Raw genomic sequence first — 66,917 nt, forward strand, 5'->3', positions numbered from 1 at the left:
GCCCCGCGTGGCCACCCCCGAGGTGGTGGCCAGGATCGCCCAGCTGAAGCTGGAGCAGCCCTCGCTCTTCGCCTGGGAGATCCGCCGGCAGCTGCGCGCCGAGGGCACCTGCGCCACCAACGGGACCCTCAGCGTGAGTCCCCGCCGGGGGCTGGGGAGCGGGGGGAGCTGGGGGGGCTGTGGGGACACCAGCGCCAGGCACTGCGTGGCGGAGGGGTGACCCCATGGCTGGGGTGGCGTGGGGTCCCTCGCTGCGGTGGGTGGGGGGCAATGGGAAGGATGCGCAGGGAGCTCGGTGGGAGCTTGGGGAGAAGCAGGGGAAGGCGAATCGCACACACCACCCCCCCCCCAGCCAATGCAGAGCCCCGCCGGCTGTCCCCAGCGAGCCTGGCGTCGTCTCGGGCACGGGGACGCCGTGGTGGGTCCGTTACGAGTGCCACTGACAATAAAATGCCACCTGCAGCATCATCACGGGAAGCCGTACGTCCTAATGCCGGTCCCACCCCTATAAACGTCCTGGTCGCCAGCCCCGAGGTGCAGATTGCCCCACATCAAATATTGTCAGCGCGCCCAAATTAACGGGTTGCCTGTATCAACAAAGAGCCGAGCAGATGGGCATGGCCCCGGCGCGGAGAATCCCTGGCACGTGCTCGGGCGCGGCTGCGGGAGAGCACCTCGGAGATGAGCCTCCATCCCTCCCCGCATCGCCCAGCACCCCCTGGCTCCCACCCTGCACCCCACCCTGCCCACGGCGCGGCCCCCAGCCCCGTCTCTCCCTGCCCAGGTCTCCTCCATCAACCGGGTGCTGAGGAACCTGCCCAGCGACCTGCGGCTGGCGGCCCAGCGGGGCTTTGCCAAGGACCCGCCGCCACGGGGTGAGCCTTGCGGGGGGCGACGGGCCCGGGGGGCAGCGGCTGTGGGGGGGACTCCATGGGACAGACCTGCTGCCAGCGGGCAGAGAGCTCCTGCCACCACCGGCCTCCCGGCTGCACGCACCTCCGCGGGTGCACGCACACGTATGTGCATGCACACACATGCACACACACATGCATGCAAACACACGCATGCAAACGCATGCAAATGCACGCACATGCATGCACACACATGTGCATGCAAACATGCACGCATGCATGCAAACACACACAACATGCATGCACGTACACCCACGTGTACACGCACGCATGCAAACGCACACCCGTGCATGCAAACGTGCAAGCGAACACGCACGTACACACACATGCACGCATGCAAACACACGCACCCATGCATGCAAACATGCACAGATGCACACAAATACACACATGCGTGCATGCAAACACACGAACATGCGTGCACACATGCACACGAACACACACACGCATGCATGCACGGACACACGTGTGCATCCAAGCATGCACACCGGCACACAAATACACACACAAGCATGCAAACACACACATATGCATGCAAACGTGCACGTATGCAAACACACATGTGCATGTAAACACGCATGCACACACACACGCATGCACACACGCATGCAAACACACACACGTGCATGCACGCAGCTCCTCCGCACCCCCCCGCACTCACCCTGTGCCCCCAAAGCAAAGGGGCTCATCGACCCTTCCTGACCCTTCCCAACCCCTCCTGGGGAGCCCCCGGGGCCGGGACCCCTCCAACACCTTCTGCCTCTCTGTCCCCACAGCGTCCCCTCCCACCGCCCCCTCCTCCCCGCGACCCCCGGGCTGCCGCTCGCCCGCTGAAGCCGGTGCTGCCGTCACCCTGGGGACCCAGCACCCTCCCCAGGGCTCCGCGTCCGGCCGGCAGCCCCCGCCGAGCTCCCAGCACAGGAACAGGACCGTCTTCTCCAGCCAGCAGTCGGAGGCCCTGGAGAAAGGTGCGGCTCCCGCGGGATGCAGGGGACATTCCGGGTGCCCACCCCGAGCTGCCGCAGGGTGCCGGGATGGAGCAGGACCCTTCCTCGGGGAGGGCATTGCTGCTTTCGGGGCCGGGGGGGGGGCTCCTGCTCCTTCCAATGGCACAGCCATCGTGGCGCTGCCCCGAATTGTGGGCACCGGGGCCTGGCGACGGACCAGCTGTGGATGCACGTCCTGGCATCGCGCAACGGGGGGGAAGACGGGTGCGCCGGACGGGCTGGTCTCACCCCAATCCCCCTTGCAGAGTTTCAGAGGGGACAGTACCCCGACACCGTCACCCGGGAGAGACTGGCCGCAGCCACCCGGCTGCCCGACACAACCATCAGGGTAAGAGGAGCCGCGCCACGCTGCCGCTCTCCGGCCGGGAACGCGCCTGGAGCCGTCGGCCAAAGTGGCCCGGCCAGGGGTGCTGCGCTCGGGGGTGCCCAGCCTGCTGGCGCGGGGGGCACAGGGCGCGCAGGGAGGTCTCTCCAAGCCATGACGCTGCTGCTGGCGGTGGTGGCAGGGGTGGGAACGGGCTCAGGCAGGCAGCGTGACAAAGCGGGGGTGACCCCCGAGAGCAGGTTTTGTCCCCAACTCGGGGGGTCTCTACCCGCTGGTGGCTGGGCACTGGCAGGAGCGGGGCAGGGCTGGCTCCATCAGGACGTGCCGGTCCCTCGTGCTCCCTCCTGTCTGCTGGGGCATGGCCGGGGCAGCGGGACCCTCTGGCTGTCCCTGTGCCGGTGCCAGAGCCATGCGCCTGCGCTGCACAGCCACGAGTGGCTGCGTGTCCCCGTCCCGGTGCAGCCGCCGCTCCCAGCCCCTGCCCGCCCCACCTCTGCCCCGCCGTGGGGCCAGCGCAGGGCCCGGGAGGTTGTGGGGACGCGGCTGGAGGCCGGGATGGTGCTGCAGGGCAGGGGCGCAGGGGAGGACAGCACAGCGCTGCAGAGCCGTGGCACGCACCGTGGCATGCTGCATGGCACACTCCACGGCATGCACCATGACGCACTTTGTGGCACACTCCACGGCATGCTCCCTGGCACACTCCATGGCACACTTGGTGGAATGCTCTATGGCACGCACCGTGGCAGACTCCATGGCATGCTCCATGGCACACTCTGTGGCGTGCACCATGGCAGACTCCCTGGCACGCACCATGGCACACTTTGTGGCACACTTCATGGTAGACTCCATGGCGTGCTCCCTGGCATGCTGTATGGCACGCTTTGTGGCACACCCCATGGCACGCTCCGTGGCATAGAATCATAGAGTTTTTTTGGTTGGAAGAGACCTTTAAGATCATCAAGTCCAGCCGTTAACCCAGCACTGCCAAGGCCACCACTAAACCGTGTCCCCTCAGCACCGCGTCTGCCCAGCTTTAAATACCTCCAGGGATGGTGATGCCACCACTTCCCATGGCACGCACCATAGCAGACTCCCTGGCACGTACCATGGCACGCACCATGGCAGCCTCCATGGCACTCAGCATGGCACACTCCCTGGCACGCTCCATGGCACACTCCATGGCACGCACTATGGCATGCTGTATGGCACGCTCTGTGGCACGCTCTGTGGCACGCACCATAGCGTGCACCATGGCAGACTCCCTGGCTCATCCCATGGCACTCTCCCTGGCAGACTCCATGGCATGCACTGTGGCAGACACCATGGCACTTTCCTTGGCACTCTCCTTGGCACACTCCCTGACATGTACCATCGCACTCTTCCTGGCACAATCCATGGCACGCTCCCTGGCACACTCCATGGCATGCTCTGGCACGCTCCCTGGCACACTCCCTGACATGTACCGTGGCACACTCCATGGCACGCTCTGGCACACTCCATGGCACGCTCCCTGGCACGCTCCCCTCACACACACACCCCGGGCACACTCGGTAGCTCCCGGCAGACACCCCTGCGCTGCCGGCAAACCTTCATGGCTCCGTGGCAGCCCCTTCCCCTCCCAGCCCCAGCCCGTCACCGGCCGTGGCGGTGCACACCCGCGTGCACCCATGCGTCCCCCGTGGCGGAGAAACACCCCAGAGCCTGGCAGGGGCTTGCAGCCCGACGAGGTGCAGAAGACGCGGGATCAAACCCCTTCCTCCCCCCATGGCTGGGGACACGTGACAAGCCCGTGTCCCGGGACAAAGGGTTGTGCCAAGGAGCCGGGGGTGCGGGTGCCGCGGGGTGGGGGCCGGCAGCCTCAGCCTCCTCCCTCTTCCCCAGGTCTGGTTCTCCAACCGAAGGGCGAAGTGGAGGCGGGAGGCCAAGCAGAAGCTGGAGGCTGGCGGTGCAGGTGACAGCCCCGGGGTGGAGGGGACAGGATGGGGCCCAGGGGTCACCCTGGGAGGGACCGCGGCTAAAATTTGGCACTCAGCACTGGGACGCCTGGGTTCAGTTCCCCCCAAAATGAAGGCCGGGGACCAGCGCGGACCTGAGCCGGTGTGCTGCCCTCCCCACCTCTCCCCACACAGGCTCCTGGTGCAACTGGATGCTGCCCCACGGGGTGGCCATGGCTGCTCTCCTTCCCCCTGCTGTGACAGCCACCGGCTCCGCACAGGTAGGAGATGGCCGGGGGTGATGGGGACACCTCGCCAGCGCTCCAACAGGCTCCGGGCACCCTCTGGAGCCCGCGCTCCCATTGCCCGACTGCTCTGAGCTCCCCGGGCACTGCCCTCCCGGGCGAGCTGTTTCTGTAGGGTGACACTTCGCAGGTCCCCTCCGGGGTGGCCTGGTCCCAAAGCATCCCTACGGATGCCCCATGACATCCCGCTCTCTGTTCTCCCCACAGCACCTCCCGGCCGCCCCCGCCAGCTCGCCGCAGCCCCTCCGCGGTCACAGTCACGGTCACAGCCAGGGTCTCAGCGCCTGCCCCGGCCCCCCGGCCCCACTGCACCTCTGCACCTCCGGCCCCTGCGCCTGGGACGACGCTTGCTGCGGTAAAAGGGCCAGGAGGGGGGCTGGGACCCCCGGGGCACAGCCAGGGCGGGAGCCAGCGGCAGGGTGCAGGACCCCACAGGGTGCTGGAGAGCACGGGGAGCCGGTCCCCCCGGCCCCGCAGCGATGGGGGGGTGACTGCTGGGGGGTGGGTGTCCCCTGCCCCACGGCAGAGCGGGGCTGGGGCAAGGGTGATGCTCCCAGCCCCATGCGCTGCCTGAGCCCCGTTTCCATCCCGCAGGCCTGACCCCCGGCAGCAGCCCCCCTCCGGCTCCCTGGCAGCCCCCCTTCGCCCTGCTGGCCCCCCGGGCTCACCTGCACCCTGCTGCCGGCCTGCTGCCCGGACCCCCGCTGAGCCCCCCGCTGCCGCTCCACGCCAGCTCCCCGGAGCCCCTCGCCTGCCTCCACGCACGGGGGTGTCCCTGGCTCTGAGGGTCCCCGGCGAGGCGGGGGGCTCTGGCGCACCCTCCGGTGCAGTGAGTTGGGGATGTCCGTGCACGGGTGCGCATCGGTGACAGCCGGGTCACCATCAGCTCACCGCCTGGAGTCCCCGTCACCCTCCCAGGAGCTCCTGGGACCCTCCCAGGTCCAGCAGGGCGGAGGGGGTGGGTGCTCGGGGGAAGCGCCCGCCGCACTGCCCAGGTTTGGGTTTCTGTGGCTCAAAGCCTTGCAGGCGCTTGTGGGGGGGAGGTGAGTGTGCCCCTTCCCGGCTGGGCGAGGGGTTTATTCCGGTGCTACCGGCCACGGAGCAGCCCTGCCAGCCCGCAGAGCCATGGCTTGTCCTGCGAGGCTTTGTGGGGGACGATGCCAGCCAGCCCACCCAGGAGGTGCCAGCATCCTGCTGTCGGCACGGCAGGGTCCCCACGGCCACCCCACGCACTCGCCATCCAGCCGGCTGCTTCCCCTGGGCCACCCCCATCTCCCGTGGCACCCCCCAGCGCATCCTCCAGACCCTGCAGGGCGTCCCCCCCACACGTCTCCCCAAGATCCCTTCTAATCCCAGCCAGCATTTTCAGCCCGGCTCTGGCCAGGGCACAGCGTGGCCGGGACAACCCCCAGCAGCTCCCCAAACCGCCCCCCCGCAGTGGGGTGATGCCCCCCCCCCATCCGTCCCAGCAGGAGCTTGGCCACCCCCAAGGCAGGAAAGCTTCATGCTGGGCTTTGCCCGGCCACCGACCTCTTCCTCAGCCGCCTCGGGTGGCTTGTGGGGACCAGGAGAACAACCACATGCCTGGGGCTGTGGCTGGGGACAGGCAGTGGGAGCCGAGCACCTCGGGGACCCTCTCATCACGCCGGAGCACTCGTCACCACCCCCAGTGCCGTGTCCCTGTCCCAGCCCCTGGGACGCTGCCCATCCGCCTGCGTCCCTGCTCCGCTTCGCTGCTACATCCCCCAGTTAGCATCCCTCCGTCCCGTTCAAGCCTTTTCCCCCCGGTTCTATTTATAATACCATTAAATTACCCTGGGAAAAGTTAATTAACTGCAGGTGGGGAGGGCTTTTCCGGGTGCCTCCGCAGAAACCTCTAGCCCGGAGGGAGCTCTCCTAGCCAGAATGCCGGGGGGTCTCCGGAGCCGTGTGGGATGGACAAGCAGGAAGAAAAACTCGCCGTGGCTGTCGTGCCCCCCCCGGCCATTGCCTGTAGCCGCGGGCCAGCCCCCGAGCGCCGTATGGCTTCGGCACAGCCCCGTCCGGAGCCGGGCGGTCTGTGGGCAGGACCATGCAGCACAGCCAGGACCAGCTCCAGCCATCCCGGATCCCACGCTGGCCCCTCCACCGTCACCTCGCAGAGCCGACAGGCCCCGGCCGCGCGGCAGAAACCTTGCTCTAAATAAAAAGTTTTGGCATTTTCGTTTGTTTAGAAATGGAGCTTTAACGGTGGAGCCAAGACAAAGGCGCCCATCGCTGGCGCGGAGCGCTGCTGCAGGCTGAAGAAATGGTTTTATTGGAAGGAAAACGGTTGTGCCCTTCAGCCAAAGGAAACCGGCCGGGGCCGGGGGGCTCAGCCTGAGGTGAGGACTTCCCCCGGTTGCAGGGCCTGGGCAGGGACGCTGCCGGGGGGCACTGGTCACCGTCTCCATGGCCCCTAGTCGGGAGCCCAGCTGCTCTGAGGGTAGCTCCGGGTTGCAGGGCGGGGGGTCTCTCCCCCAGAACACCACCAGGCTCCAGCTTCATTTGTGTCTTTTTAAGCAAGAAAAAATAATTTGTATAAGAGAAAAAAGGTCTATGGGCTTCTCCAAGTGAAAAACCATCCCAAGGGGACGCAGCTGCATTATCCCGATCCTTCAGTCCTGGGGGACACTGACGGCGTCTCTGAGGATGCCACTGGAGGCTTTCGCTCGCCTGCACCCCCGACGCAGCGGCTGCACCAGCCCCAGCCCCATCTTGGCCGTCCGTCTGTCCCAGCCGCCCGGCTGAGCTGCGGCAGCATCCCGGGACTGGGCTGAGACCCGGCAAACTCATGGCACGCATTACTGATCAGCTTCTGGGGAAAGCCTTATGGGAACGGGGACACCTCCGGTGTCTGAGCAGACGCGTGAGACAGACGAGCAAGGATGCCCCGGGCCACCCTGAGCCCTCGGCACCCTCAGTCCACAGGTGCACCGAGCAGCTCCCTCTGCCCCTGCGATGCCGTGGGCTGCCGAGCACCCAGCACAGCCGGGGCCGAAACACCCGGCACGGCCCCAGGCAGCTCCGTGATACACACGCAGCCCACGGCAGTGGGAGTTCAGCCATGCTCAGCCCCGGGCACAGGGATGGGGACAGGACGGTGGCATTGCCGTGACGGCAGGAGACCGGGACGGTGCACAGCAGCCCCCGCCGTGCTCCGGCAACACCCGCAGCCGCTCCCTGCCGCAGCTGGGTGATGTGAGGCTGCGAAATGCCCACCCCAGCCCGGGACCTCCACACGCCCCACGGCAGCTCCGAAGGAGCCTTTTCCTCCCAGAAACACGGAGCAGCTCGCCCGGGTTTGGGTGTATTTCTCAGGGGCGGCAGGAGGCCGGCTGTCGCGGTCACCAGCCCCCGGGCCCTGTGGCACCGCGCGGCAGCAGAGCCGCAGTTCGCACCCAGCGCTTCGAAAACACTAAAAACTGAGATTGCTGATGTCACTAGAGGAGACCTCAGCGGGGGCCGGTGGCCGGTGCGGGACACTGCCACCGATGTGCCCGTTGGCACGGTGTAGGACCCTGTTCGCTGGGGCCAGCGAGGCAGGGGGGACTGCGGGGGCCATCCTGGGGCACCCGAAATGCCATGAGCCATCAGGAGCCTGCGGGAGCCAGCCCTCGGGGCGCCTGGCCACGGGGATGGGGTGCAGGGCAGGACCCCCCAGCCCTTTGACAGCTCATACAAAGGTGCCACCCCTCAGAGAGCCCTCGTCGGCCACCATGGCATGGTGGGGGGCTCCTTCCCCGGCTTGGGGGGCAGCCGGGGTGTTTGCCCCCCCTTTGCCGTGACTGTGCAATGGCACGGGGAAGTTTGCATCCCCCTCCTGGAGAAGCAAGTGGGCAGCAAGCTCTCCTGCCTGCTCTCCTGCCCCCAGGCTCCCGCAGCCCCGACGTGGGGACATCAGCAGGGACATCAGCGTGGCCAAGGGGACGTGTCCTGGCCACACAGCTGCAGGGGAGGGGACTCCGGCACAGCCCGGCACCCGCCAGCAGCCGGGGCCGTGGGGAACCATCAGGGCAGAGCGGGCAGCAAACCCGGGGGGGGGCTGCAAAGGGCACGTGGACTCCTGGGCTGCTGGCTCGGAGGCGGCAGTGGCCGGTGCCAAAGGGACGCCCCGCGGTCTTACAGCTGGCGCTTTCAGGGCACGGTTCATCTCAGCCTGAGGGTGATGTCCAGGCCAGGCTGGGGGAACTGGTGCTAAATGGGGCGTTAAATGATTCGCAGCGAGTGGCTGTCCTTTTGTTCCCCGGCTCGCTGAGAGCGGGGAGACGGGGCTCCAGACCTGCAGTGCACCACGCTGCCCGCGTCGAGCCCGGTCCCCCCCAGGCTGCTGCTCTGGGCTGTCCCCAGGGAGATCGGGACACAGCTGTCCCCAGTGCCGGCGGGCCCACGCACGACCCAGGGGAGGGAGCCTGGCACCGGGAGCCGACGGGCACGGGTCGCCCAATATCACCGTGAGATGTCACCCACCTTGCGGGGATTAAGCGTCACCCAGGAGCCATGGCAGCGAGCGAAGGCACCGGCGTCACCTTGTCCTCTGCTGCAGAGCTGCTTTTGAGGCTCAAGGCTGCCGCAATCGTGGGGAGGTTGCTTCTCGGCCGAGCAGCCCAGCGGCTGCTGCACCACCAGCTGGGACGTGGCTTCTCCCAGTCCTCTCTCAGCCCCTGAGGATTCTCTCTGGGACGTGGCTTCTCCCGGTCCTCTCTCAGCCCCTGAGGATTCTCTCTGGGACGTGGCTTCTCCCGGTCCTCTCTCAGTCCCTGAGGATTCTCTCTGGGACGTGGCTTCTCCCGGTCCTCTCTCAGCCCCTGAGGATTCTCTCTGGGACGTGGCTTCTCCCGGTCCTCTCTCAGTCCCTGAGGATTCTCTCTGGGACGTGGCTTCTCCCGGTCCTCTCTCAGTCCCTGAGGATTCTCTCTGGGACGTGGCTTCTCCCGGTCCTCTCTCAGCCCCTGAGGATTCTCTCTGGGACGTGGCTTCTCCCGGTCCTCTCTCAGCCCCTGAGGATTCTCTCTGGGACGTGGCTTCTCCCGGTCCTCTCTCAGTCCCTGAGGATTCTCTCTGGGACGTGGCTTCTCCCGGTCCTCTCTCAGTCCCTGAGGATTCTCTCTGGGACGTGGCTTCTCCCGGTCCTCTCTCAGCCCCTGAGGATTCTCTCTGGGACGTGGCTTCTCCCGGTCCTCTCTCAGTCCCTGAGGATTCTCTCTGGGATGTGGCTTCTCCCGGTCCTCTCTCAGCCCCTGAGGATTCTCTCTGGGACGTGGCTTCTCCCGGTCCTCTCTCAGTCCCTGAGGATTCTCTCTGGGATGTGGCTTCTCCCGGTCCTCTCTCAGCCCCCGAGGATTCTCTACCTGTGCTGTAAATCACGCCTGGTGCCCCACGTCGGGTGGGACGGATGTGTGCTACAGCAGCCGTGGTTTAACCCCCCTTTCCACCATGGGGCCACCTCGGGTGCATCTGCCTCTTGTCCAGCCTGGGCTCCCCGTGCTCTGCCCGTGGCCCCGCTCTCAGGACCTTGGCACCAGCCCGGGTCGCGGTGCTACACCCCAGAGCCAAGTGCTCCAGGGCAACCTTGCACCAAAGCACCCGGGAACCCCCCGTCCCATCCTGTCCCCCCATTTTCTCCACCAAAGGCCAACAACTCGCATCAGCTCCGGTGGCGGAGTCGGGGCTCTGGGGCAGCAGCGCTGAGCCCTGGGAAACTGCGAGCTCTGCCCTCGGGCTCCAGCTGCCTCCCCCCTACCCCCGATGCCCCCCAGTTGCCCCAAGGGAAGGGGCATGCAGAGGGCCAGCCCCAAGTCTGCCACCAAAGCGGGGTGGGTCTGGGTCCCCCCTCCCCTCGGTCCCTGGGCTGGGAAAGGACCCAGCTCCCACCTCCCTGCCCTGGCCCCCGCTGCCCCGTCACTGCCTGGCCAGACACCCCCGGGCTGGGTGGAAGCCCCCCAGCAGGATGGGTGCACCCACCTGAGCACCCACCTGAGGCGTTACAGGGGGACAGTCAGCACATCCCCACAGGGACACCATGGGGGGACAGCCAGCACATCCCCACAGGGACAACCTTGGGGACAGCCAGTGTAATCCCACAGGGACATCATGGGGGGACAACCAGCGCATCCCCACAGGGACAACCTTGGGGACAGCCAGTGTAATCCCACAGGGACATCATGGGGGGACAACCAGTGCATCCCCACAGGGACAACCTTGGGGACAGCCAGTGTAATCCCACAGGGACATCATGGGGGGACAGCCAGCGTATCCCCACAGGGACAACCTTGGGGACAGCCAGTGTAACCCCACAGGGACATCATGGGGGGACAGCCAGCGTATCCCCACAGGGACATCATGGGGGGACAACCAGCGCATCCCCACAGGGACAACCTTGGGGACAGCCAGTGTAACCCCACAGGGACATCATGGGGGGACAACCAGCGTATCCCCACAGGGACAGCCTTGGGGACAGCCAGTGTAGCCCCACAGGGACAGCTTGGGGGGGGACAGCCAGCACATCCCCACAGGGACAGCCTTGGGGACAGCCAGTGTAACCCCACAGGGACAGCCTTGGGGACAGCCAGCGCATCCCTGCAGGGACAGCCTTGGGGACAGCCAGGACATCCTGGAGGGACAGCCACCGCAGGGCTCACGATTTCGCAGGGCAGGCAGCTTGCGGGTGCACCTTGCCGGGCGACCCCCCCCCCCCGGCGCCACCCACACGTGGCACTGCCACCGCCAGTCCCCAGGGATGCTCCGCGCCTGCTGCCTCCCCCCAGCCGGCCTCGGGCTCCCAGGACCAGTCTGCTCCCCCTTCTCCCAGTGCTCGCCGCCAGAGCACGGCCGCCCTCGCACTGGGCTTTGCCCAGTCCCACTAATTACAACCCAATTAGCGCTCCTGCAGCACGTGGCCTGAGCCGACCCCGCAGGGCTTTTTTCCCCGGCGTGGCCCCAGCACAGGCACCGTGCGGAGGCAGCACCCACCCCGACAGCACCCTGGGGCGGCTCTAAAACAGGCCAGACCCCCCTCTTGGTACCAGGGGATGAGGAAACCGGCTCGCAAACGCATCTCGGAGGCTCTGCCCACCTCCTCTGCGCCCAAGCATCGCGCACGCAGGGTTTTATTCCGGCCCAGAGATGCTGGTGGAAGACGCACGTCGGGGAGGGGGGCTCTAAGGTGGTCCCCACAGGCAGCCAGAAATGCGCCGGGCGCGGGGTACGAAGTGGTGGAGTTTAATTACTCGATATACAACAGCACGTCACGCAGCCATACGCCCCCTCCCCGAGAGAAAGAGAACTATAAAGTTTATCGAAGGATAAAAAGGGGGGATCCTTCCTGTCCCGCAGCCCAGGGCTGCCTCCCAGCCCCGCTCAGCCCCCGCCGCCGGCTCTGGGTGAGGAGCAGGGACGCTCGGGGACATGCCACCCCAGCAGGTCCGGGCAAGCTCTCGCAGACAGCACATGCAGGTGGGGAGGGCGGCCAGCACGCAGCGCTGCCGGGGCAAAGGCAGGACACCACCGAGTGGAGCTGCCCCAAGAGTCCTTGAGGTTCAAGTCCCACCAGATAAACACACAGAGACGAGGCCACTCTGGGGAGAAAGGACAAAACCACCCCACCCCCCCTCCCCAAATAAAACAAAGAAAACCAAACAAAACAGCAGTTGGAAGAGACGTCCCCGGCTCATTCGGTCCCTGTGCCGCTGGCCCGGCTAGCGCTTGGAGAGCTCGTGCGATAGCCAGTCCAGCCCGTCGTAGAGCCCCGTGCCCTGGGTCGCACACGTTGCCTGCACGTACCACTGCAAAACAGAGGGAGATGGAGAAAACAGCTCTGGGCTCTGCAGATCGCCCGCCCGCTGCACCCCAGGAGCAGCCCCGCAGCCCCACAGGTCCCTCCCGCAGGGATGGGGACGGGGACGGCACCCCTGGCCACTCACGGTCCTGCTGCGCAGCGTCTGCAGCCCCAGCTTGTCGGTCAGCTCGCTCACCGCCATGGCGTTGGGCATGTCCTGCTTGTTGGCAAACACCAGCAAGACGGCATCCCGCAGCTCGTCCTCCTGCAGCTGCGGAGGGAGCGGGGACGGCTGAGCCGGGGGCGGGCAGGGGGGCTCTCGGTGAGCCATCGGTGACCCCCCGCAGCACCGGCACCCTGGCAAGCGAGACCCGGGGACAGACCCAAAGCGCCAAGGGCCCTCCAGCTCCTCCGCTCACCTCCAGTGTCTTGGCTGGCCTCCTGTCCCCATCGTTGCCCGGAGGCCTTGGTGGCACTGGGATGCTCTTCCAGGAGCACCCATGCCCTTCACTGAAGGGACGCCCACGTTGGAGCGAGGGGTTCCAGGGATGGGGGGACACAGCGACCGCCGCGGAGACAGTGCAGGAGAAGGGACATGACGCTCCCCAAACAACAGCAAGCGGGCAGCGGGCATCGGCCCGTCCCTTCTCCCCGCTCTCGGGCTGTGACACACTCTGCTCTGCGCCAGCTTGCCTCCCCAAGGATGCTCTGTCCCTGCCTGGGCAGCCGCACCAAGGAATAAACCACCCCCACCTCGCAGGCTGGCTTTCGGACATCATTTCTGGATGCTGCCCCCACTCCGCACACGCCCTGTGTGCGTGGCTAGCAAAGCCCTGACTAAATAAAACCCAGAACCGCATTTTCTCAGCCATTTTTCCCCCTTGCAATTGCCCCCGATCGCTGCAGGTCCAGCCTCTGCCTGGCAGAGCCGTCGCTGTGGGGTCCCCAAGCCCATCTCCGGACGGATGCCCCCGTCGTGGGCAGAGCCAGGTCTCACCTCGCACCCACCCGGGTGCTGCTGCAAGGCCGGGAGAGCGAGAGGAGGGCGCTGGGGGACCCCCCACCTCCCTGCCAGACCGAATCCCCTCCCCCCCCATCACTCACCATCTTCTGCAGCTCCTCGGCAGACTCCTGCACTCGCTCTCGGTCATTGCTGTCCACCACGAAGATGAGACCCTGCGGGAGAAGCCAGGCTGGGGCGGGCAGCTTGCGCCGAGAAGAGGGGGACGTCCCAGGTGGGCTGCAGGTACGCCCAGCCAAGGGGGAGAGCGGCCCCACTGCCCACCCAGGCCCCCCCTTGCAGAGCCAGAGCACCCCGGGGACGGTGCTGCCCCCTCAGCTGCTCCTCCTCCGGACCCCTCTGCCTCGCTTCCCTCCGATGGGGTGATGGGGCAAACACCCACACGCCATCCCAGTGCTCCCAGTGCCACCACTCCAGGGACTGGGATGCACTCCCTGCCACCGCTCACACACCCAGCTCAGGCAGGATCAGGCCACAAGCCCCGGGGAAGCCCAGGGCTGGCCCCGCTGCGGCTGATGAAGTTTATCCCTGCCCTGACGCCGCGTACCTGCGTGTTTTGGAAGTAGTGCCTCCAGAGGGGTCGGATTTTGTCCTGGCCGCCCACGTCCCAGACGGTGAAGCAGATGTTCTTGTATTCCACCGTCTCCACGTTGAAGCCTGCGGGGGGTGGGGGCAGGGGAGCAGGAGGGGCATGGGCAGAGGGTGCCACTGCCTCTGGGTACAGCCGAGGAGAGCCTGGCTCCATCTCCATCCCACATGGGATTTTCACACATGGATGAGACCCCCCCACGCCATCTCTACTCTTGTACTGTCCTCGTACGAGAGGTGCTCCAGCCCCTGCACCATCGCTGCGGCCCCGCGCTGGACTCACCCCAGCACGTCCCCTCCTGCTGTGGGGAGCCCAGCACCAGACCCAGGACCCCCAGGGGTCCCAGCAGAGCTCAGCAGAGGGGCAGGAGCTCTTCTCCCCACCCACCCACTCCCAGTGCTCTGCTCAGCGCAGCCCAGGGTCTGGTGGCCACAAGCCACAAGGGCACACGCCCGGTGCTTGTTCAAGTTCCCCCCCACCAGGACCTTCTCCCCAGAGCAGTCTCCAGCAGGGATCAGGGCCTGGGGCTGTTCCTCCCCAGGGGCAGGACTTGGCACTCCCCTGGTTGACCTCCATGAGGTTCCTCTGCCCATTTCTCCAGCCGGCCCAGCTCCCCCTGGACAGCAGCACAACCCTCAGGTGTACAACCACTCATCCCTGCTCGGGGCCACCCGCAAGCTTGCCGAGGGTGCTCTCCCCCCATCACCTTGGTCACTAATGAAGATGTTCAGCAGCGCTGGCCAGCGGGTGACCACAGGTAGCTAGCCTCCCTGACCCAGAGGCTCAGCCCATTCCCAATCCACCCCCACCAGCCTTGGGAGATGCTACGGGAGACGGCGCTGAGCACCCCGCTGGGGGCTCCGCGCCGGGATCTGGCAGGAGAGCACCCTGCCCTGCCTGCTCCGCTCGGGCAGCCTGGACCCATGAGCTCTCAGCGATCTCCTGCCCACGAAAGCGCCCTTGTGCTCTCCGGACCGGAGCCAGACCATGCCGGAGTAATGGCACTGGCTCCGTCTTCATCACGGCGGGGCAGGCGCAGGTCAGGGAGGGTGGTCTGTGCCCATGCCCGTGCTGGGAACCACAAGGGCTATTTTGGGGTGGGAGCCGTGCTCCTCACCAGACACAGCCCGGTACCCAGACAGGCACGGGGTAACGGGAGGGTAACGGCTAGGACAGGGCATCGTGGCGTCATGTGGCACATCTCACCCCAGGTGGCCCCCAGCTGACCAGGGCGCACCGGTGGGGGGGGACCCTCGGGAGAGCGGTACCCGGGTGGGCACTAGGGCCTGCGGGATGGGCGGGGGGGGGGGACCCTGCCCGGTGCCAGGTGTCAGAGGGAGGATGGGGGGCTCTGCCCGGTGCCCAGTGCTCGATGGGGGCCCTGCCCGGTACTGTTTGCCCGATGGGGACCCTGCCCGGTGTCTGCTGTCAGAGGCAGGGTGGGGGGCCCTACCCGGTAACCGGTGCTGGCTGTCAGCAGCAGGGTGGGGGTCTTGCCCGGCACCCGGTGCTCAATGGGGGCGCTGCCCGGTGCCGGGGCACTCACCGATGGTGGGGATGGTGGTGACGATCTCACCCAGCTTCAGCTTGTAGAGGATGGTGGTCTTGCCGGCAGCGTCCAGCCCCACTGCAACGAGGAGGCGGTGTCACCGGCGCCGGTTACCGGTACGTGCCCCGGCCTCATCCCCATCCCCATCCCCCGCCCGGCCCTGCTCCCCGGCCCTGCTCCCCGCCCCCGCGCTCACCCATCAGGATCCGCATCTGCTTCTTCCCGAAAATGCGGGAGAAGATGGCGGAGACCGTGAGGCCCATGGCGGCGGCGGCGGCGGCGGCGGCGGGAGGGACGGGAGGGGACGGGAGGGGACGGGACGGGCCGGCCGCGCTGCCACCCCGCTGCCTCCGCGCTCCGCCGCGCCGCAGGCCCCGCCCCCCGCGCACCGGGACACGCCCCCACGGCGGCCGCTCCGCACCCTGCACCGCCCGGCCACGCCCCTCGAGGATAAGCCACGCCCCCGCAGCGGCGCACCGCCCACGCCCTCATGGGAAGCCCCGCCCCCTCCCTTGGATGGCCCCGCCCCGCTGCGCTTAGACCCGCCCCCCGACCTCACCCCTACCGGCGCGCCGGCGGCCCCGCCCCTGCCCGGCGGAGGCGCGTGCGCAGCGCGCGTCGGCGGCAGGGGGCGTCCGGCGGAAGTGGCGCGCGGCGCCGGCCCGGAGGTAAGGCCTGCGGTTGCCTTGGAGACGCCCCCGCCCCACGGGACCAGCCCCCCTTCCCCTCCCGTCCCCCCGCCGTTCCCCCGGACCCCCCGCCACCCCCCCGGACCCCCCCGCCACGGCCTTACGACCTCCCGCGACGCCCTCGGATCCACCCGTGACCCCGCCCCCGGGTCCTCCGCCGCGGCCCCACGGCCACCCGCGACCCCCGCATTGCCCCCCCTGCCCCACAGTCCCCCGTGCCCCTCCACCATGACCCTACGGCTCCCCCCTCGTCCCAAAAGGCCTCCCCGCCCCACGGCCCCCGTCCCTCCGCCACGGCCCCACAGGCTCCCCCCCTTGCCCCACAGGCTCCCCCCTCCACCACCGCCCGCCGTGCCCCTCCACCACGGCCCCACGGGACCCCCTCCCCTGCCCCACGGCCCTCCTCAACTCCATGGGCCCCATCCCACCGTCCTCCCTGTCTCTGCCCAAAAGCCTCCTCTGCCCGCCCGGCCCCACAGGCCCTCCTCCCTGCCTCACGGCCCACCCCGCCCTATAGGTCCCCCCTGCCCCACGGTCCGTTGGCCCTGCCTGCCCCTCCCCCCCGTGCCCTTCCACCACAGCCCCACAGTCTCTCCCGCTCTCCCCTCCGCAGCAGCCCTGTGACCCCTCTGCCACTGCACCGCAGCCCCCCTGCCTCAGTGGCTGCCCCCAGGCCCTCCCCCCACAGCTTCGCCCCCCCTGACCCCCACCGAGTCCCTGTCCCACCCACACTCGCTCCCCTCCCATGAATTCTCTGGACCCGGGTGCTGACACCTCACCCCTCCACAGCAGGTCCTCTGCAGTGGACCCCCCCCCAGCTCCGTGACCTACCATGGGGGACCCCTGAGAGCTGGGGCCCCCCACCCCGAGCTGGCGGCGGTTGGATTGCCTTTGCAGCAGGCGGCGGCGCTGCTAAGGGATAGGCCAGGGGGTTGTTTCTCTTGAAAAGTAAAAACCGAGCCATTTACGGATGTAAACCCCCCCTGACTGACGCGGGGGGGGGCGGCTGCAGTGGCAGATATTGATGTACGGGGCGTTAAAGCATTTTCTCTGCCTTGAGGCATCCGAGTCGTAGCAGGAGCTCGTTTCCCCTCCGAGCAGGACCTGAGCCCTGCGGCCCCTGGGGCGTGCGGGCGCTTTGCGGGGTTCAGTGCCTGCTGACAGATGCATTGCAGAGTCGTTAACCGCGTGGTGTCCTGGGGGGGTTCGGGATGGGGGTCCTGCTTAGCCGCCTGCTCCTGCCGATCGCAAACCTGCCTTTGCTGCTCGTTTGACCTTTGTGCTGGTTTTCTCCTTTCAGCTTGCATCAATCATGGAGAAGTTTGGCATGAACTTTGGAGGGGGCCCAAGTAAAAAAGATCTTCTGGAGACTATTGAATCGCAGAAGAAGCAGCTTCTTCAGTACCAGGTTCGGCTGAAGGATGTCGTCAGAGCCTACAAGAGCCTACTCAAGGAGAAGGAAGCCTTGGAAGCCAGCTTGAAAGTATTGTCCGTGTCTCACGAGGCGGATCTTGGCCTGAGCGGTGCTCAGCCTGTGTCTGTGCCGAACTCCAGCTCTTCCTTTGCCGATTCTGCTGATGACAGGAGTTCAGTTCACAGTGAAGATAGCGCGGGGACAGCTACCAGTGCAGACACCGCTGCCAGTCTGGCCAGTACCAAGGGTGAACCAGGGCCTGAGGATGATAAGCCCACGGCCGCCGCTTTCTCTCTTAAATCAGAAGAGACGAGCGGTTCAGAGAGCGGCATCAGCACGAGCAGCGGGGATGTGTTATCTGCTGCTAGTGAGGCTGATAAGAGAGTCCTCCAGCTGAAGACCCAGCTGGCCACTTTGACCAGTGCTCTGTCAACAGTCACGCAGGAGAAGTCCCGCATGGAAGCCTCCTACCAAGCAGACAAGAAGAAGATGAAGCAGGATCTGGATGACGCCATTAAGAAAGCAGAGGACGAGACCGAGAAGTTGGAGACGGAGCTGAAATCTGTCCAGGAGCAGCTCGCCGAGACCAAAGCCCGTCTGATCACGCAGCAGCACGACCGAGCCCAGGAACAGGCTGACCATGCTGTCATGCTGCGGGAGCTGCAGAAGCTGCTGCAGAGCGAGAGGACTTTGCGCCAGGACGCGGAGCTGAAGCTGGAGGAGACCAGGGAGGTGCTGGCCGGCAGGGCGTGCATGGCTGACCGCGCCGAGGGGTACGAGCTGCAGATCAAACAGCTGAGCCAGGAGGTGGAGGACCTGAAGAGAGAGCTGCAGGCTGTCCAGGAGGAGAGCAACAAGCCAGACCCCCGGATACAGGATCTGCAGGAGGAGATGGCCAGCCTTAAGAACCACTTCCACGTGCAGCTGTTGCAAGAGATGAAGAAGGTAATTCCTTGTCTGGGCCCTGGAGCAGCTAACTCTGGGGGATGTATCGGCAGCGATTGGGGCAGGGTTTGAGGCTGGAGGAGCACAAACTCCCCTTCCCAGTCCCCCAGAGTCCAAGAGGCTTGAAATAAATGAGAGCGTCATGGCTTTGTTTGATGGGATGATAGTCCCTGAGGAAAATAAAAGCTGTTTGTGATACAGCGTCTAAGCCATTAATTGGGGTGGGGACCATTGGATTTGGGAGCAACCTTTGTGGTGACCATCCTCCACAGTGTCATTTGGCTCTGAACATGTTACTGTCTGGTGTGACAGTGGCCGGGCTTGGGAGGAGAGACACTTCCTCTGCCCCGCGATGGCAGTGAGTGTGGGCTTGTCTCTGTAAGTGCAACACACAAGGCACAATTATAGGAGTTTATAAAAACCAACCTCCTTCAGTTGAGCTCGGAGCGCTCTAGGAAAGAAGGGCTCTAGTCTGTGTGCGTGCAGGGGGAGGGCGAAGAGCTGGAAAGAGGGATGTGGTGGAAAAGGGGAACCCGTGTGACTCTGCGGGTTGTGGGTAACGTGCTCAGGGGTTGGCACCAGTAACTGAATTTCCATCTGGAAACGCTCTAGAATGGGATCTTCCTCATCTCCTTGCGGTCTGGAACAAGTTTTCTTCTTTCTAATCTGAAGCATCAGACTGGTTTAGCGCAGTTCACCCCTTTTTCGGAAATGGTCTCCAACAGCTTCTCTCTGACAGAGGTGAAGGTGACCTGGCTCGGGCTGTGGTTTAGTTCGTGGTGGTGTTTGTCAAGTGCTGCTGTTGTCCAGAGTCAGTCGGATCTCAATAGCTGTAAAAACTGGGAACACCAGGTGTTTGCTGTAGCTATGCAGAAACCACTGAATTATGTTATCAGTGCAACAAAGCATGGGATTTAAGTAAATTGCAGTTAGATGCGAGAAAGCTTTAGAGCACACACGTGTTTTTAAAAAAGTCCTGTAGCAGATTGTGACGTGAGTTTGCTGCTTCCCACCCCTGCCCCCGCACACCTACAGCAATGCAGATAACGCTGGTAACGGGAGCCCCACAGGGCAGGGAACAAAAGCAGAAATGCTTTTAGTTTATTTTATCCCCAAATAAACAAATACCCAAAAAGGCAAGTCAGTGTGGTGGCTTGTGGGGGATTCTAGGGGAAAGGCTGGCCCTGCCCGTGTTTGGAGTGCAGCAGAGCAGAATTAAGCCCCCGTGTGAAGCGCAGACCTCCTGCCCTGAGCGTTGAGCTAATCTGTCCCTCCCGTGTCTCTCTGCTCGCAGACTGCGCAGGCGGAGGAGCAGCTCCGCCAGCATGCCCAGATGGAGGAGCGGCGAGTGGCCGACCTGGAGAGCCAAGTCTCCGAAGTGTCCGAACTACTTGGCACTTACGAAAAAGCCAAGCAGAAAGACCAAGCGGTCATTCAGAAGCTAAAGGACCGCATCGTGCAGTTGGACCTGGAGAACAAAACCCTGGCCATCGCTGCCTCCAGCCGATCCCCAGTTGATATTCACATAGAAGAATCCAATCTCGATGTTAACGTTCTGAAGGATAAAATGGAGAAGCTGAAGAAGCTCTTGCAGGCAGCAGCGAAGAAGAGCCAGCCCGCTCTGGACATCGAGAAGCTGTGTGAGCTGGAGCTGCCAAAGGGCACTGAGACTGGGGATGGTGAGAAGGCCACTGCTTTGTACTATCAGCAGGAGCTGAAGCAGCTGAAGGAAGAGTTTGAAAGGTACAAGATGAGGGCACAAGTGGTTCTCAAGAACAAGTCGGCCAAAGATGGCAATCTGGCTAAAGAACTGGAGGAGGCTCAAGAGCACCTGGCTGACCTGAAGGAGAAATATATTGTGCTTCAGCTCTCCTCTGATGAAATGGAGAAGCAGCACCAGCAAGACATGGAAGCCAAGAAGCAAGAGTTGTCCCAGCTGCAGCAAATTCACCGGCAGGAATTAGAGCGATGCCAGCTGGACTACAGGGAGCGGGCGCTGAAGCTGGAGGAGGAGATGCACAAACAGCGGGACCGAGCACTGGCGGTGCTGGCAGAAAAGGACCAAGAGCTGGAGCAGCTGAGATCTGTCACGTTGCCTTACGGGCTTCAAGGATCCAAAAATTACCTAGCGTCAGGCGCTGACGTTACTAGCAGTGACTCACCAGGTAACGATTCCTCAGAGATGCTCCCCCAGGCTCTGCATCTCTCTGCTGCCAGCGAGCCCACCTTCTTCTTGTACGCGGAGCAGCTGGCTCGCAAAGAAGTGGAAATTGTGGCGCTGAGGAAGCAGAAGCACAAGCTGGAAATGCAAGTTCACCAGCTGCAGGAGAAAATCTTGGTTGAGGAGGAGAAGCACCGGGAAGAGGTATCCGCACTTCAAAGCGAAATCGAGAAGAACTTCAGAGACAGGAGCAGAGAGGGAGCCAACCTGGAATACCTCAAGAACATTGTCTATAGATTTTTGACGCTGCCAGATTCTCTTGGTCGCCAGCAGACCCTAACTGCCATATTGACTATTCTGCATTTCAGCCCCGAAGAAAAGCAAACGATCACAAAACAGTCGGCTCAGAGCAGCTGGTGGCTTTCTGGGAAGAGATGAGGCGGTAGCTTTTATTCCTAACTGCTTTCGCACAGTAACAGGTTTCTGATTATTAACTAAGACCACTTCACTTGCGGTGTAACCTCTTTCCAGCCGTGCAGTGGAGCAGGGAGCTCTCAGCAAAGAATTGGGCTTAACCTAGTGCTCTCAGCACTCATTTACAGTAGAATTGTGCCAACCGCTCCACTAGGGTCACAGTGCCGTCTTGCCCTCTGGTGTGAGAACTTGCTCTGAGTTGGAACTTGATTTAAAAAAAGAAGAAAAAAAAAAAGTGAAGATACTGATGCTTTTTTAAACACAGTTTTAAAAAAAATCCCTACCTGTCAGGCGTAGGATGAGGAGCTCTGTCAGGGTGCAACTCTCTTGTCTCTTCAAACACCAGACAGATTTAAAGGTGAGGGGGAAGCACTTAATATGGTGCTAAAATAGCATAAGACAAAAGAGCTGAGAGCCTGCAAGAATGATGAGTCTTAACTGCCAGCGTCATCCAAATGCAGAAAATCTTGAGTGATTTCTCAAAAGTTGGTTTTCTTTTTTTTTACCTAGAGCCAAATTTATCCCAGTGGATGCAGCAGCTCCTGGCAGCACCGGGGACTGTCGGGTGGCACAGTGTGTTACGGTGTGTGACATTGCGGACTAGGGATACTCTTTGCAGTTATTGGTGTTTCCCGGGAAGGAGGAAAGGTATCCCAAGCGTTTAACAGTTTGAACCGCTGTAACTGCAGTGCTGCCAGAGGGGTTCCCCACCAGCGTGACGCCAGCAGGTGCCGTGCAGCAGTTCTCTGGAGCGGGTGTCTGAGCTTTCTCACGCTCTCTGCGATGGGAAGCAGGCTGTCGCGGAAAGCAAAGTGAGGAAAGGCTGCAATAGGCACGTTGACCCTTCAGGCAGTCATTTTCCGAGCGTATGGGAGTTCTGGTGAAGTTTGGGTTGTTCCGCGATGTTGGTTTGGGAAGCAAGGCGTTGTTCCTGCTGGGATGGAAGCAGCAGCGAGGGGCGGAAGGTGACAGCTCTGGGGTTGGCGCGTGCCCTGGGCTTGCAGTGAAGACTGTGAGGGTGAAGGCCTGGCCGGCTGCCGTGTGGACCTTGGTGTTCTTGCGTAACTTCCTTGCAAGTCGTTAAGCGTGGCAGGAAGGAAGCCAAAACGTTTTGAAACACCTCTGGCTTTGGTGGAGCGCAGTCCGCTCCCCACTGGCCTTCCTGCGTTCTGCAGTTGTGCTCCGGGTCCGCCGACTCCCGGCTGCTTAAGAGCCAGGACGCCGGAGCTGAACGCCTTGGCTCGCTGGGAAAATGGCTGAAATAGGCGTTGTGTGAACGGCTGCAAGACTAAAACCACGACAGCGTGTGTTTTGAACGTTAGTGGGGTGTGTGAGAAGGGTCGGGGCTGCAGGGAGCTGCGGCGTGCGGCTGCGAGCGCGCTGGGGGAGCTGCCTGCTCCTGCCCCCCGGCTCGCTGTGAGACCAGCGCCAGCACGAGACGACTCCTCTCCCCTCTGCCACAGCAGGAACCTGACGCTTGTTGTTTGAGCCCTGCGCGCGGGTGCCTTGAGAGCCGACAGGCTGGAGAAGGGGAACGCGCCGTTTCACCCTCAAAGCCCAGTTTTGGCTGGTCGAGGGCAGGCTTTGCCCGGTTGCCTTCCCTTCGCCTGCCATGGTGGTTGAGACGGGGAAGCAGCTACCCGCCTGCAGGGACAGGCTGGGTTCCCCGGGGACCTCCCCAGCCGAGCCCCTGGGTGCTGGGGCCACTAGAGGGCACCCACTGGTCGCCCAGTCCCCGGGACCCAGGGGTGCAGCATCCGTCCCGCTGCAGCCCCCCCCGGCACTGCCCGGACCTGCTCCCCTGGGACGGGCCCTGGCTCTGAAAAGCAGCACACAAGCAAAGCAGCAGAGCGGCGTGAGAGGGCTCAGTGGCCGAGCCCGGATCCTGGCTGGTTGGTGTGGCCGGGGGGGCAATGCCGTATCTCGGGGCGGCTCACACGGGGGCTTTGGGCGGTTCTGCGGGGTCAGCAGGGCGGGTTTCCCTGTCCCAAACGGTGTCTGCTGCACTGAACTGCTCCTGGGGACTGGCACAGGGTGCCAACGCTTTCTGTATCGAAGGGTATGCAAGGTCAGGAGAAAAAAAACAAGTGTGTGCCAGCCATTGTGTGTCCGGTGCCGCCTGTTGGCATTAAGTTATCCGACATGGGAAGACGGAGCATCTCTGCGAGGCCGGCGGCGCTGTGCTGGCTGGCTCTCCTGGAAAAGCGCCCATCGGGAAGTGTTTGTGCTGGTATTTAAATGGTCACTACTCTCTTAAAACCAGGGAGGGATGTTTTGCTTCCAGAGATGCTGGGTAGTTGCCTGCAGCCCTGGGAACCGGCTACTCCCAGCTGGGCTTTTACTGAGGCTTCTAGAGCTTTCTCATCTGCGTAGGCAAAAATCTCACTCGAGTTTTGTTTTCATGCACCTGCGTTGTTTTTAATTAAAGCTTGGCTACTAAAACACAACTTCCCAGTCCCAGAGCACAGGGGAAGCGTTTGTAAACACGGGCATTAAGTCTTGTTTTAACAATCCCCAGGTCTCTCGCGAGTCCTGGGGCCGAGTTAACGAACAGGTTGGTTGAGCAGCTCTCCGTGCCGAGGCGGAACAGCCTGGGCAGCTTTTTGGGTGGGATGCTGCTCTCCTGGGCAGCACCGTTTCGGCCGGGTTGACGAGCCGTCGTTGTTCCAGCCGGACGAGCCCCGCTGCTCAGCACCGTCTCTGCTGCTCGCTCTTGAGCGCACGGTCCTTGTGCCGGCCGCAGCGTTGCAGGTTTTCTCGCAGGGGTTTGTCGGGCTGGTTTTCTGGCAGAGGAAGCGGGGTCTGCGAGGCCGCAGGAGCCGAGCGGGGCTCCCCAGCCCACGCACCCTTCCTCTGCAATCCCCCTACCCGGCACGCGGGGAGAGCTTTAGCTGCTGGGCGGGACGGAGTCCTTTCCCCTCTGGTGCTGTGCCAGCAGATCCTCGTCCTGCCAGCGGCCAAGTCCCTGGAGCACGCTCCACAAATCCCACCTTGCTGAAGGCAAGGGCAGTGCTCCGGCTAATGCAACCCTTGGTGCCAATTTCGCCTCAAAAAAAAAAAAAAAAAAAAAAAATCCTCAGGGTAAAAACGCGCCGGGCAGAGCCTGTGGCTGCTGGAGGTCTGGGGAGGGGATGGCAAAGCCAAGCAGGCAGCAGTTCCTCGTGCTGGCGTGGACGTTGCCCCCGCGCAGGATCCGTGTGCCGCTCTGATGGAGGCAACTGGATGGACGTTGGAGAGTTTGTTCCAGGGAGCACTTGGTCTTGGGCTCCTCGGCTTTGAGACGCTTCTCAATGATACGAGTGTTGGCTCAGCCAAGGGATCTGCCGAGAAGAGCCCGGTCTCTGGTCCCGGTTTGGAAAGATTGGATCAAGTGGTGCCTCTGAAACCACAGGGATGGCTCAGAATCTTACCCTGCAGCAGCAGGAGCCATTCCCACAACGCCCGAGGGTGATGATGGTTCCTCCTGCATCGTCTTCGCTGCCCGCGCTGCCGGGCGATCCCTGCTCTGCCTTTGCCTCCTGCTCTTCAGGAAGAGCCTCTGCCTGGAGAATGAAGGCACCTGGCAGAGATCCCGAGTGGTGGCGGGTTTCGTGATGGTCGTCCCATGCAGCAGGACGGACTCGGCTGTCCCGGGAGCACTGTGAGGTGGCTCTTCCCCACCCACAGGTCCGGGATCCTCCTAGGGCAGGAAGAATTGCCAGCCAAGCTGGAAAGAGCCCGGCGGGCGGGGAGGGTGCAGCAGGGGCGGTGATGGTGAAGGGACCAAAACGGGGTCCAGCTGGGACCATGCGGAGCCGCTGCTCAGTGACCAGCGGGGTTTAAGGAGCGTCTCCTCACCTGATGGAGGAAAAAAGGAGCAGCTACAAAGGAGGTGGCCGTGGGGGAACATCTCCAGGAGCTGCCAAAGCAAGGCCCTTTGTGTTATTGTTGATCTCGTGCAGCTCTCCCAGCGCGATTCCTTCCTCTGGGCCCCTCCGGCCCCTCTCCCTACTCCTCCTTCCCTCAGACCTTCCCCCACCTCCCTCCCGCTCTCTTCAGTCAGCCACTGCCCCTGAAATAAAAGTGAAAAACACCCCCTTTGGAGCCTGACTCTGCTCGCTGTTTGGTGACCTCCGGTTACGTGTCAGCCCCGCCGGGGCCGGCTGCCAGCGTGTGCTCACGCAGCACTTCGCGCCCGGCTTCCCTCGGCGCTTCACAGCCGGCAAGGCTCGGAGCTGCCGGCGCTGCCGCGCTTTGCCGGGCGGCTGAGCCTCTCAACACGGTGCTGGGGTCTGCCAGAGCCGCCGGCCCCGGTGTTCTCCGCCAAAACTCTGCTTGAACAGGTGGAAAAAAAAACCTAAATTATTCGGCTTGTGAGTTTGACCCGTTGTTGCTGTTAGATCATGGGGAAGCACGAGCGTCTCTGGAGGTGCCCATGGGCCACCACAGGGGGGTACGAAACCCCCCACTCTGCCTTAGGGACGGCAGTGGGTGACAGCCCGTGGCGGCCAGAGGTGCTGCGTTCAAGCACAAAGCAAAGGTAGTAGAGAGAAGGCTGGGTTTTCTGGGTTTTGGTGATTCTTGTCCGCACGCTTGAGTGAAAAATCATTTTACAGCGGGGGGGGGGGGTTACTGCTGGGACCTGGAGGGGGCTCAGCTGGGCCTGGGCAGGGCTTGGCTCAGGGAGATGTTTGCTGGCTCCTCAGAACCTCCTTGGTTTTAAAATTATCAAAAAATAATCAGAACCTTTGATTTCCTGAGGCCCCTGTGGGTACAGGCGTGGAGCGTTGGCATTCATTCCTGTACCCCCAGTCCCCTTTCCGTGGATGCGGAGGAGTTGGGCACCGAGAGCTGCCCCCAACCCAGCCCACCCGGCTGCTGGGGCTCGGCAGGTCGGGGAGAGGCAGTGCCACCGCCGCGGGGTCTGGCTCTGCCCCCGGGGGTCTCGCCCCCATCGCTCGGGCGGTGCTGTGCCCTCAAAGCACCGACAAACAGCAACGTGTTGTGTTTGCTGCTGGTGTGTGAGAAAAGCCCTTCCCTTGCCCTCGGCGGAGGCTGGATGGGTTGCCGGGGCCGGGGGGACGCGGTGGTGCAGGCTGCGGCGCTGGGGCAGCGCGCTCAGCCCTGCTGCTCCCTTTTCCCACGCTGGGTACACCTCTACCAGCGTGCCGCGCGTTTCCGCGCAGCGGCGTGCCAGCTCCTGCCGAACGCAGCCTGTTCCTTTGCACCATATCTCAACTCCCCGTGCCGTCGGGGGCCGCAGCCACGGTTGCCCTCCCCGGCATGGTGGCATCCTGTCCCGGCTGGCACCTCTCCCCCCGCCAGCAGCATTTCTGCTGCTCTCGGCAGCGTCTGCCGCACACGTGTGGGCTTTTCCTCCCAGAGCTTCCTGCGGCGAGCAGACGGTGGGGCCGCGTCGTGGCCACATCCTGCAGAGGCACCTGCACCGAGCCCTCCTGTCACCCCGCTCGCCCCCGGGCTCCTGGTGCGGGCAGAGTGGCCCTACCGCAGCACGCTGGCACCGTCTGCTGTCTCAGCACTTGCCAGGGCGCTGGGGTTGCTTGCACAGGCTTCCTCTGACCCCTTTCACGTGCCTCAGTTTCCCCTTTTTGCACGGAGAAGTCTGCCTGCGCCTGTAGCAGCAGCTGCGGGGATGCCCGTGCGCCCTCGCTGGTTCGCAGCGAGCAGCGGGGAGGTGCAGGGGATGGAGAAGGGCCACGCTCGCGTCTGCACCCCCGGCACCCCCGGGGAGCTGCACCTCTTGCTGCGACCTCGCTGTCCGGCGTGCGAGAGGGAGGTGTGAGGGAGGCGCGAAGGAGCCCGCCGCGCGTTCGCCCGGGTTCTGCGAGCACCGGGGACTGATCCCCTCCCTGCTCGCACGTAGCAGCCTGCAGGGCCGCAGGGAAGCTCCTGCCGCCCCGGCCGGGCAGGTTCCTCTGGCTGCGCCGCAGCCGTGTCCCGCAGACAGGGTGTGGAGCCAGCCCAGCCGGCAGCGGCTGCGGGAGCTGCGCCGGTGCAGCCGGACGGACCCCGGGCTGTGCCCGGTGGCAGAGAGGAGACGGGCAGGCTCTCAGGTCCCAGCCGCCCGGTCATGGCGAACGAAGAGGAACAGCCGTCGGCTCTCTCGGATAACCAGGTAAAGGCGTGTGCCTGCGGGAAACCCTCTGCGGAGAGCTGGGAAAGCCGCTGCAGCCCCTGCTCAGGCCTCCCCTGCCTGTGCCGGCCGAGGGGGCTTCCCTCATGCCGGAGATGGGGGCAACGCCGTGGGGTGCTGCAAAAGGCGGCCTCAGCTGCCAGCAAAGGGGTCCGGGCTGCCCGGCCCAGGGCTTTGCAGGCTCCTGCTCGCCCAAACGGCGCTTCCCAGGATGGCTGCTCCTGCTCCGCTGTCTCTGTGTGACACACCGGCCCTGCAGCCGAGCCGTGGCTCCGGTTCCTCCGTGGCAGCCCCACACAGCAGCGCAGCCCGGAGCGGGACGCGGCTTCCCGGCGCTCCCCAGCCCCAGGCGAGGGAAAGCCGGGCGCTGCGGCCGGGGAAGCTCGGGGGGATGCAGCAGGGAAACCCCCTCCTGCAGCCACGGCCGAGGGGGCCCGTCCCGTGCAGCAGCACCGCGGGGCTGGCAAGGAACTGGCCACCGGCCCCTCCGCTTTGCCCGGCACCAGCCAAGGGCTCCCGGGCACAACCTCTCGGGGAAGACACGTTTTTCCCTCGGATTTGCCCGCTCTGCGGTGACAGACGGGCACCGGCCGCCCGCTGCTGCTTCAGCCAGGGATGCCCGAAGCCCTGTGCCCTCCCGCGCCCTGGGGCAGCCGAGGCTCCCGCTGCGGCTCCTCTCAGTCTCTCTCCCTCAGGTCTTCGCGCTGACGTGCATCTACCTGCCGGCCTCGCTGCTGAGGTGGGTTCTGCCCCCGGCCCTTCGGCCGTGGCTGGGCCCTGCGGGGCTCAGTAGGGAGGGGACCCCCACCCCTGCCAGCCCCTGCCCGTCTCGGGGGACACGGAGCGCAGGATCCCCACCGGGGTGGGTTCAGCTGGGAGCCGCCGTGCTGGGGCACCGACAGCTCTGCTCCGCCGGGACATTAACCGCCAGCCCCGTCTCTTCCAGCCTCCTGGGCAGTGGGTCGGTCCTCGCCGTCACCTCCCGGCGGAGGCGATGCTGCCACATCCAGGTGGGTGCCACTGGCTCCCAGGGGCACAGGGATGGGTTTCGGACCCAGCTAAGCCCCAGGCAGAGCCGGGCCAGCACCGGCTGCTGCACGGTGGGGCTGGAGGGGGGTAGGAGTTGCAGGACGCTCACACCAGCCTCCCCAGGGAGCAGCTGGTCCCAGCTCCGCTCCCAGCCAGTCTGGGGAGGGACATGGCGGTGGCAGCTCTGCAGAGCCGGGGAGAGGCCGCTGCCGCCGGGGTGACGCTGTCAGCCAGAGCTAACGCTGTGTCCCGTCCCCCAGCTTCGCCCCCTTTTCCTCCTCGCCCTGGCAGATTTCCTGGCCGCCGCCGCGCTGCTGGGCACAGCCACCATCCAGCTGCTGCCAGCCCGGCTCTTCATCCCGGCGTACGCTGCCTGCCCCTACGGACGGATGCTGGCCACGGTAAGGGGGCCGCCTCGCACCATGGGGCCGGGCACCCCCTCCTGTACCACCGGGAACAGCTGAGACCCGGCTGCGGGCTGGAGTGTCCCTGGGGAGCTCCCGGCGTGGGGAACTGCTTTTCCTAGTGAGAAACGGCTCCTCTTCCCCCGTCACTGTCCGGAGCCACCATTTCCTTGGGGAAATATGCCCAGCGTTTCTGCCCGCTGTTTCTCCCCAGCCCCAGTGAGGAGAGCACCACGTCCCCCCCCCCCAGCGTCCCCCTCACCCCCACCGTGCCCTCCCCACAGCCCTGGGATGGTGAGCCCAAATGCAGCCTCTCACGTGCCCCAAAGCACGGCAGAGCCCGGTTCTCCCCGGTGCCTGTGGCTCCACCGGCTCCTCTTGCCCTGCCTGGGGCATGGACCCCGCGGCAGGCAGTGCCGCCAGGCTCGTCCCGCTGGCGACGGGGCCTTTGCCTCAGCCACGCACAGGGACAGGGACCAGAAGGGGCTCAGCGCTGCAGGGTCAGCTCTGCTCCGCTTTGCGCATACCAGCCCGCCCGGCGGCGTAGCGCACAGGGCGACCATCACCACGGTTGCAGGCCTGCTGACCGGGCACAGGGGCAGAGCCCTGTTCGTGCCACCTAGAGCCCAGCACGGACAGACGGACCCGGGTGGTGAGTGTTGCTGCCACCCGGTCCCCCTCCCCGGGGTGGGCACAGGGACGGCACGGGGCCATATGATTTTGATGCCGCATCTCAGAGAGCTGCTCCCGTGCTGCGCGGCTGCTCCTGGCACAGCTCTGCTGGGGGGACAGCGGGGACGTCGGGGGGACAGTGGGGACGTCAGGGTGCAGAGCCCAAGGAGGGACGGGGGAAGGTGCCTTTGGGACGCTGGGTGCAGCAGGAGCCCGTTCTCCCTCTCCCCTCCCAGACCTTCTACGCGGTCTCGTTCCTGATGGTGGTTGTCTACGCGTACGAAGCCTACCGCACCGTCCAGGGCTGGAGAGCCTGGCACGTCGCAGCTCTGCAGGTCAGCGGCCCCCAGCCGTGGTGCAGCCGAGCATCGCCCTTCCCGCACCCGGGGAGCAGCAGGGGGATCCGAGGGCAGCCCCTGTCCCTGCGCATCAGTGGCTTCCCCCGCAGCCGGTGGAGCGGGGCTGGAGCCTCAAGCTCCGGTGACCGGCGGTTTCCTCCCTGCAGGAGAGGAGCAGGTGCCTGGAGAGCCTGTGGCGGGGGCTGCCCTACATCCTGGCCTGGTAGGTGCCAGCCGCCGGCCCCGAGCCCCCCTGCACCCCGAGCAGGGCTGCGGCGCAGCGGCCGCCGGGACGGACGCGCTCACCTCCGCCTCTCCCTGCAAGGCTGGTGCCGGCGCTCACGCTCCTGGGACAGCTGGTGGCCCGCGGCACCTCCACCACCGACATCGCCCCAAGGCCCATCGAGCCCGTCGTGCCGTGGAAAGGCAACCGCTCCCACGAGACCTACAGCCTTTACTGCTCCAGGTACCCCGCTGCCCTGCCACCCTGACGCCGAGGGGGGAGCCGGGGGTGGGCACCCCCTGCCTTCCCAATGGGCTTGGGCACGCCACAGCCCCTGCAAGGGACACCTCTGGGTGGTGGAAGCTTTGGGGTGGGGGAAGGAATAAAAAAATGCCCCAGGGAGGATGCTGTGGCATTAGGGGACCGCCACCAGCATCCTCTGTCCTTGCAGCTGCCTGCTCCTCATCCGCCGTGCCCAGGATATCTGCTTCCAGGTGAGCGCTGCCGGGTGCCCGTCCCTCCCACCGGTCCCTCTCCACGTCTGGCAGCCCCCGACCCCGCTGCCCAAACGCTGCCAGGGGCAGGGGGGGCTCGGAAGGACACTGAGGGGGCAGCGGGTCCATGGTGTGTGGGCAGATGCTGACGGAAGGTCGGGGCAGGGGTGTCCCTGCTGGAGCGGGGGCAGAGGGGCAGCTCCCAGCCCCGCCGCTGGCTGCTCCGGTGCCGTGGGGCTTGTGGCGCGGCTCAGCCCTGCCCCTGTGGAAGGAGCCGCTCGGGTCCGTTTTGATTTCCCACTGCCTCTCAGTACGTAGGGAGGAAGGACGTGGGCCTGGAGGGGAAAATCATCTTCTTCTTGTACCTGCTGCTGGTGCTGAGCTGCTGCACGGTAAGCCATCGGCACAGCGGGGCAAGCGCGGGGCCCGGCCACAGCAGCCAGTGCGCCCCGGCCAACGCTGCTCCTGCCGCCCAGCTCCTGTACCGCAGGGTGAAGCTCCGGTGCCGGAGGAACGCCGCGGAGCCCTTGCTGACCCTGGAGAAGGACGGCTTCGCAGGCAGGAGCATCCGCAGCGTCAGCAACGTCTCTCACTACTTCCAGCTGGTTTTCCTGCTCTGCTGGGCTCCAGGCAAGTCTGAGGGTGGGGACGGCGCGCAGCTCCCGCAGCCCCGGCAGGCAGGAGCCACCGCAGCGCCTGCTCCGGCACCTTTGTTCCTGGGCTGAGACAGCACCCAGGCGCGAGAGAAGAGGCTGAGACCGAGGAACTGCCCAGACCCCGGGCGTCTGCAGGCCCTCATGGCTGGGCAGACCCAGCACGGGAGGGCAGCCAGCCCCGCGTCCCGCCGGCGGCTGGTTTAACCCCCCCGGCTCCTACAATGACAGGCTTTTCCGGCAGCATCTCCTGAGCAGGAGGGTGGATCATGGTTGATGGAGCTGTCTTTACTCAACCTCTTGTCCCTTTGGGAGCCCATTTACACTTTCAGCCTCACGGGAACCCGTGGCGATGAGTTCCCCGAGGTCCTTGGGCGGCGTGTTGGGAAGGACCCTGTTGTACACGTCGGTGCTTGTCCCGCGTAGAGCCTTGTGCCATGGGAAATAGGTTGTGATGGGAAGAGCCACTTGGAGAGGGGAAGTCCCAGTGAAGCAGTCTCAGAGAGAGGGAGACCGAGGTGTGTCCTCCTTTTGTCTTCCATCCGCAGCCTTCCTCCTCACCCTCCTCTCCTTCACCAGCATCAGACCTGCCTCAGTCTTTGTCCTCTACGTTACTACGGTAAGTAAAAACCTGGTTTCCTGGGCTCCGGAGCTGGGACATTTGTCCCGATCGGACATGTCAGAGGTGATGGGGTGAGGAGAGCCTGGTGGGATGGTGGGGCTGGGGAAGGGGGGCTCTTCCCCCTGGTTTGGTGGTTGGCGTTTCGCTCCTCAGCTCTGCCCAGGTGTTTGCCTTGGTTTGGTTGACCACACTACGAGGAAGGCCACCTCGTGCCCTTGTGGCCAAGAAGGCCAGTGGTCTCCTGGGCTGCATTAAGAAGAGCGTGGCCAGCAGGCGGAGGGAGGTCATCCTGCCCCTCTGCTCTGCCCTGGGGAGGCCACGGCTGGAGCTCTGGGTCCAGTTCTGGGCTCCCCGGTTCCAGAAGGACGGGGAACTGCTGGGGAGAGTCCAGGGGAGGCTCCGATGGTGCTGAGGGGACGGAGCATCTCTGCTGAGGAAGGGCTGGGAGCCCTGGGGCTGTTCCGCTGGAGAAGAGCAGCCTGGGAGGGATCTCATCAGTGCTCAGCAAGAGCTAAAGGCAAGAGGATGGGGCCAGGCTCTTCTCGGTGGTGCCCGGGGACAGGACAAGGGGCAACAGGCACAAACTGGAATATTATGTTTTGTCCAAATATGAGGAGGAACTTCTTTGCTGTGAGGGTGGCAGAGCCCTGGCACAGGCTGCCCAGAGAGGTGGGGGAGTCTCCGTCTCTGGAGACATCCCAAACCCCCTGGACGCGTTCCTGTGCCACCTGCACTGGGTGACCCTGCTCTGGCCGGGGGTGGGAGGAGATGGTCTCCAGAGGTCCCTTCCAGCCCCCACCACCCTGTGGCTGCTGTGTCCCCCTGCCTGTGCACTCGGAGGGGCCAACCCTGCGCCTGCGGAGGGCGATGGGGTTGGCAGCCCAGGGGCAGGTACAGGCAGCGCTCGCCGCTGCCCGCCCTCTCTCTCCCGCAGGCCCTGACCGTCTCCCTCCAGGGCTTCCTGCACAGCTTGGTCTACGGCTGGATGAGGCGAAACTTCCGTCAGGAGGCGGTGGGCGAGAGACCCTCCCTGCGGCGCCCCCACGGCCTCAAGGCTTTCTACGACGAGTCGCTGAGGGCCATTCCTTAGGCTGCCCCCTCGCCCGGGCTGCCCCGAAGCCTCGGTGGGATTTGCGCATCGCCGGCAGCCCCCCGCAGCCCAGCCGGAGCTGGGCAGGGTCTCTCTGGACCCTTCGTGCCTGGGAGGGTCGGAAGAAGGCACAGGAGGCGCGGGCAGGTCTCCGCCAGCGCTGGGGGCTGCGGTGGGGCTGCGGTGGCTCTGCCCCGGTGGGAACCCCCCCGTAGCCCCTCGCTGCTGGGCAGCCTGGCTTCCCACCCCCCTGCACCACCCAGACAGCAAAACCAGTCACGGCAGGGGAGATGGAGGTGGGACGGGCTGGAAGAAGGATGCTCCTGTTCTACACCACCAGCGACGCGGCTGTTGGCAGCAGCAGGAGCATTCAGGTGCCGCGGGAGGAGGCTGGTGGCACACAATTTGGCAATCCCCAAACCTTCCAGCAACCGAACATCGACTGCGACTACCCCAGGGAAGGTGACGGCTCTTTCTGGTTTGTTTGGGCTTGTTTCGGTTCCGCGTTCTGCCAGGCAGCAATCCCAACTCCTCTGCAGGGCTCGGGAGAAGGTGCTTACAAATAAAGGTATGATGGCTGAGGTGCTCCTGGCCTTTCCTGCTGTTAGACAAGGAACAAACGGGCGGTTCGTGCCTCTGTCCTGCCTTGGGGGAAGGTTCCTGGCCAAGGCCACATCAAGAGAGATGAAGGAGCCATGGCTGGGGATGGTTCTGCCCCAACGGCCTCCTGCCAGGCCCCAGCTTCTCCCCCATCAAATTAAAATCAGCCCGAATGCTCGCTCACACCACCTCGACTTCTGGGGCTGGGAGCGCTCAAGCACCATCAGCCTAAGTGAAAACAAGCCCTCAGGGGGTGGTGGTGGGGTCACGCTCACCCCCATGGTGTCATCAGCTGTCACAAACGTCACCAAAGAGCACTTGGAGACCTCTGGCTCAGGGAAAATAGCCCAGGGCAAGAACCGAGGCGCCACGGAAAGCTGCTGAGGCTGGGGATGGAGACGGCGCCGAGCTGGGCTCAGGTACCGATGAGCAGGGGGGTGCGAGAGCCCACGAGGCTGCGGTGGGGTGATGGGGGGACCAGGGGGGCTGCCACACGGGGGAGGGGGGACCATGGACCGTCTGGGTGCTGGCTAGGTAGCGGCTCCTTCCAGCGTGCCTACTGGAAACGTCCCATCTGCCACCCATCAGCGTGCTGTCTGGTGACCACTGGGACTCCTGTGCCACCAGAAATGGAGGTGAGGAGGGGACAAGGCCTCAGAGTCATTTAGAAGTTGGTTATTGCCAGCGGCACAACGCAGACGTTGCTGGGGGAGGACGGGGACCAGGTCCCAGGCTCCGTACAGACACGTGAACCAGGACTTACGAAGGGGCCAGAGCAGAGAAGCCTGTTAGCAGATGGGGGGGGTAGAGGGAAAAATGGACGGTGCGTGGAAGCCTGCGTAGGAAAGCGAACAGGAGAACAATGGGGGTGATCTGCAGGAAATAGGATCTGACCTCCTTGCAAAGGAGGAATGCAAAGCTGAGCATGCCCAGCTGAGAGGAACAGCACCTGAAGGAGCATGTTTGGGCTGTTGAGGAACGGCTACAAGACGACGGAAGGGTGAGCCGGTGGCTCCTGAGCCCTGCAGAAGACAAGGGTGTGCGCTCACGCACCGACCCGGCTCCGGGCACAGCCTCTGGCCCCCGGAGCTGTGTTGGTGGAGAAGACGACGCAGTGGGGGAAGACAAACGACTTGCTGGGTGTCAGGGCGGGACCGTGCACCCGTGCGGGGCGTGAGGGACGAATCGCTGCCAGGCACAGCCCCGCGTTTGCTTGAGCATCGCACAAGTCGTGAGGCTGCGAGCACCCAGGGCTCCCTCCTGCGGGCACCAGGTGGGCACCGCGAGCGTCTGTGGTATGACCCTCTCCCACATGGCGGTTGGGAGAGCAAATAATGAGGCTGGGTCTTGCCAGGAGGAATAGGAACAAAGCCACTGCATGGGCTGCAGGGGAGCAGAGGTTCTGCAGGTAGAAACGGAAGCAAACAGGCTGGGGGACGTACACAGCGAGGGGGACAAGTTGGGTCAACCTTGGATCCCACTCCAGCAGGTTCCCAGAGGAAAGGAAAGGCTGGAAAAGGGTAAGGAGGTTGGGGGAGCAGAAGAGAGGCAAACCACAAGGCTATGACACAAAGGTGACCCTCCCCATCTCTGCGGCAGCACCACGTTTCGGTGAAAATACCGTTGGACAAGCGTGGGGCAGCCCCACAGCCGATGCTGCAGGTCGGGCACCATCAGGGCACGCAGCGGCACGGCCACCACGATCCTGACCCAGCGAAAGGGAAGGAGACAAAGCAGCACCTACAGAGGGTGTTAAATCCTGGTCAGGATGACAAAAAGCCAGCAATCAATAACCGGGCAGGAAGAGGTGAAGAGCTGGACCCAGCAGTGCCGGTGTCTCTGGAGTACCAAAACCCACCAAGGACAAAACCATCCGTGGAGGAGCGGCGACACGGCTGCGGGGTAGAGCGAAAACAGCGCACAGAACAGCGGCAACCGGCACACGGGAGCCAGAAGGACTCAAGTGGGTACAGAGAGGGGGAGAAGAGGGCAGGCTGAAGTGCACCTGAGCGCCGAGATGCCCCATGAGGGGATCTGTTTGCCCAAGCAGCTGGTCCCGAGGCTTCTGACCGCAGGACCCTCCACCCCACGCAGCGTCGGCTCTGCAGCTGCCTCTGAGGTGCCGTGGGTAGGGCAGAGGGACGCAGCAGGCGGGCGCGAGTCGCCCTTTGCAGGGCTGGGCTTAGTGAACCCTACGGAGAAGTCTCCCAAAGGAGACAGGAGCCTCCACGCTGATCGAGAGCCCGGGACAGACGCCTAATGGAGACTGACGGCCACGAGCAACCAAGCTCCACCGCACCTCTGCAGAGAAACCCCGCTCCTAACCGAAGAAATCTACTAATCCGCAAAAACAGGACGCAGCTTGGCTTAATTTTTTTTTTTTAACTAATATTTTCTACTATACATTAGTGCTTCGGTCCACCACAGTCACTGCAGAGCTATCGCACGGACGCACCCACGAGCTCTATATACAGAATATACACTGTACAGGCAGGGCTGCCGCCGCGGAGCTCCGTACAGAAGCGGTTACTGCGGGGAGGTACGGCCGCGTCTCCTCGCTCGGCCGCTTCCAGGCTGGAGGCGGTAGGGAACCGAGCAGCCTCCCGCTGTCCCCGCACTGTCCCTGCCTGGCTCCGGAGGGGAAAGGCAAGAAGGGTTCAGCCACCCCCGAGTCTCACCGACATCTCTCCAGCGCCGAGGCGGTGCAGCGACGGGCAGGGACTGCCAGGGACCGCACAGCTCCCACCCCGCCAGCACCGGGACCGATGGGAGCTTTGCGCAGATCTGGGCTGAAATGCCAAACTCTCCTGCCGCGAGCAACGGGACGCTCCAGGGCTTCCCACAGAGCGTCAGGCTGCCAGGCCCATCCCCAAACCCCTTCTTTAGGCAAACGTTCAGGCCCCGGCCAGAGGGGCAGATGGTGAAATGCAGTCACAGTAGCAGCGACCAACCCCGGTGTTACGGCAAATCCGTTTCCAAGGCAGCTGGCAGAACGAGCGCGCTCTCGGGCAGAGGGCAGCTGCCTCCAAAACTGGTAGCGGAGCCTCAAGTCTTCCCTGCTTCCAGCCCAGAAGGGAGCCGGAGGGGTTGCTGCCCCTGCACCCACGCACGGGACGCTCCGGGAGCTCCCTCTTGGCAAGGCTGACGCAGGCTGTACAAATCGGACTCTCCAACGTGTTTTATCGGCAAGTGGGCTGGCCACATGAGAGATCTCGTTGCCCAAGGCAGAGCTCCAGCTCTCTTGTACATCATTAGAGCACACAAACTCGATTTTTCAAGCAGAATAAATTATATTTGGAGACCAGCTCCTCTCTGTGGAGCTCCAGTAGCGACTGTCATTCACACAGCACCCCGCCATGATCTCTGGAGAGCTCTGATCCTTGCAGATGCACCAGCCCCTTCTTCTTCTCTCTCTCTGCCTTGGAGAAAAAACAACGGCATTCCACATCCAGCAATTCATCCTCCCACTCCCATCACGGCTGAAGCTCTTGCCGGCATGAGTCAGGCTGCTGAACGGGCAGCGACAATTTTTCCACATCATTTGTATGTGGGGGGACTAGCATCTCTCTCGTTACCAGCCTGAAAACAACTCCCCCCCTCTACAGGGCTGGTCCTGCTTCTTCCAGGCAGGATGACGGCATTGGAATTTTGAGAGCCCAAGCAGTAGCCAAAGATGGATGTGTATATATGGGCAACGCGTGTTTTGCACAGCCTACCACATGCTGCTGGAAGCCTGGCTGTCACTTTCTGACCTACGAACAGCCACACAGGGAAGAGTTTCTCATTTCCAGTCCCCTGACCCAGCTCCTCGAAGCAGGACTAGCCAGAGAATAGGGCACAGGGTTCCCCATTTTCTGCTACAGTTCCGACCCACGCGCTCACGTGCTCAAAATCATCCACGGTTGTGAGCAAGGTCCAGATCAGGTCACGCTGGCTGTATCGGGGAAGAACTCTCCTTTCCAAACGCAAGTGCAGCCGCCCGCAGCTCGGAGCAGGGTGGGAAGGCCCTTCCTTCTCCAAGAGAGTCCCGTCACCGCGCTCAGTGGTGGTGCAGCACGGTCTGGAGATCCTCCGGCAAGGAGCCAATGATGGTCTCAATATACAGGCCCACGCGCTGCAGAGTTTCCTCCTTCACGGGCAGGTGCTGGCACCTGGCTCGTACCTACAGGGAGACAGAGGAGAGAAACAGAGGAATTTTACGATAGCTTCAACGTTCCTCTTTCCCCTTTGAGCAAACTTCAGGTGTCTCTTTAGTTCAGGGTACGAGACAAGAGGCAGAACACTGTCCCCTGAGCCTCGGGGAGATGAAGAGAGTCAGAACTTTGGATCCTTTTCTACACAAACACTAAAGTTTTCTGACTGTCCCATCTCCAAATCAGGGAGCGAGAACAAAGTTTTCTAAGCAACAAGCGTGAGCCGGGCCCCTGGTCTCTCCCTGCCACAGAGATACAGACGGAAAGGAAGGAGTGTGGGACGAAAGGAGGAAAACTTACCAGCTTCTCACGAAGTTTTAGCACTAGGTCTACAATCTCCACCTCGGACTTGTCCTTCATCCAGGCCACAATGTTCTAAAGAGAGAGAACAGCTTTCCTCAGGGACATTTCTTCTTCACAGAAGCTTTTCTCAAAGAGATACCCCTAAGCAAAGCCTGAAATAAAAGCGAGGAGGAGGTTCCTCATCCTCTTTCACAACTCTCCTGACAGCACTTAAGCCTAAATGAGCAAGACAAAGCTTTCTCCACCGTTCTGACCACGACGGCGCCAAGCTCTTGACTGCAAGAGAAGAATCAAGGACAGCCGCAGTAATACGCGGGCAGGGCAGGGTTCCCCTCCTCCAGCCAGCACCAGGAACCTTGGGCTGTGCTCAGAATTTAACTCTGTTTGCCAGAGCCAGGCCCGTGAGAGCAGGAGCCAGCTTTGGCGCTCCCCACCCGCTGCCCGAGGACCTGCTCTGCCGAGCAGTGGAGCGAGCGCTGCAGCTGGAGATGCCCCTGGGCAGGACCCCAGAGCTCCCGGGGCTCCCCCAGCTGCTGCTCCGCTTAAGAAACTGTACCAGCAGTCACTACTAAACACCCTACCAGTTTATTAGGCATTAAGGAAGCCGGCAAGAGGTGATGCTTCCAGCCTGGCACTCTGTCGGCTTGGGAAGGGCCTGACGAATGAAAAACAGCTGACAGAAGCAGGCAGAGCGGGACCTGCACTGGCTGGCAAAGCGGGGGAGCTGAGCTGCTGCCGTCCCTGTCCCTCCCGTGTGCTGCTGTTCCTCTGCACTGACAGACACGAGGCGGAGCGGTCACTCCCGAGGGCACGAAGCACTGTCCCCCCTCCCTCGGCACAGAGTCGGGAGGCGTCGCTCAGCGTGCAGGGCAGCGGTGCCACCACCTCCCAGGTTCCAGGCCGGAGAAGGCACCAGGTGGCCTTGGTTTGAACAGCCGGAGCTGGAACCTACCGCTTCACAGATGGCCTCCAAATGAAGGGCCTCCAGCTTCTGGGTCATCTCCTTGTGCCTCTGACGGTACCAGCCATCGAAGTTGGGAGACTTGAAGAAGCGCCTGCAGAAGGAGAGGTGACGGTGAGAAGGGGGCAGAGGGGGACCCGGAGAAGCAGGCTGACTCCACTGCACGCAGATCCCCCTTCCTACTGCAGCAGGCACAGACCTGAGAGCAAAAGACATCCCGACTCACGGTGTCATTAGGGACAGTAACCGATTACGAGCTAATGCGCTCGTTTCCTATCCTGTCTACACCGGAGGCTTCTCTTCTGCCAGGCATTAACACGATACAGCTGAGCGGCTTTAGCAGATTGTCACCAAGAGAGGGACAATCCTGCCGGACTCACACCTCCCAGCTCACGCCTCAGCCAAGGCAAGATGCGACGCTCTTTGCCGTTTCTAGCCTTATTTTGGCCCACTTTTCCTTGGGAATTATGACAGCTGGGCCGGTGCAGCATGGGGAGAAACTCACATTCCTCCGCAGTATCTTGCTTAATTCCTCTCCTTTCCCGAGAGTTAAAGCTTTCAACCACTTGCCAGCAGGGACCCAAGTCCCATATAATTGGTGATTTACATGTCTCCTACATAACGGTATCGTCTCGGCTACGTCAAAGGATGTGCGAGTTACCCCTCCCCAGTCCAGCACAGTAATAAGTCTCTGTTCATAATGAGCTACGCAGGAAAATGAACAGGGGGCAGCACGATACCTGTTTTTATCTCGCAGCGTTACAGAATTTTAGGTCGAATTCAAAATGGGATTGAAAAGCCACTAACTGAAAGACAAGGCTTGTGGCAGCAGAGAAAGAAAAAAGACGAGAAAGTTCCAGATGCCACGTTAGAGCTGAGCAACAGCCCCTTCAGCAGCACATTCCTTGCCAACTCCTCGATTAACGGTCGGGAGATCTCAAATGCTCTGTTTCAGCATTTTCCCCTACTGCGAGCGGCCCACTTCGTGTCTCCTCTGACCGCTTCCTCAGGCCAGCTGTGGAGCGCACCTCACCAGCAGAACCCAGCTGATGTTCCTAGAGTCTCTTCTTGCAGCTTCAAGGACTCTCGCTCGTGCTTCTCCCAGCGCGGCTGAGTCCTAAACCCAGCCAGCAGCTCACGATGCCGCTGTGACACAGACTTATTTTTTAATTTAGGGTTTGACTTAGGAACACGAGAGAGCGTACACACGCAGGATCTCACATAGTCGAGAACCCTGCAACGTGCGAACCTCTGCACGTACATCAGTTGCCTGCCAACCTCCATTAATTTATTCAAACGGCTTAGTTGTTTCTTACTATTTTCCAAAATATTAGATATCCAAAATCAAATCTGTCTGCCACACCCACACCATAAGGAGTGGAACAGCTGGTTTTCTGTTAAATATGTTAAAGCACAAAATGGTACAAACATTGTTACGGCAACAAAACATACCGGTCCACGATTACTGTCTCTGCTCACTTTCTGGAACTTTCTCCCTTCTCCACGTCCATACATCGCCCATTTCCCTTTCCCACTGGGTATCCAGTTTCTGGATCTTCCCAACTCACATTGTGACGTGTCTTCTCCATCCCAATTATAGCTAATTATCCTTTACAAAAGCGATGGACCAACTCTCCCGCATGCTCTCTTACATTCTTCCCTGAAGAAACGACATCCTTCTGTGTTCTGCCGCCATGGCCATCGCAGTAAAACCGAAATGGCCGCTGTGCTGAATGCTGCGTGCACACACACACACGCACTACTGGATGAAGACCTGCCCGTCTTTATACCCCTCTGCCCAGGACCAGACACTTCAAAAAGAAAGATTCCCTGGAGGACAATAAAAGGCACGGCTGATGTCAGAGGCGAGTCCCCTGCTTCCCCAGCACTGAGGGCTTAGTTTGAGCTCCTGAAGGTGGAGAGTTGGCAGCTTCTAAACCCGCCCGTACCTACTTATTTAAGAGATCACGTAAAACACAGGATTGGTTCTGCCCTGCATGGGCTTTTCCTGACCATTAGCGGTTAATCCACTCCTCACAGGCGTGAGTTTTTCAGGTGACCAGTCTCTGTCCTGAAACTCCCTTTTTACTCCCAATTCCAACTCAGGAGCTGATGTGCAGTATAACCTGCACCAGCTGTTAAGGAGATAAGGCAAGTAATTACCAAACTCCTACCTGTAGAGGCCCAACCAGTCACCCTTAAGTACACAGGTAAGTTGGGGACCAGCATGCTCAAGGGTCTTCATGAAATCTTCCTGGCGGAAAGGACGGATCTGTGGAGGATTCTGCACAACAGAAAGACCACGTTACACGGCACTCAAAAGAAACGGGAGGAAAATGAGGTCTGTATTTACAATGGAAGAGGCTGCACAAGGCAGGCTCAGTGAGAACAAAAAAACGCAAGAACATCTCAACCAGCCTTGCGAGTAAAATTGAAATTAGATTCACAATAGCCGAGCCTACTGCAAAACAGGAAGCATCTGTCCCAATGTTTGTTTCAGCCTTTTTTTTTTTAAAAAAGGAGTAACAACCCTCTTCCTTCAACGAGGGAAGTTCACACAGAGTATCAGAGTATGTGATCAGCATATGGCATAACTATTCCCAATCCCCGCAGACAAAGGAACGCAGAAGCGATTGGAAAATTGAACATACCTTCCATGGAGTAATGGCCCTCTGCAGAGGCATCAGACTTGCAATATAATGCTCCTGAGAAGAAATACCAAAAAAAAAAAGAAAAAAAGATGTTACCACAATCGAGGTGCCTCTTGCGTGGTCACCGAGTGTGATGGTCTTCTCCAATGCATCACAGGCACAATCAACACCCTCCTGCTCTCTCTCTCTGGTTTTTTATTTCACAGTTGCGTTTTACATGAGCCCAAGTGTCCCGGCTTGTTTCCCACCAGGGGCCAGGTCCCAAAACTACGCTGCAAGAAGCCTAAGCATGCTGTGTGGGAAAAGGTCAGGGGGAAAGAAGTTGGCAGGAGGGACTAGAATCTCAGAAGATGCTCTGTCCTCCCATCTTCTCCCTCCTAGGATGATGTAGAAAAGAAAGCGGAGCAGCCAAACTTGGCCAACTGGATGGTCACAAAAAAAGCTGCTTTCTAGTGGGACTAGACAGGGAAGGCCTTGAAAGAAATCATTCACTAAAATCTGCCTGAGGGCGGTGACCACCTCGTGGACGTGCCTCTTAAGCTCTACAGAAAAGCTCCCCAAAGACAGAAGGGAAGTTTCACGCTGGCAATGGGTTTAACTCCGACGTTAGAGGGGAAGAGGAGTGTTGTGGGCTCCCGTCCCTTCCCTGTATGTCTGCTTTGACCACCTGCTGAAAAGAGCGAAGAGGTGGCATTACGATCAAGTAACACGGAACACCTATTCCTACGCAGCAGGAACCAAGCAATGTTCTGTCTCTACAGGCGGCGTGCTGAATATCCAACCTGCAGACTTCGGTGCTAATTACTGACATTTGCATTCAAGAGACACTTAGTTCTTTTCCACGGAGTAAAACATCTGTGGGGAGTGCCACGTCCTCAGTCTGTTACAGATGCTCAGGTACGGGTGAACAAGAGAGGGCAAGCGCAAACGTGTCACTCCAGCCTCTCCTGTTCGGCTCCCCTCACCTTTACACCGCTCTGACAAGTCTCTGCTCAACTCACCAGGGGAATAATGAAGCTCTGGGTGAGCTCCAGGAGGTGACGCCTCAGAAGGGCACTCTGGACTTCAGACGGGCGTTTCCGCTGAATCCCCTGCAAGCACAAGCAGCGCAGTCGCAAAGGTGCTGCTCTCCGTTACGCAGATCGACGCAGAATTCGCAAACACCCCAGCTATAAGCAACCAGTCCAGAGCAGCCTGGAAAACTGAACCACCCAAAATACGGATTCCACTCTCTAGCTTACATTCCACTTACCATTCACATTTCACTATAGAGAATCTGGTTTTTCAAATTCCTTCTTCGATAAGGATTGTTCTCACTTCGCTTATCATTAGCTCCAGCATTTGATCCATAATATTAGGTGAAAAATTTTAAAACAGGCATGCTAAACATGTCCAAGTATACTTGACTGACTCATTACACGCTTCTGGAGACTTCTGTCTGTTTAAACCAAGCTGTTAGCACGGTTTTCCCACAATGACATACAGGATGTAGGATAGAGCGGAAACTGCTTACCTTCAGGAGTCTTTTGATCAGGGTTTTGTCTTTGTGAAGAAATGTTTTATACGAAGTATAGATTCCTAGAATGAAAAAGAACTCCCAAATCAGAAAAAAACCACGATGTCAAAAACAAAACTTTGCCCGAGTATCTAAAGGAGGCTCTAGGTTATATATTGTTATATAGTGCAGGGATAACAGAATTGGAATTCCTAGCACAAACCCTGGCAGCTCTCTGTGTGTATCATTACAAAAGTTATAAAAAAATAATTACAAAAATTATGAAATTGCTAATGCAGCCAATACTTAGAGCAGAATTAAAGGACACTACCAGGGATCTACCCAGCTGGGAGCAGCTCTGGGGAAAGGGCCCCGGGGTTCCTGGTGGACAAGCTCAATGCGAGTGAGCAGTGAGCTGCCGCGGCAGGGAAAGCCGGTGGGGTGCTGGGCTGCATCAACACGGGCATCACCCGCAGAGACAAAGAATCATCATCCCACTCTACCCGGCCCTGGCCAGGCCACACCTGGAATTCAGTGCTCAGTTTTGGTCCCCGCTACACAAGGAAGCTGTGGCCAGGCTGGAGAGGGGCCACCGAGGGCCACCAAGATGATCCAAGGGCTGGGAAGCTGCCCCATGAGGAGAGGCTGAGAGAACGGGGCTTGTTCAGCCTGGAGAAAAGAGGGCTCAGGGGAGACCGCGTCACCGCGTTCCAGTGTTTAAAGGGCGGCTGCCGAGAAGATGGAGACTCCCTTTCCACAAGGAGTTCCATGGAAAAAAGGAGGGGTGATGGGACAAGTTACTGCTGGGGAGATTCCGACTGGACACAAAAGGAAATTTTTTCACACTGAGAACAATCAGCCGTTGGAATAATCTCCCCAGGGAAGCGGTGGATTCCCCAACGTTGGACACTTTCAAGATCCAGCTGGACAGGGAGCTGGGCCACCTTGTCTAGCGCAGGCTTTAGCCAAGAAAGGTTGGACCAATTGACCCTTGAGGTCGCTTCCAACCTGGGATTCCACGATCCTATGACACTGAACTACCTCAAGGACCTTCTTATGCTAAGCCTATGGTGAGACAACTTACTGGAGTCAGCTTATGGCCAGGCCCAAGCTGAACAGTTGGTTAAGTGACAGATAGCTGTATCTAGGTAAGCAAGTTCCTTTGACTTCCATCGCATCTAAAAAGCAGGTATGATGTATAAAAAAAAAAATCAAGAAAATGAGAAGTTCTCCTGACACTACAATAATTTGTTCAATTGGCTTTTTCAATCCCAGAACAAAGATGTACGGTTTTTCTGTATTAAATACCACAGAGAGCGGTGTGTGTGAGAAGATGGTAACGCCCAAATGTCCATTTGTTGAGATAGAAAGAATAACATATGCAATGTTCACATGCCTGCAAAGCCTGCAAAATCCCCCACCTGGAAGGGTAAATAAAGTTAAATGATGTCTGACAAAAGGACTCACCTGGTTTTGTGTCTAGAGTTTTCAGTTTAGCGAGCTTCTTCACCTTGACTTGCTTGGGCAGGTCTCCTGTGGAAAGACGTCAAATGCCTAGTTCAGGCTCTGAATCTGCCCTCACAGCAGCCACCGCACGCACACCAGAGCCTTCGCGCTTGAGAACATCCAGTCCTACACTCGTACATCTTAAATCACATCCTCCCTTAACTCCACCCTCACGTAAGCCTTCTCGTCCGCTAACTTTCCTGCTCAAATTTTGAAGCAGGAACATGTGAAGGAGGCACTGCAAAAAACCCCCACTCCTCAACCCGGAGGCTTCCTTGGCTTCATAGATGATAATCAGAGTCTCTCTCTCCACCTCTCTGTTCTCCTCTGTGCAATTTTCTCTTTGCTGCCCAGGAAGGACTTCTACTTTTCTTAATGCTTCAGAAAAAAACCCACAGCAAGTTACCCTCTCAGCCATTCGTCTTCACCATTGCTTGTGCTCACCCAGCACATCAGCTGAGTCAGAGCCTAGACTTCCCTCTGGTGTCCCAGGAATTCTCACAGGAATGGAGATGTGTAAAACGATGGCTGGCACTGCAACTGTCAGCTCGCCGCGAGCCTCTAACAAGGTTTACCAGCACAACAGGACTTTGGTTCCACCCTTACCTGACATTCTGAGCTCCCCGACCCGAAGAATGTGTGGCCAGTGCTGGAGAGTTTTGATAAAGAAAGGGTTTGTGACTCCCACAACAATGTTTGGCCTAGAAAGAGGGGGAAAAATGCAGAACAATGCTAACCTCGGGGTCTCCTTCCCACAGCCAGTGGCAAGTGGGTAGCAAGGGTCTACTGGCTACTTACGGAGCTTGTGTCCTGGTGGTGTACTCCTTAAATTCACTGTCGTGGATAGTGAAATAGGGGCGGTAGTCACAGCAGTACCTCAGAGGAGCAAGGCAGCTGTAACAACAGACAGAACAGTTGCCATCTAAACTTCCCGGAGGACAAACGTGTGTTTACATCAGGTTTGTGTCCTAGGGCAGTGCGTTGTCCTGCCAGAGGTAACACTTTGGAGGAGTTCCAGGCTTTTTTTTTTTTGGCTAAAGCAGAGTTCAAAGCTGGGGAGACAAAGTTCCTCAGGGCTACGAACCATCAGGTCTCCCTTCTACTCTTCTCTACCATTGGTGGAATACGAGCAAGACTCTCTTGCTGTGCTATTTGTCTGACGTGCTTTCAATGGCAAGCTAATCTAAAACAACTGACTCGGCAGAAGAGACCATCTGAAAGAGAAAAACGGCCAGAATTTATTATTATTTCCCTACATCTCAAAATTTGAAGGCGTTACCTGGTAAGTGCCAGAACCATTTCTGAAGAAACTGTAGGGGACGGTGCCATCACAACAATTGGCTCTCCCAGTAACATCAGCTCCCATAACATCTGGACGTGAATGAGCACTGGCTGGAAACACCTGTTAGTGAAAGGAAGAATGAGGTTAGAAATGCACTTCAGAAAAGACCAGGCGCACTTATTGCATGTAAGTCTACCCAGCTGTGCATCTATCCGGGAATCTGAAATCTAGGATTGATTTTTAGGATCCCATAAGAGAACGCCATGTGCCTTTACGCGTGCTGTTGCTCAACCATTTTATACGTGTTTAAAGGCAATGTAAAGCAACCTGCTGACCATACTGCTCTCAGTACGTGTTTTCATCTAAGCAAAGCTCTCTTTCGCCAAGAAAGGCTGGACCAGATGATCCTTCAGCTCCCTTCCAACCTGGTACTCTGCGATTCTATGATTCAAAGTGAAATGCATGTGGACTACAGCAGATGTAATGCTATATGCTAAAAATGCTAAATGCTAATAATGCACCTATAATGGTAAAAAGTTTAGTTCAGACACAAAACGTGTGTGCTTAAGCTGATCACCAGAAGAGAACCCCTCCTCCAACCGGGACACGGCGGGTGTTCAGGGCAGCGCACCCAGGTTTAAACACTGCACGAGCTCTGCAAGGCCCGTATTCTAAATGACACTCTGCAAAGCGACAATTTTTGGTTCCTCATTTCACATCTTCATTATCCCTGTGATTTATAGGATACTCTGAGCAGGGAGAGGGGAAAGCAGACGGAGAGGAGAGGGTTACAAGGATGGCGGCTCTCACCTGAAAAGATCCAGTTCATGAACACTGGGGAGAACCAGTGGGGCAGGTAACAGATTCTACATGAGGAAAAAAAAAACATCGAAAAACAACAAATCAACCCAAAACTGTTAGTAGGTGGAAGCAGCCTGACTGAAACGCCATCTACACTGACCACATCAATCACAAAGTAGCTCCCTCTGCAATAAGCACAAAAAGAAGAGAACAAGGTTAACGCTGAGAGGTACGAGCCACGAACAGGCCTGGACTGAGCGTTCAAGGTCCATATGAATTTCCTTTACTGTAAGATAATCAAGAATCCCTTTGTTTCAAGATTTTAAAGACTTCCCGCGTCTGCTCCTTTATTTTCTAGAGTTTCCTCTGGCAAAGACAGAACTTAAGATACAGATAGAGACAGTAAGGGTTAGCAATATGGGTGAAAGATGACAACATTATGCAAAGGAGAGAAAAAGGGAAAAGAAGAAATGGACAAGAATCAACACCAAAGCCAAATCAAAGCAGCAAAGAGGCTCAGACAGCAAATGCTGCAAAACAACCCAGAAGACAAAGGCAGGGTCTCGTGGAGAGCTAGCTATGCATGGATTCCCAGGAAAGGCAAGGTGAACAAAACCCGTGAGAACAACGCACATACACGACTTGAAGCACACAGCTTCTGCGGAGAGTCTCCTGCTTGGAAAGGCACAGGCAGGAGGGGGTGCAGCGTCAACCAGACGGGTGGCTCAAACCACATCATCCCAGGCCAAAGCGGTTTCAAAGAGGGCAAGGCTGAAAGAGTTCCAGCCTCCTCCACCCTCCTCCCTTAGCAGCCTGGATTCTGCTATCACTGGTTCGCGTCACGCCACACTTCATCTCACCTCTTGGTTGAACTGCTTCACCGGGCTTGATCCTGGTTTATCCACCCTTGATGGGATTCTCACCTGGATTACAAATAAGAACAGATTATCCAGGGAGACGGAAGCAGTTAGCATGCACACACACTTTGCGTTCTTGCCTAATGGCCGTTCGCGTGAGAAAGCTTCCTCAGTTATCAGTTTTAATTGTACGGATGTTAGGAATAAAGGGAAAGAATCTAGAGTAAAGAGCAATTTTAACACCCAGAAGAAAAGGGAATACTTGTTCCGCTTCCCAGTTTGCCTCAGCCTGCTGCGGCGTACGGATCATCAGCAACAAGTACCTGAATGACAACTCCCATCACTGGAAGGTTCAGAGTCTGTCCTGGCACAGGAGGCGGCCACTGATCAATCTCGTTGCACACTGCAGGGACACGGGTAAAGAAAAAGTTCAATCTGCAGGACAATGCAGCTGATCCAGCTGGTCCTATGAGTTCTGCCCGTTTCATTATCGATCATTCCTCGTTCACATGTGCCCCTGGCCAGGTGCAAACAAACACTAAGTCAAACAATTGTGCAAGTTTCGGTCGGACACCAGACTTAACGTCTGCATCACTGCTTCCCGTGCAGGACCCGCAGCACTGCACTGTTGATAAATGACGATTAAGTCGAACAGTGCAATAAAGACCCAGACAGAGATGTAGCATTAGCAGTTTTTTCCTCTCTCTGGGAATACATTGTATGCAAAACTGACAGCATCATCTATTAAGGGTGTCAGACGTTTCCCATTAACGAATCCTTTACAGCTGTTCATAATTTTGACAAGCCAACCACTTGGATGAAAGTTTTTCCCTGTTGGAATTTGTTCCAGAATGAACGAATTTGGAACATTTCAGCTGTCTTTCAGGAACCTTCTGACAAAACCTCTGGAAGATTTCAATCCGCAAACCCTCCCTCCCAGATCCAACTGCTCACCTGCCTCCAGGCACGGCTCCAGCTTGTCAAAGTATTCCGGAGCAATCAGCTGCAGCAACGACTGGAACAAGTTCACGTATGGAAGGCGCGACACCAGCACCAGAGACTGAAAAAAGGTACATTTAGGAGTCAGAGGCCTCCCGACATGATCATTTCTAGCACCGCACATACTTAACACCGCTTACTAGAGGGCTACACTTAAAAACCAACGTCAAGAATGCGAAAGAGCTTAAAAGCAGCACTTTTACTGGCGGAATTCTTGCTGGTGGAATTTTACTGGTGAAATTCTAGATGCCGAACCCTCAGGCTTTGGGACACCCTGGGTTTCCACACAGGCAAGGAGTTTCTTGTTTGATGAATAAGCACAGCCGGCAGCTTCTACCAGGGAGCCACCGCAAGCGAGAGGGATGAGACTGTGACCTAGCACAAGACCAACTGGGGGAAAAATAAAAATAAATTGCTGATAGGTTCAATGCTACCAGAACAACCATACGAGATAGAGAAGTGCAAAGGAGAAGACCACTGAAACTAGGGAGACAAACAAAATAAAGGAATTCTGGGGAAGAAGAGACAAAGTAACTTGAAATAACGCTAATTTATTTCCAGCAGTGCCTTTTTTGTTGTTGTTATTGTTTTGGTTTCCTTCTAGTGCTTCTTTGTGAAATATATCACTATTTTTTACAACTTTTGCAACTCAGCCCCACCGGGGGTTTTCACCGCTATGCTGATTATTAGAGAATCACAGAATCACAGAGTGCCAGGGGCCGGAAGGGCCCTCTGGAGCCCATCCTGTCCCACCCCCTGCCACAGCAGGGTCACCCAGAGCAGGTGGCACAGGAATGCGTCCAGGTGGGTTTGGAATGTCTCCAGAGAAGGAGACATTCTCTTCCTCTAATCATTCATGAATATGTTAATTAGGATCCAGTGAAAATTTCTGCAATAGCCATTTAAACACCTCCTTTCCAACTCAAAACTCTGCCACTTGAAATCAAAAACCCCATCCAAGCGTGACAATACGCTTCACTGAGGAATTCAGCGTGCCCCGAACTTCTGTAAGGCTGCCAAAGAGCCTGCGCGTGAGCCTGCTACAAACATCTGTTCAGCAGGTCCCCGTGTTCTCCACTTTCTCTAAACCTCCGACTTTTTGAGTGATCAACCCACTCTTCAGCGGAGATGAAGAAACTCCATCCAGTACTGCCTTGTCTCTTTGGCGGAGACTCCGTGTTGCTGCCTAGAGGTGGAGGAGAGGGAGCAGAGCTGGCCACTGGGACAGGATGGTGTCCCCGTCTTCCAGCAAGGTGCCAGACTGACCTGCTATGAAGCATTGCTCTTTGAAGAGCAGATGTTGAAAGTTCATTTGTTTGAGAGGATGGCATCTTATCTTTTGCGGTGAAAAAACATTACTGAAAGAGTAATTCCTCCACGGACCCATCGAGAAAAATGGATCTTAGGATCAAAGTTAAATATTTTCCTTCTCTAGAAGTCTGAAATTCCCCTCCCTTTCAGGCAGTGACCATAACTATCTGTCTGAAAAATACAAAGCACTTTGCATATTTATGCGGAAATAAACATGCAGTTTATATTTTTTTTCCCGGTGTCTGTGTCAAAGGAATTTATGGTAAGAGAGAAGCTGGTGCGGTACCAGCGGTGTCACTGCTGCTGGTTAGAAGCAATCAGCCCAGCAGGAAAACCACTCCCTGCGGGCTCCTAGGAAGAAGAAAGATTAAAGCAATAATAAGAGTAGGGTTAAGGTATAACTAGCACAGACTGCAATAACGAAGGACGTCCTCTCGCTATCTGCGACGCTAGAGTACATGCTGAAGCAAATGTTGGAGTGCTTCAGGATCTCATGATTCAGACAGCAGGTCACTGCTCATGTGATTAACACACCATGGCAACCGCATCCAGGTTTGTTTGGAATTACACTTTCCACATATTCCTGTTCTCCATGACCTTTGCTGTTTCCTGCAGAAACACTGTGGGTGTCACGTAGGAAGTGGTGCTATTTTACAGCTATGGATAGGTGCCTTTTTACAGCTCCGTACCAGTTGAGAGTAGCAAGCTATCTGGTTTCAGTACTCACCTTCTGAAAATAACCTCTCTTCATCGAGCTGTCCTTGACTTGCCTGAAGTATACATAACCGAAGTAATGAGCTGACTCCCGCTGCAGAGAGACCGACAGCGCTGTTATTGAGGAACCGATCCCCGCTACCGCCACCCCCCCAGGCGCCGACAGAACAGCATGCCTCGCGCCTGCTACGATACAATTCCAGCGTTCGCTCCTATTTACCCAGGTCATCCAGGCTCGGCTCTCTGGGAGAGTTTACCAAATGGGAACACAGAGAAAAGACACAATCAACTAAATTCACAAAAAAATTACAGCCTCCGGGTAGCCCCTTTCACTAGCCCCTTTCTGCAGCGCCTTCAGGGCCATCATCTACAGGGTTAATTGAGGTTTCCACTAATACAACCAGCTGAGCCAACCCCTGAGCTCATCCTGGCACCCCCTGCTGCCACTGATGCGCCCTGGCTGTCAGTTCTCTTTGCCAGCTAGAGGATTGTGTTGAGGAAGGAATACATCATCTGCCGAGAGGAGGAAATGGCCTCTACCGTACCTACCGTCCTCCTCTTCAGCCAGGCATTTAAGGCAGCACCAGTCAAACTTTGCTCAGGGTGAGGCACAAAGCTGAAGGATGCTTCATAGCATCCATGAAAATGAACAGACTTAATACAAACCCCCAGTGATCATTTCCAACAGGCTATGCCTTCTGAGTTCCCACAGGCAGCAAGGAGGGAGGACAGTTATCAGTGCCGAACACAAAGACCATCCTTAGTCTCATTTTTTGAAGCCCCACAGGCCCCGCGGTTTAAGGCACCTTTCTCTCCCCAAATATCGCCTTCCACAACTGAATCCAGTACTTTGGCAGTTTTACTTCCCTTCCTTCTTTACAGCTAGGTGAATCCGTGTGAATCTTCTACCGATGGCTGCAAAGCAGTAAAAATGTATGCAAGCTGAAAAATCTCTAGACCAGAATTTAGGAAAAGAAATCCTCCTACTCTCCCTCAGACCAGCAACCCATTTCTGGTTTCACAAAAGCATATCACAAAAACCTTGCAGAAGTGTTGAAAAGGCACATGCAGAGGAAGCGTCATCTCAAAGGAGAAAGCAGAAGAGGACAAGTTGATCTGATGGCCATCTGCTCAATTAAAAGAAGCAACAGTGCTCAGCACATCCCTCCTCTGCATGAAACGGGCAGTTCACTGATGGAAAAACCACGTAACAGACACTCCTGATATTAGTGCTTGGGGATGGTTAGAGCAGCCCCCATATTGCAAGCCGAGGTGTGGATTCGCAGCATGCCAATTATCCTGGCTGGTTTTATATACGTAGATCCTGCAACAAATGAAAAGGACTGGCATCTCTCAAGAAAAGAGGTAAACATCTAACTTAGCACAGACAAGGACACGTCTTGCCTCATGGGAAGGTGCACGGGTAGCCATGCACTCCGTTGGGTCTCACCTGTGCGCCACCGTTTATCTTTTCACTGTAGCTAGACGTGACCGCTGCTCTAGTCTGGGGTCCCCCTGATTCAGCTCCGTCTCTCAAGACTAGCTGGGATTCTCAACACAGCCCTCTAGGAGTATTAACGTGGAAGTGAGCCCCTGTGCTGAAAGCCTCCTCCTTCTCTAGCTATTCCCACGGCCAGAGAAAACGAGTGTTTTATTCACAGAAAACAAATCAACAGTGTATTTGGCTTTTAACCCAGTACCACTACTCTTTGCCTAGCAGGTACAAGTGGCGCACTGAAGTGCAACTGACCTGCAGCGTTAGGGGTGCTTCTCTATTGTACTCGCCGTCATCCTCGTAATGAGTGGTCCGCTGTCCCCCAGACTGACGAAGGCGGAAGCTAAATTGAGTATCCCCCAGGCCACCTGAGACAGAGAAGATCACAAACGCTCAGCAAGAAGTTTCAGTAGAGAAGGCTGGAAATCGGTTAAATCTGAAACGCTGACGTAAACAGGGATGCTGACTTACAAGGAGCTCCAAAACTGAAAATGAAGTGGAGAGAACAGCATAAAGAAAGCCCAAAACCGCACTGCAAGACAGGAAGAGCACATGGCTGAACACAACTGGTATCCTTAAGCTAAACCTCACCGGGCCATTGCTGGGAAACTTACAGCCATCGGCCAGTACCATCAGTCCTGAGCAGCTGCAGCCACCACTTCTTATCCGCCGCACCGAAAAACCTACAGACAGCCTTAATCCGGCACCACACAAACGCCGAGTGTCCGCTAAGCTCTGAGAAACTAGTGAAGGTACAGCCTTAAACACATTTAAAACTAAACAGGCCAAAGCTGTAGGAAACTAACAGTCAGGAACCAGCGTTAAAGAAACAGGTGCTGGATGAATTAGCATGCTTGTTTCTTATTGCCACTTTTCTGATTTATAAATACAAGCTTTGGGAATACTTCTGCTGCGAAAGCACCCTCTCCCATCTATTTCTCTTCACTGAGCACTTCACTCACAAACACAGAAATGCTGACAGTCGGCAGCTGCAAACCCCAGGGAACTTATCCTTCGTGACTATTTTTTGTATTTTATTGGCACGGGTGAAGCATGAGTGTGCACAAGCTCATAAAGAAATTGTCCTGTCACCCACTAGATCGCAGATTCTATATCCAGAGAGCAATCAAAATGACAAGAAGCCTCTTTGTTCAGACCTAAGGGCTGGGTGCTGCCTGATGTCAGAGCTCTGGAAGGTGCAGCCCATCAGTCTCTGCTGCATTAGCGGCGATGACTCACCCTCTCCATCAGGAACCCATTTCTTTCATAACGGCAGGGAACCGCCCCGCAGGCTGCGGGCAGGGCCGGCAGATGCCACCTACCTGAGTAGGAGTCTGGGAAGGACAAGTAGCAGATACTCGTTTTCTGCAAGAAACAAAAAACACACAGTGAGAAAACTTCCAAACCAAAACTCGGTATCTTTAACACCAAGGAAAGGAAGAAAAAAAAATAGCTCTCACCTCTTTCTCTGTTAGTCTAAAGTCATAAGGATACACCAACTGCAAAAGAGACAAGAGCCAATAAGTCAATCGCTCTGTTCCCCCACAACTTCTACATAGATCTATACACGTTGCTTCATACAGTAAGTACCTTATTTTCCCCAAAGTCCTACAAGAAGGCACATCTACCCGTTCCAAATCTGACTGTCAATAGCCCACTGCACTGAACCCGTCGCAGAATCGGTATTTATTCTAGCAGATTTGGAGACAGACCGAATGGCTTGTATTTTACTCAGATTTTAACTTGAGAGTTGATAGCCTGGTGATCAAACAGCCCCATCACCCCACTGCCAACTTCTCTGCACGGATTCCTGATGTGCAAACATCTGTTTTCTCTGAAGCAGGTAGGAGAGGACTCTGCCAACACTGCTTGAAATTATGTTAAGATATACTTACTCTCCAAGCTCCAAGTCTATCAAATTTTGCACCTAAATATGAGTTTACAAGTTGCCCAGAATATAGAAAAGTTTTGGACTTTGTGTATTTCTAATTGTTGTTTGGAGGAGGGCCGCTTTTTTTTTTTTTTTTAAATTTTTTGTATCTTGCTAAAAAGTCACTTACAACTCACTAAACCCACCAAATATTCTGAAGGATCAAGGAAGGCTGACATCGCGAGCTGCTGAGACGTAAAAATGGATTTCACGGCGATGAAATGAGAAGACAGGCAGTAGGGAGGGACTGGGAACGGCTTTACAAATGAAGGCTGGCACAGAGGGCGTTCACAGCCCGGGCTGGGGAACCACCTTTGCGGCAGCACTCTGCAAAGATACAGACAGGGCAAGACCGCTGCCCTCGAGGGCAGAGGAAAGGATGCAGCCCTAATCAGGAGTGAGACAATGACAGCCTGGACAAAGGATCCAGCTGTGTGAAGAGAGGAGAAAACAAGATATTCTATGTACATTAAACAATACATGTCTGGTGTTCGGCAGGGACTTGGGGATATATCCCAGCCTCCAGGTGAAAAGGTTTATTTAACAGCCCTGAGCGACCCGTCAGCTAGAGATGCTGTTCACAGTGACCAAAAGGCAGAAAACGGGCAGCAGGAGAAGTCTGAGAGGATTCGGAGCTCCGGTTTAGCCTCCCGGTTTTGATCTGTTGTTAGAAAGACAAGGCAAGGTTTATTTTGTACAGACAGAGGTGGGTCTGGCGCAGGCTTGAAGATTCATGCTTTGTCAGCATACCGGTGACAGCTGAATTGTGCTACACCCAATTTATCATCCAGCCTTTCAGATAAGAGAGACCGTCAAGAATTTTAAGGCTTCTAGTTAAAGGCTCTGGCTTTGCAGCCGAACTCTGCAAATGCTGATAACACCGTCCCTAAGCCAGTAAAAGCCAACTCCAGGCAAACTTCTCAGGGCAGGGCCGAGGGCAGAACCGCGAGCGAGAGCCAGCGGCAGGACCCGCTGCAGGAACACTCGCACCGAGAGTGAGAAATGGCACAGCTACAGCGACAACGAGTTTCACAGGTCACCGGGCAGAGGACAGAAACCGAAGCGCTCACAAATCTGCAGGAGCAATCTACCCAGCCTGCGCAGCACCCGCTGACCGGGAAATGCAGAAACTGCAGGTGGTTTAAATAAGCGGACGAGACTGAACCGAGCAGCGACTGACTGGGAAAATGGAGATCACCTCAGCCTGGTGCAGCTCCCGGGCAGTAACTCTGCTCCGGGTCAGCGTGCGAGTCATCCCCTGCTCACATCAGGAGCTCTCTTCAGGGCTCGACTCTCCTTACAAGCCTATAAATAGCCCGGGTGGCAGCACGCCAGAGCGCTGGAAGTTCACCCAGCGAGCTCGCTGCGCTCCAGCAATTCCCCGCTGACTCCTTGGCAAGGTCATCTCATCAGCTCCAGAGTGCGAGCCAAATTAACAATTAAAAATTACGCTGATCAGGCTCCGGTTAAAGCTCCGCTGAAAGATGAAAAGCCACAAAAAAAACACAGGAGCGAAGTTATCGTGTACGAGCTGCGGCGACGAAGGCAGGACCGGCGAGCGGAGCATGAGGGGCTGCGTTACACCTACACCGCAGGAGCAGACACGCTTCTGCGCTTGCTGCGTTTTTGCATTAGGCGGCTGAATAAATTACTGCGGCTATGACTAATTTAACGATCATACAAGCATTTGTTTTGTTAATTCCCATGTAATGATGGACAGACCAGGAACAGAGACCTAGACACCTGACGCTGATTCATCGAGAAGCTCGGGAATTTCACGGCATCGTGCTCTCTGCGGTGCTTGATGATCACCTAAACGTTGGTTCAAGAGTCCAGACAGACTTTTAATTCTCCTGCTGCCTTTTCTGGGGGTGGGGGGTGTCTTTCTGCAGGTAAATCAGACCAGAAGTAGATACTGACGGCTCTCAGCTGCTTTTGGGTCAAGCTCTAAAATATGCTGAGCATGTGTTTCACTTGGAGATGTATGCTCAGCATTTGGGGGGAAAAAAAGGAAAAAAAAAAAAGAAAAAGAACAGGCACAAATGCTCCTGCCTGAGCACAGAAACACTGACGGATCTGAAAATTCAGATATCATGTTTTTGAAAGATCCGCCTTATCTTCTGCATCTTTGCTTCCCCTTCAGTTTAACACTCTGACACTCCTCTGTGTTCAGGGTGGGGAGGAAATCATTAAATATTTACAAGATTAAAACCCCAATCTAAAACAGTAAGAACCCTAGTCGCTAGAACTTTTCAAAAGCAAAACGACAGTAAACAAAAAGGACCTTTTTATTTGTAAAAGTCCCTGGATAGCTCAGAAGTAGCCCAAAAGGGCTTAAATTATGTCATAACTTGTGACGTAGCGCTTTCTCCCATCAATACCGACTTAACAAGTGTGGAGGTGACACATGTTGAAAACTGATCCTTGCACTAAGGCTTTGCTGTTGGTACCGGCGAGGGTGCCAAGCGCTCTGCTGCTGTCATGGCAACGCGGAGAACAGCCCAGAAAACGACTCCTGGTGACTCTGAAGTCACCCAGCTTCACAAAGTGCCTGTGTTTGGAAAAGCTCAGGGAGGGGGGAGCCGGTGCCTTTGTGAAAAGGGAGATTTCAGAGCCACAGGGATGGATTTCCAGCGTTTCTATGACAGCGGCACCAGAGCAGCCGGAGTCGGTCGGCAAAGGGCTGGCGGGGAGGGCAGCTCCTGCAGGACACGGGCTGCCAGCCGGAGAGATCGTCCCAGAAACGCGTCCTCTCTCCCGGGTATTTTTGCCATCTGCAGTTGATTGTTTGAAGAAATGTAAATTGGCGGATGAGCCAGAAACAGTAACTATACCCAATTTCTGCATTAACCTATCTTTTCCTTTGTAACACCTTTTCTGCCGTATATTTAAACAGCAGCAGAGTTGGGACTCGCTGAATTTCAGGCTGACGGTACATCTGCACCGGGAGATGACCGCACAGAACACAGGTCACGCAATACTCGGAAACCTGAGCAGACCCTAAACAAGCTCTTGGCTGCGGAGCCGTATCCGCGGAGCTGCCCCATTCCTTTCGGAGGTTTCGCGTAGAGTTGGGCGGCAAGGGAAGAAAAGAGATGTTTTATCTGCAAAGAATCCTATACTCAAGAAAACATAATCCCCAGGACAGGATGACAAGGTCTCGGCACAGAAACCCTGGCTGAGACAGGGCTGCTCCTGAAGCAGACCTGCAGGAGTCTCCCTCAGGTTGTGCTGGGGATGTCTGTACCTTCACCCGCTGATTTACAGAGACGATGAAAAAGCACGGTGCAACCTCCAGAACGGGAGGTTTCCCTTCCTTCTGACTCACTTTGCTGCGAGCATGTGAGGTAGCACGAGTTTACTCCAAGTATTTGTAGCCTGTCACTGTGTAATCCTTGGGTGCACGAACAGCCCCAGTGCATAAATCACTCTTCAGGGGGATACACGTACATCCACAAAACCACAGAGAGCTCTGGCAAGATCTAATCTCAGGCAGTTACCCGGGCCTGGTAACGCCAATGGCAAACTTCCCGTGCAGACTCAGCCAGGACCGAAGTCCCACAGGGCTGGGTGCCACAGATGCATTTTTTTTTAACCCAGAAACTTGCAGCCGAGAGCCCAAATCATAAAACTCCCTCTTCTCGGCTGGAGAAATCAGCCTACTTGGAGACAAGCCGCAGGATCCGGACCCAATCTAAAACAACCACGGCAACAGATGGAAATAGGCAATAAGCAGGAAGATAACGACACCATTTGATGACTGGCAATAGTGACATTTACACTTTTTCAGAATTTTGAAATAATTCTACTTGGAATTACCCTGTAAGACAGTAACAGCTTGAGCTTTTTTATTTTCCCAACCCCATCAAGAACGGAACGTGGGATCTTTATCACGCAGCTTCTCCTCTGCTTGGCTTCCATTCTGGGCGTCTTACCCAGCGCAGACGCCTGTTCCTTGCCCAGACCCTTCGCTCAGAGACAGAAATCCACAACCAAAGGAAAAGTGATGGCGGGGTTGTGCCATCGCTCAGGCCAGATGCTGAGCTGTTCCCAGTCTCTTTGGTCATTTATGCCACGTGAGAAACATTTTTCCCATCAATACTCAAGTAGGCAAAGGAGGAAAGGAAGAAAAAGAAGAAAAATACCTTTCCGGGGATTAACATACCATACTACCTCATACTCTGATCACAAAGTCCCCTCCTTATAATGCCAGACAGGTAATAAAACCAGTAAGAAAGCACCTTTGTAGCTATATATTAAAACACACCTATGAAGCATTAAATTGCAAATGCTAATTATTATCCCAGTGTTCATATCCTTTCCAGGGTATATCAGGTCTGGTTTTGCAGGAAGGAGTATAAAGCATGTGAAACTTAGGTCTACAGCACATTGTTTTTTATTTATTTTCAGGCTTCGTGGGAAGAAACAGTCAAGTATTTAAGAAAACAGAGCAGCAACAGGCTAACTTGATCTCTACCGCTTTCCATTCCCTTCAGAAGCTTCAGCATGACTTTAAAAACGGAAAGGCTCAATCCTCTGAAAAACAGCATTAACCTCCTTACACAAAGGCAAAGTGAGGAGTGCTTCCCACAATTACACAACAAATATCGAGGAATTTGAGATAACGCCTTAGGGTCAGCATAACCCTGGCGTATCTGGTCCCCTTATGTTGCATTTTCTTAGAACTCCAACCAACTCTTGCCTTCGGTCCCGTTACAAGCCTCAGGTATCCAACTCCCTTCAAATCCTCTTTCAGAAGCAAACAGTGCAATCTTCCAGGGAACAGGGAAAAACCATTCCAGCCCTTCCACTCCCAGTTCATCCCCTCTGGCCCCCAAGCGATCCCCATGGGCATGTCAGATCTCCTGGGAAGCCTCTGACACCGCCGACAGAGCTGCCTCAGCCCCCGCTCCACTGCACCCCATTATCTCCCCATTGCTCCCCCACTTCCCACGCAGCTCCCAACTCGTTCCCTGTCACTGTCCTGGACACCCACCTCAGCCCCTCCTTAGCGCCTGCTGACCCCACACGTCAGACCTGTATTTCTGAGCAAGAGTCACCCCTACCCCCCGTCCCAAGGGAGCCTGTGGGGACAGGCTGAGAGAGCTGGGGGGGTTCAGCCTGGAGAAGAGAAGGCGCCGGGGAGACCTTCCAGCCCCTTCCAGTCCCTAAAGGGGCTCCAGGAAAGATGGGGAGGGACTCTGGCTCAGGGAGGGGAGCCACGGGACGAGGGGGAAGGGTTTTACACTGGAAGAGGGGAGATTGGGATGAGATATTGGGAAGAAATCCTTTGCTGTGAGGGGGGTGAGCCCCTGGGCCAGGTTGCCCAGAGAAGCTGTGGCTGCCCCATCCCTGGAGGGGTTCAAGGCCAGGTTGGACGGGGCTTGGAGCAACCTGGGCTGGTGGGAGGTGTCCCTGCCCAGGGCAGGGGGTGGCACTGGGTGGCCTTTAAGGTCCCTTCAACCCAAACCCTTCTGTGATTCTATTCACACACACACCAGCAGCATGGGCTGCCCTGGCTCCTCTTGGCCCTGCACGCCCAGGCGCTGCCCTGCCCTGTCCCCGAGTCTCCCTGCCCACCCCCCCAGCACACAGCCTTATGCCAGGAGACAGCCCAGCTGCCCCCCACCGGCACCCCCCGCCTGTCCCCGGCACCAATTCTGCCCTGTCTTCCCCCGCCCAGGGCCCTTCTCCAGGAGCGGGGAGCCCTTTGCCCGCTCTCTCTTCGCCCCCTGCCCATCCCATCCTGCCAGCTCCCAGTCTCCATTCACCCCAGCTCTGCCCTGGCCCCATCACCCCACACCCCCCATCATCCCGCCTGTTCCCCCTTGTCCCCATCACCCTGCCTGTCCCCCTTCCATGCACATCCCGCCTGTCCCCCTTCCTCACCATCGCCCCACCTGTCCCCTTTTCCCCCCATCACCCTGCCTGTCGCCCTCTTGTCCTCATCACTCTGCCTGTCCCTCCTTGTCCCCATCACCCCGCCTGTCACCCCTTGTCCCCATCATCCCACCTGTCCCCCCGTGTCCCACACACACCCTGCCTGTCCCGCCTTGTCCCCATCACCCCGCCTGTCCCCCCTCGTTCCCCACACACCCAGCCTGTCCCCCTTTCCCCACAACCCCGGCCCTGCCCGGGCCCAGACCCGCCACGCTCCCCGGCCCTGCCCGCACCTCCATGGCCTGGCCCAGCTCCAGGTCGAAGGTGACCACGCAGACACAGTCGAGCCAGGCGGAGAAGCGGGCCCAGGGCAGCGGGGAGGCGGGTGCGGGCCGGCGGGGCCGGGGCTCGGCCCGGCTCAGCGCGTCCATGGCAGCGCCCGCTCCGCCCGGCCCGGCCCGGCCCGGCCCCGCCGCCGCCGGCCCCGCCCCGCCCCGCCGCGCCCCCCGGCGGCCCGGAGGCCCCGCGCCCGCCGCCCCCACCATCGAGACGGCTCCGGCGGCGCAGAGCGGCCCCGCGGCGGGTGTCATGGCGGGCGCGGCCCTGCCCGGGGAGGGACGGGCGGCCGGCCTGCAGGGCCCGGCGGCGGCCGGGAGACGGGGGGACGTGGCGGCCGCTAAACCCGCCTCACCCTGCCCCGCTCCTGCGCCCCGCCGGGGGCTGCCGTTCCCCGGAGCTTCACCCTGCGGCCCCGAGCGTCAGCTCGGCCGGGCTGGGCCTCCCCGGCCTGCCCAGGCCCGGTGCCCGCGGAGTCGCGCAGGCTGGGACCGGTGCCGGTGGCTGGGCGGACTGACCCCGGCCTGGCCGAGGGGCCGGAGGGGTGTCAGCAGAGCCGGGCTGGGCACAGGGTGGACGTTAGCCAAAGTCAATGGCAAAGGGTGAACCGGGAGCCCAGCGTGCGTGTTTCTGTTGCATTTCAGGCACGTGAACTCGGCGGCACGAGCTGCTTCCTTCTCGCAGTTACTCAACGCTCGGGGTGGGAGGACAGTGACATCGAGGAGATGCTAAAACACCAGTGATACATAACAGTTTCACAGCAGATTTCCCGAGGGGCTGGCTAAAACCCGTTCACTTTTTTTTTTAGCTATTTTTTTGCTTGTTTATCGCTAGGCCTGCTTGAGCCAGTTTCAGTCACGGAGCAGATGAGCACTAAGGCACCGTAACGAGCATACGAAGGAGAAATCTGCAGCAGCGCCGGCTGAGACAGCCTTACACTGACACAGGATCCCGCCCCGCGCCTCCTAGAGAGGAGAAATTCGTCTCTTGAGTTACGTGATGGAGAAGCTGGTGTTTGCTCACGCAAGCGGTAACCTCAGTCCTAACGTTAGTTGTGTGAGCTTGGCCATGAAGCCTCTTTATTGGTCTAATTTTATGGGAAAAGATGTGCACGTTTCTGTGTGCTTCCTTGATAAACTGCATCGTGACCAAAAGGTACAAATTGGGGGTAATTCTGTCAAGACCAATAGAATTGTTTCAGATTTACATGATTTTAGAGGAGAATCTGCCTTATTAACTATCAGACACACAGAGAGAGGTCCTTTCACCACTACAGATTAATTTGTGTCCTCTCCTTTGGCCATATGTCCAACGTACTGTTAAATTTAAAACTCATTTTAGGATTCCTATACTTGCCTATCCTGCCATATGACTCTTGGAAATTGCCTCTGTGAAGAGAGAAATAAAGATCTTGGGATCCGTGCTGACTTTGTGCCTGTGATAGGTTCCTGTTCAGAGTAAAGGTGTGTGTTTCAATATTCATCGCAGTCAGCTGCTGTTTTGGTACTTCTCAGATGTTACAAGTACTTTCATTACACTTTTTATTCACGGTAAACTTTCTTCTGCTTGGCAAGCCAGTAATGTGTGTGTGGCTGCAGTGAAATCGGCTGTATGAGACCCCTTGGAATAAGATTAAAGGTGATTTTTATTATGGGACAAAGGATTATGGTGCAAAAATGTCCAATATTTTTTATTCAGGTTATTTTTCTTATATTTTCATCATGCCCCTTTTCTGGCAAGATCAGCTATAAGCTTCGTGTTTTTTTTCACTTGTGTTCTTTGATAGCTTGTCCTGCACATTTAGCAAGGAAGAAAAACATACCAGGATTTTCTGAGATCGTAAGGAGGACCAAAGCAGGGGTGTCTCTTATGCTGGGCTCCTGCAGAGACCTCGCCAATATTTCACACGATCGTGGTGGTGAAATTGGCTGATGAAGAAAGTCCTCGAGAATAGGAAAACTAAAGAGCTTGTTCTCCTTGTGTGCGCTTGTTGTGACAGCTATGGACATTAGGGCTGGACATAACACTAATATCAAACAAGCTATGTAGCGTATCATAGCAAAAATTCTTTAGATACAGTATGCCACGAGCCTGTAAGAAATAATATTACTTAATATTACAGTTCGTTATTTGTGTTAGCGTAGCACCTCTGCACCCTGTAATGGGCCACAGCTACGTTTAGCAAGGTGCAATAAATCCAGACAAGGAGATTATATGGCTTAAGCGTGAAGAAAGAGCACGTTAAGGCAATCAAAGCGTGAAAACCCATAAAAAGCCGAGGGGGTGATGCTGGTTAGCACAATCCATGGTGGCCCTACCACATCATTAGCCTCACCGGGGTATTATTGTGCTGCGCTGCTGTTTGGAAAACAACTTCTGACCGCGCGTAGCTGCTGTGTCAACACACACGGGATGTCTGAGGGAAGGCCCGGCATTTGATCTTTACTTTGATATCTCCTGACAATTTACACAAGCCCAGGATGTGCCTCAGAGTATTTTTGGTTGAATGTTGTCTAAACACAAGAGCTTTTATAATTAATTTCCTCAGCTCGTCTTGAAACAAAAGCAGGGAAGACCTTAAGCCCCGATGGGTATCTGGCCCTGCGGCCTGTTTGCGAGGGGTGGGGAGGGTGCTGGTCCCCTGCTCCTCCGGGCTTCCGCAGAGAGAGCTGCAGAGCGGTGTTTTCTCCAAGGGACGAATTTAATCTGCCCGGCGTGGAGGGCTGGGCCTTCGGAGCTTTCGGTCTCTATGAAACAGCTAATCACCGGCGCACCATTTCGAGCCTTTTAAGCGCCTATATGCTGCTGGCCCATATTTGGGCAATAAAGGTTCTGCAGAACTGGAGAACGCTGCAGATCTGATCCTCTCCAAAGCTCGGGCCCCGCCGGAGGTCCTGCGCTGCACGGGGCCAGCGTGTCGGTTTTGCACGGCTCCTAAGCAACCCGAGTAAATAGAACATTTCGCAACCTCAACCACAGCGGTTGCTACACTTTCATCTATAATTATCTTTTGCATCAGCGCTCTCAAGAGCAACCGGCCTACCAGATTTTGCAGGATATTTTGCATTCAGCTTTGGTTTGCCTGCCTTTTCTCTTGCATTGCCAGTCAGGATAATGTTCCCCAGACAAGAGGAGAAACATAAATACCCTGCAGACTAGAGGAACGTGCAACACGCTGTAAGCCAAGAAATGTTAGCTCGCCAGCTTCACTTCTGGTTGCTGTTTATATTCTGTGCACTTCAGAGCTTTGTTGTTTGAACGAGGCTTTGTAACTTGCCCCAAAAGGCAGCCAAATATAATTCTCAGTGTTTTGAAAGCCCGAGACACAAATTATCTGTAGGAAAAGAGCCTGTGACTCCGGTAGAACGAAGGCAGACTTTTCCCCTCCTCCCTTCAGGGCTTCTCGGTGTTGCTGTCAGAACTGCAGCTCGGCGATCCTGAGATAACGTCTGTTCTAGGCACTAGATCACACTTCATTGCTAAGCCCAGAATAGAGCCCAGCATTCTTGATCGTCGACATCCTATTTCTGGTGGTGCAGCCTCACAGCAAAGCGTGTGCCTAATCCGGGTAGGTGCGAATCCTCGGTGAGGCTCGGGCTCTTTCCTCCGCTCCCAGAACCGGGCAGCTGGGCTCAGGGTCTGAAGCCCAAAATGCTCATTGTGCTGAGGGTCTGAAGACACCACTATCTGTACCCTGCCCAAGTCTTCGCTGCGGTCATCCTTGGATTTCTGACAAAAATTCTGGGGTTTATGCTTTTTCACCAAACTTCAGAATCAAAACTTCCTTCGAACAGGGTTCAGCGCTTCAAAGAAGCGAAGGAGCCCTCGCTAGCTAGCAGTACAGCAAGTCACACAACAAAACATGACCTAGTATGTCCCGACTGCTTGATGTGTAAATTGAGCTATTTGAGTTAAAGAGCGGCAGCTTTTCAAGCTCAAAGGTGTATGGTAACGCCATAGTTTTGCTTGTGAAATTTATGAATCATAGAATCGCCCAGGTTGGAAGGGACCTTTCAGATCATCGAGTCCAACCATCAACCTAATTCTGACAAAACCGTCACTGAACCATATCTCTAAGCACTATGTCTGCCCGGCTTTGAAATACCCCCGGGGACGGTGCCTCAACCCCTTTCCTGGGCAGCCCGCTCAATGCGTGGAAAAGTCTTCACCAGCCTTTTAGTCCAAAGAGTGGGAGTTTGCATAGACGGGACAAAGATGCAATTCCGCATGCTAATTCCTGGGGTGCGATCCCGACGACCGCAGGGCTGCTGGCCCCGGGACATGTCGGGGTGTTGGTCTGAGGCTGTGGCTTTAGGTCCGGCTCTGCAGCAGTGCAGGCAACAAAACCGCAGCGACAGGAGCGGCGGGGTGGGTTCTTACTGTGCCCTTCGAGTGCCACCTGCGAGAAAGCATTTTAGACGTTGGGTGCTTACCACAATTTGGGTTGTTTCTAAATTGCCTGTACCCATTATCGTTAGCGTCAACAACATGCTAAGTGACATCCCAATTGGCACGGGGACGGCTTCGCTGTCTCGGGGAGCTGGCGGCTCTTCGGCACAGCACAGGGCGGGCAGGCTCGGTGTCTTCGCCGCTCGGCAGGGCAGGGACAACCCAGGGCTCTGCCCGCGGCCGCTCTGTCCCAGCCCTCCAGTCGTTAATTTGAGCAGAGCTGGCACCCTTGTCCCTTGCTCCTTCTTTCTGCTCATTCTGGGGGACTTTTGAAACGGTCGGTGGGGAAACCAGGCTGATAGAAAACACCACGTAACCAGCGAGGCACTTTCTTTTTCTTATTCACAGGCGTTAGGATTTAAAAGTAAACTCAAGTTTTTGTAACCTGGTGAGATCACTGGCCTCATTTAGTAGAAAAAGGTAAAAACCCTTAGGCGTTTTACTATAAAACCGTGAAAGAGGCAGTCCTTTTCTGAACTTATTTTTGCTGCATTGGAAACTAAATAACCGTAAGACGATTCAAGATGCATATTTTTAAGTAGGCATTGGACTGAATATGGACAGCATGAATTTCAATAAACAATTGCCCTGGAAATGCTCACTCTGTTGGAGGACGGACACTAAATGAGCAGCTTCTTCCCATTCAGGAAAGCTGAAACTTTGGTGAGAGGGTGATAACATGGTAATATTTTTCATTATTTACATCCCGGGCTGGATTTTAACAGCAGCAAAGGACGTGAAACCTAAAATTACTGATTTTTCGTATGTGCACAAGTAGGCAAACGCGATTTTTGTATCTGTTCGAACAGGCAAGAGGTCATACCTGTATTCAGCGTCTGCATGTCAGCACGAGTAGCCACAGAAGAGACTGACAGCTTGTTCGCAGTAAGAATAAAGCTGCCCTCATAAAACAACCAGGGGCTCGGACCCTCGGGTTATTTTCCCGAGTGAAGCAGCTTTCCCTGTTCTGTACTTGCCCAGGAGAGGTGAGCTGGCAGCACGAGCCCTGCTCGCTGCCCTGCACAGATATTCAGCCGTATTTTAGTGCGTTTTGTGGAGCTGTTCCAGGAGTAGCGCTGGAGAAATCAGCTGGAGAAGGCAGGGTCTGCAGCCCCGGCCCCCGCGCCGCCTGGGAAATGAATGTGCTCCAGGGATGGCTGGGAGACTTGGGAATTGGCTTGGATAGCCGTCGTCGTGTCCCCAGAAGCCACAATATGCCACAAAAATTGCTTTATAACCTCATTACCCTCCACTAGACAAGATAGAGAAATGAAACTTCTGAGGTTGTACTATTTTTTTTTCCTTGTTAACAGCCACCAAAGACTTAATTACCACACTGTGGGCCCTTCAAAGCCTTGGAGCCCTTCTCTTCAAGCCCTTAAGGTGAAAGAACACACGTAAACTAGAATTTTTCCCCATTTAGTTATGGGTAAAATATTTTGTGGTATTTCTGTGGCAAACCCCCCAGTGTAAACGGGGCAGTATAAAACTGTGCCTTTTTTCACATGCCTTGCTGGCAAAATCCACACCTTCCCTTGTGATCATCTCCATCCGTGTTTCCCACCATGGCTATTCCAGCAGGCGCTTCCACAGCACATCTGTCTGACAGGTCTGAAGCAGACACATCTGTGTTAAGTTTTAACCATGTGTATTAATATTTGCAGGGTCAAGGCCTAAATAAGAGTAGCAAAGACGACAAGATGTAATGTTAAATCCAATGGCAGGAACTGACTTTGGAATTAGGAGAAGAATTGGATCAGTTCTTGTTGGGTTCCTGTGTGATGATATGCTGATGACACCAAGCTGAGTGGTGCGGTGACACACCGGGGGGACGGGATGGCATCCAGAGGGACCCGGACAGGCTGGAGAAGGGGGTCCCTGTGACCCCCATGGGGTCCAAGCAGGCCCAGTGCAGGGTCCTGCCCCTGGGTGGGGGCCGCCCCCGGTGCCAGCCCAGGCTGGGGATGGAGGGATGGAGAGCAGCCCTGAGAGAAGGGCTTGGGGGGCTGGGGGGGGGAAAAGCCAGCCATGAGCCGGCACCGTGCGCTGGCAGCCCAGAACCCCCCCGCAGCCTGGGCTGCATCCCCAGCAGCGTGGGCAGGGGGGCGAGGGGGGGATTCTGCCCCTCTGCTCCGCTCGGGGAGACCCCCCTGCAGTGCTGCCTCCAGCGCTGGGGCCTCGGCACAGGAGAGACACGGAGCTGTTGGAGCGGGGCCAGAGGAGGCCCCGGAGATGCTGGGAGGGCTGGAGCCCCTCTGCTGTGGGGACAGGCTGAGAGAGCTGGGGGGGTTCAGCCTGGAGAAGAGAAGGCGCCGGGGAGACCTTCCAGCCCCTTCCAGTCCCTAAAGGGGCTCCAGGAAAGCTGGGGAGGGACTCT

General features: G+C 58.0%; 5 protein-coding genes across 9 annotated transcripts in view; 3 read left to right on the forward strand and 2 right to left on the reverse strand.

Moving 5' to 3' along the window:
* The window catches only part of PAX4 (paired box 4), a 5,743-nt gene extending 902 nt beyond the window's left edge, over window positions 1–4,841 (forward strand). The window contains exons 3-8 of the mRNA XM_054203519.1: window positions 1–133; window positions 785–875; window positions 1,688–1,879; window positions 2,164–2,246; window positions 4,125–4,194; window positions 4,690–4,841. The exon at window positions 1–133 is cut by the window's left edge and continues 83 nt beyond it. Coding sequence (XP_054059494.1) covers window positions 1–133; window positions 785–875; window positions 1,688–1,879; window positions 2,164–2,246; window positions 4,125–4,194; window positions 4,690–4,841 — 721 coding nt within the window. The remainder of the gene's footprint in view (window positions 134–784; window positions 876–1,687; window positions 1,880–2,163; window positions 2,247–4,124; window positions 4,195–4,689) is intronic.
* Window positions 4,842–11,710: 6,869 nt separating this feature from the next.
* ARF5 (ADP ribosylation factor 5) lies at window positions 11,711–15,777 on the reverse strand. The gene is made up of 6 exons (XM_054200142.1): window positions 15,633–15,777; window positions 15,434–15,514; window positions 13,846–13,955; window positions 13,382–13,453; window positions 12,423–12,548; window positions 11,711–12,284 (listed from the first exon to the last, which is right to left on the reverse strand). The coding sequence occupies exons 1-6, from the start codon at window positions 15,697–15,699 to the stop codon at window positions 12,198–12,200; spliced, it is 543 nt and encodes a 180-aa protein (XP_054056117.1). The 5' UTR covers window positions 15,700–15,777; the 3' UTR covers window positions 11,711–12,197.
* A 244-nt stretch (window positions 15,778–16,021) lies between these two features.
* GCC1 (GRIP and coiled-coil domain containing 1) lies at window positions 16,022–25,660 on the forward strand. Its single transcript, XM_054200034.1, has 3 exons — window positions 16,022–16,104; window positions 17,426–18,484; window positions 19,779–25,660. The coding sequence occupies exons 2-3, from the start codon at window positions 17,438–17,440 to the stop codon at window positions 21,081–21,083; spliced, it is 2,352 nt and encodes a 783-aa protein (XP_054056009.1). The 5' UTR covers window positions 16,022–16,104; window positions 17,426–17,437; the 3' UTR covers window positions 21,084–25,660.
* Window positions 25,661–25,793: 133 nt separating this feature from the next.
* LOC128908985 (uncharacterized) lies at window positions 25,794–33,349 on the forward strand. 4 transcript variants are annotated; one of them, XM_054200076.1, is made up of 11 exons: window positions 25,794–27,234; window positions 27,948–27,991; window positions 28,199–28,262; window positions 28,542–28,682; window positions 29,594–29,692; window positions 29,863–29,918; window positions 30,021–30,161; window positions 30,370–30,412; window positions 30,724–31,042; window positions 31,614–31,684; window positions 32,622–33,349. In XM_054200076.1, exons 1-11 carry the CDS (start codon window positions 27,190–27,192, stop codon window positions 32,775–32,777), a joined length of 1,179 nt encoding a protein of 392 aa, XP_054056051.1. In that variant the 5' UTR covers window positions 25,794–27,189; the 3' UTR covers window positions 32,778–33,349. The 4 variants fall into 4 exon arrangements, with proteins under 4 accessions (XP_054056051.1, XP_054056042.1, XP_054056022.1 ...); XM_054200067.1 differs by lacking the exon at window positions 25,794–27,234 and having other exon boundaries at window positions 27,297–27,991; window positions 30,724–30,804; window positions 30,889–31,042; XM_054200047.1 differs by lacking the exon at window positions 25,794–27,234 and having other exon boundaries at window positions 27,297–27,991.
* A 3,714-nt stretch (window positions 33,350–37,063) lies between these two features.
* DENND6B (DENN domain containing 6B) lies at window positions 37,064–60,206 on the reverse strand. 2 transcript variants are annotated; one of them, XM_054200086.1, is made up of 20 exons: window positions 60,049–60,206; window positions 53,406–53,444; window positions 53,268–53,310; window positions 52,201–52,313; window positions 50,464–50,544; window positions 48,381–48,486; window positions 47,750–47,829; window positions 47,430–47,492; window positions 46,579–46,634; window positions 45,766–45,888; window positions 45,285–45,380; window positions 45,093–45,187; window positions 44,448–44,513; window positions 42,999–43,063; window positions 42,487–42,576; window positions 41,486–41,539; window positions 41,009–41,118; window positions 38,826–38,928; window positions 37,871–37,945; window positions 37,064–37,539 (listed from the first exon to the last, which is right to left on the reverse strand). In XM_054200086.1, exons 1-20 carry the CDS (start codon window positions 60,184–60,186, stop codon window positions 37,417–37,419), a joined length of 1,719 nt encoding a protein of 572 aa, XP_054056061.1. In that variant the 5' UTR covers window positions 60,187–60,206; the 3' UTR covers window positions 37,064–37,416. The 2 variants fall into 2 exon arrangements, with proteins under 2 accessions (XP_054056061.1, XP_054056067.1); XM_054200092.1 differs by lacking the exons at window positions 53,268–53,310; window positions 53,406–53,444; window positions 60,049–60,206 and adding exons at window positions 52,417–52,477; window positions 52,560–53,249.
* Window positions 60,207–66,917: the final 6,711 nt, after the last annotated feature.

This window comes from Rissa tridactyla, chromosome 1 (assembly GCF_028500815.1).
Source record: "Rissa tridactyla isolate bRisTri1 chromosome 1, bRisTri1.patW.cur.20221130, whole genome shotgun sequence".
In the NCBI taxonomy this organism is placed as follows: domain Eukaryota; kingdom Metazoa; phylum Chordata; class Aves; order Charadriiformes; family Laridae; genus Rissa; species Rissa tridactyla.

Excerpts from the sequence above, each read along its gene's own strand:
- ARF5 (XM_054200142.1), bottom strand. The coding sequence starts at position 15,699 with ATGGGCCTCACGGTCTCCGCCATCTTCTCCCGCATTTTCGGGAAGAAG. Across the intron at positions 13,454-13,845 it reads ACTACTTCCAAAACACGCAG|GGTCTCATCTTCGTGGTGGA; the intron begins GTACGCGGCGTC and ends CTTCTCCCGCAG. Across the intron at positions 12,285-12,422 it reads AGACGCTGCGCAGCAGGACC|TGGTACGTGCAGGCAACGTG; the intron begins GTGAGTGGCCAG and ends TCTGTTTTGCAG.
- LOC128908985 (XM_054200047.1), top strand. The coding sequence starts at position 27,339 with ATGCCGGAGATGGGGGCAACGCCGTGGGGTGCTGCAAAAGGCGGCCTC. Across the intron at positions 28,683-29,593 it reads ACGGACGGATGCTGGCCACG|ACCTTCTACGCGGTCTCGTT; the intron begins GTAAGGGGGCCG and ends CTCCCCTCCCAG. Across the intron at positions 29,919-30,020 it reads CTGCCCTACATCCTGGCCTG|GCTGGTGCCGGCGCTCACGC; the intron begins GTAGGTGCCAGC and ends TCTCCCTGCAAG.
- DENND6B (XM_054200086.1), bottom strand. The coding sequence starts at position 60,186 with ATGGACGCGCTGAGCCGGGCCGAGCCCCGGCCCCGCCGGCCCGCACCC. Across the intron at positions 50,545-52,200 it reads AAGCACCCCTAACGCTGCAG|CGGGAGTCAGCTCATTACTT; the intron begins GTCAGTTGCACT and ends GTCTCTCTGCAG. Across the intron at positions 45,889-46,578 it reads CATGAACTGGATCTTTTCAG|GTGTTTCCAGCCAGTGCTCA; the intron begins GTGAGAGCCGCC and ends TTTCACTAACAG.
- GCC1 (XM_054200034.1), top strand. The coding sequence starts at position 17,438 with ATGGAGAAGTTTGGCATGAACTTTGGAGGGGGCCCAAGTAAAAAAGAT. Across the intron at positions 18,485-19,778 it reads TGTTGCAAGAGATGAAGAAG|ACTGCGCAGGCGGAGGAGCA; the intron begins GTAATTCCTTGT and ends CTCTGCTCGCAG.